Source organism: Ranitomeya imitator, chromosome 2, assembly GCF_032444005.1.
Source record: "Ranitomeya imitator isolate aRanImi1 chromosome 2, aRanImi1.pri, whole genome shotgun sequence".
NCBI lineage: Eukaryota > Metazoa > Chordata > Amphibia > Anura > Dendrobatidae > Ranitomeya > Ranitomeya imitator.
In genome coordinates, this window is record NC_091283.1 from 265,502,308 (window position 1) to 265,574,396 (window position 72,089).

The following is a 72,089-nucleotide window of genomic DNA, read 5'->3' on the forward strand; positions in this document are numbered from 1 at the left end:
TGTTTCTCCTCAGGGTTCTACTCCCTGGCAAGATTATGCTGTTTCTCAGTTGTGATTTCCTTATTTTCTATATATCTTTGTCAAATATAATTTATTCATCCACTGAAACAGTACTGTGTGTTGTGTTTCCATAATGACCATATGTTTTTTTATCAAAAATGTGTGTTATGTAATAATGATTGGTCCACAAACATCAATTGGCTTTTGAAATAAATTTTTAGTAACATCAAAAGCCTTTTTTCATTAACTTGATACCATATTTTTGTCATATGGTTTTTTTGGCTTATTTTTTTTTTTTTGCGCAATATGGTGACAAACGCAGCATGCTGCGATTTTCTACGGCCGTAGGAGACCGCATAATAGAGATCCGTAAAATACAGCTGATAGGAGCTTGGCCCTAGAGAAGCATTGTACCGTATGCAATCTGTATATTCAGCACCTCTCATACGTCCGTAAAACACGCTAGTGTGAGGCCGGCCTAAGTCTGTAAATCCATTTATCTCCAGGTAATTGGCTAAACAGGTCAGGTGTAAGGGGTAAAGGATCGGGAAGCTGAGCTGTGATTTTATTACTCTCTCTGATGTCCAAGCATGGACGCCGCCCTCCATCCTATTACCGAACCCCCACAGCGACTGAAGAGGTGCATGGCCGTATATGACCCTCAGCCAGACACTGGAAGGGGTTAAATAAGCGAGATTTTGGCATTTTAGCTTCTGGTGTGGAGGCGATAGCACAATCATATGCCGCCATATACTAGACGTCCGGTAACCGGTAATAATTCCCTCATGTGTGGGGTCTATTTGTCTCCAGAGAAATCACACGTTACATTCCACACAGAACATTGTGTAGAAAAGGCGGCGCGAGGTAATTGTGCCAGTAGTGAGGGCGAATAATGGCGGAAATGTCACTGACTGAGGAGAAGTTTCCATGTAGCGTCTTCACTGCGGATCACGTGACCCCTGACTCCTCCCTCCTGTGACCTCATCACAGGTCCTGTGCGCACAGAGCAGCCATATATGTGGAGTGCGGCTCTGCAGGTGGAGGTATGTGGAGATTCCCCGTTACTGAGCGCGGGGACATTAACCCCTTCTGCACTGAGACTCTTGCTGTTGTTGTTGCCACTTTATAAGAATCATAACGTTGTTGTTCTGTTTCCTGTAATAGATACATACGAGCCAACTATGGAGGACAGGAAGTGAGGGAGCGGATTGTTCTCCTAGTACAGGGCCCCTTTCTTGGCCCCACACAGTGTAATGCCCCCATTATGCCCTGTAAGCAGGTTCTGCCCCACACCCAGCTGCCTCGGGCACTTTACCATGAGCTGGTACCTCAGATTCTTCCCCGCACCCCTTTCCTTTGTTGGCGCCAAATCTGTTCTGCCTTTGGGGCTCCGGCCTTTATAATATCAGTAACTGCGTCATCAAGGTCTCCTGACCAGGTGCACCCTCTAGACTCTTCCCTCCGGAAACCCTCCCTCTTCCCATTGATGTCACATGGTCCCATCTGGACAGCAGATCGCAGTCTTTTTGTACAAATGCAGCACAGCCCTGAGGAGTCTTTTTTATGACTCTCCTTTTTACACCCCTTATGTAATATATATGATGCCGCTCACACAGTGTAATGTTCCCACAGTACTGGCATCTCTCGTAAAAAAGGTATATTCACACTACCGCCATACCCCCACACAGTATAATGTTCTCATAGTACCGCCATACCCCCACACACAGTATAATGTTCCTACAGTACCTCCATACCCCCACACACAGTATAATGTTCTCATACTACCGCCATACCCCCACACACAGTATAATGTTCTCATAGTACCGCCATACCCCCACACACAGTATAATATTCCTACACTACCATCATCCCACCAAACACAGTATTCTGTTCCCACAATAGTGGTTTCCCACAGACACAGGATAATGTCCCCACAGGACTGCCATCCCTCCACTTTATAATGTTCCCACAGTACTGCCCCCTACATGCACAATATGGTACCATCCACCTCACTACCTCCGACCACAGACAATTAATAAATACTCACTTAGCCTCATCCTTGGTGCAAATACTAATGAACCCTGGATCTATGAGATGTATATACCATGCGATAGTTGGATAGGCAGGAGTGTATCATCTATAAAGGTAGCCCACTCAGTTGCTATGATGCCTATGAATTGACAGGACTCGGTGGGGTGTGGTATTGGTCACCCTCTCCTTCCCATCATCACAATTTCAGCGATATCCACATTCCCATGAGGAACCAGAATAAATCTGATGATAAATGGGCTACTGGACCAAACCATACATACATGGAGAAGGCAAGAGAACCTGGATCTAATGAAATGCTATTATAACAGCAGACCAAATAGGAGAGGATATATGAAGCGTATGAGGAAACTCTGGATGGATACAAGACCTGCATGTCCACTGATTGAGAAACACCTAGTCACCCAACGTTTCAATATCATAAAGAGAAAGCTATTATCACAACTTGCGATGGATCAACTGCACTGCAGATCCACCCCACATGAAGACCTGGAGGAACAACATGTGCAACCCCCTGAAGATCCTGATCCAACCCTGCAACTAGAGAGCACTGCAGCTGGTCTGAATCAGAAGATCTTAGAAAAACTAAATACCATCAATACCAGAGATCGACTGCCAAGGCTCAGCAAAGAAACACCACCAGACAGTATGCTAGAGGATGCCAACAGAGCAGCACTTGTATCAATACCTACCACCACCATAACTCAAACAAATAACCTGATCTATGATACTGCCTCAGTAATTGAAATGGAAATGCTTGGCTATACAACCAGCAAGAACAACAGAAGTACGTGCTCCTCTTGGAAAAGAAGACTGTAGACAAAGATCAAGGTGCCACGAAGGGAAGTCAGCCAACTATCAGAAATACAGAAGTGTGTACAGATCAAGAATAAGACCAAGCTGGACAAGTACAAAGGCCTGACCCCAACAGAAGAGACTGCTAGACAAAGGCTCACAGCACTCGCTGCAAGACTAGGGAGATACATTAGAGAAGCTGAGGTCAAGAAGATAAATGCCCTGTTCTCCAAAGAACCATCCAATGTGTACTCCCAACTACAGAGGAACAGCACAAAGGCAGCAACTCCACCAATAGCAGAGACTGAACAATACTGGAGGAACATATGGGAGAAGGAAAAAACACAACACCAGTGCAATGTGGCTGCAATATCTGAGAATGACGCACAGCAACCACCTAGAGCAAGAACCAGTCACCATTCCATAAGCAGACATCCAACAGCGGGTCAAGAACATGAAGAGCTGGACAGCATCTGGCCCAGACATGATCCTCACCTACTGGTTAAAGAAATTAACAGCGGAACATGAACGCATGGCAAAGCAGATGAACCAACTGCTAAACGCAAATCACCGCCCAGCTTGGCTAACACAAGGCAGAACAGTGTTGAACATGAATGGTCCTCACAAAGGAACAGTTCCATCCAACTACCTGTTGGCATATGCAACAGATTGGGACTTATTATAAGTGAAAGGAGGACTTTATACTAACCAGACAGCAGATGGCGATAGTGCGATAGTGTGTAAAGTCATATACTTGCTGTAATGTGGGGAGGGAAGCTCTCAGTGGTTGGTTGCTTTTCTTACTTTCGGTTTTGCTTTTCTTCATGAATGTGTTGTCTTCAGTGCACGGACTGTGTGACACTGAATTGTATCTCATGTTTATCCAGTATGAAGTAAATACTGTTTACTCAAGATATCTTGCTGATTGAAGCTCTCCTAAGTACAGCGGTGACTGCAAGAAGACGCACTCTGCAACACTACCGCCCAATAACCTGCCTTACAACAACATGGAAACATCTGTCAGGCATCATAGCCTCCAAGCTACAGAACCATATGAACCAGTACATGAATCCAGCTCAGAAAGGCATTGGGACTGACACCAGAGGCTCTAAGCACCAGCTCCTAGTAGATAGAGCAGTCGCTCAAGATCCAGACAGACCAATCTCAGCACAGCCTGGATTGACTAAAGGAAAGCCTATGACTCAATGCCAATCACATAGATCTGTGAATGCTTGGCTCTGTACAATTTTAGTCTTAATGCAGGAGATTGAGGGCTTTGGTGGAATTAGGCGAGGTCGTAAGTATGGTTTAATTGAGATTATTAAAGAAGTCAGTGTCATTTTTTTAAATTCACTTTATTCTTGCTGTGTCTTTATTTACCATAAAACTATAGGATTAGTAATGGAACGGTGTCTTACTTTCTATTACTAAGCTGTTGGTTTGATGTTACCTGACAATACAAAGGTGACATCAACTACACAAATTTGAACCCCACTTGTCACTGCTATAGGGCAAGTGGGAAGAGCCTGGCAAAGCACCAGAATTGACGCATCTAATAGATGTGCCTTTTCTGGGCAGCTGTGGGCTTTTTTTTTTTAGGCTGAGGGGTCAATATCCATGGTCCCTTACCAGCCTGAGAATACAAGCCCTCAGCTGTCAGCTTTAGAAAGGCTGATTGTTACAAAATGGGTGGACCCCACACCATTTTTTAAAATTATTTATTTAAATAATTAAAAAAAGAGCGTGTTGACCTCTTTATTCTTGATAACCAACCTTGCTGAAGCTGACGGCTGAGGGTTGCAGCCTCCAGCTGTGAGTTTTGCCTGGCTGATTATCCAAAATAGGGGGGGAACCCATGCCTTTTATTATGATTTATTTACAGCACAAGAACGACTGATGAATACCCCCCATCATCTGCTCCTGCTCTCACGGGTATGTTCACACTGGGCATTTTTGCTGCCTTTTTATATGCTAATTTTCAGCTGCTTTTTCCATTACCAGCAAAGTCTATGAGATTTCAGAAATCTCATACACACACATTGGTTTTTTTGTCATCAGGATTTTGTGCTTTGCAGTGCTTCTTTGACATAGAGCATGTCACTTCTTTCAGCATTTTCCAGTGTTTTTCACCCATTGACTTGAATGGTTGTAAAAAACGCGGTAAATACACAGGTTGACCTTTTTTTTGCAGCGTATTTGCAGCAGAAAAGTGAAGGACAGCTGGATGTGACCTCACACTCGATTCTGCTACCTCTAGATGGCAGGCTCCATGATGCGTCCATGCAGGTTGTCATTGAGCAGAGTGGACCCGAACCTCATTCACTTGAATGGGGGCTCGACAATACAGTCTTTGAGATGCTGTCATATGCATGACAGCGCGGCAAACACTGCTTCTGAACGGCGGTGAAACCATCCCTGACTGTCAGAGTGCCGAAGTTCCCCCACTGTCAAAAGACACAGGAGCGCTCAGCTGTGATCAGAGGGATACAGGTTACCTCCAGTCACTGGTGTCAGCTGATGGCACAACTGCTCCCATCATCTGACACCTGCTATTAACAGTGAGAGCAAGAGCGTATGATAGGAGTATTCATCAGCTGCTTCTGTGCGGTAAATATATAATTAAAACGAAAACCTGCTTGGGTTCTCCCTATTTTTGATAATCAGCCAGGCAAAACTCACCGCTGGGGGCTGCAACCCTCAGCTGCCAGCTTCAGCAAGGTTGGTTATCAAGAATAGAGGGGTCCCCACACTGTAATTTTAAAGAATTCTCCCGGTGAACTCGCCTCCGTACCGTGTACTGTACAACTGCTTGTTGTCTGTGGCCTAAATATATAGGATTTATTAGTAGATCTAAAGAAGGAAACTAAATAATGTAAAGTAATAAATCTCCTCATATGTTTCCCTTATTATCTCCAGTAATTGTATTATTACACAGGATTCTTATGATGTTACATCGGCTCATCTTCTCATTCAGGTCTCCACAATATCGGATCCTCTCAGTGAAGATCTTCTACAAAAGAACATTTTCCTGATTTACCCATCAAAGATGGATATGGACAGAGACAAGATTGCGGAGAGGATATTACACCTCACCCTAGAGATCCTCTTCCGGCTTACTGGAGAGGTGAGAGATTCTGATGACGTCACATTACATCATTCTTATCTATGGGAATAACAGATGGACAGAACTGGAGAGGTGAGGACTCTGGAAATGTCTGTAGTGAGATTTATTAATGTGTCTCTCCATTACCAGGATTACACAGTGGTGAAGAATACCTCTAGTGATCGTTGTCAGGACCCTGTGTCTGAGAGATGCGGAAGACCCCTGAGCCCAATCACGGGGCCTCCACCGCACCCCCTGATCCATGAGGACATCAATGACCAGAAGATCCTAGAACTCACCTACAAGATGATTGAGCTGCTGACTGGAGAGGTGACACTGCTGGGAATGCTGGGACATTATACAGTAACACTATGAAGGGATCGGGGGATGACGGTATCATTGTATGTGTCAGGTTCCTATAAGGTGTCAGGATGTCGCTGTCTATTTATCCATGGAGGAGTGGGAGTATTTAGAAGGACACAGAGATCTGTACAAGAACGTCATAATGGAGGTTCCCCAGCCCCTCACATCTCCAGGTAACAGACATGACTAAATATACACGGCCTATAATTATCTGTATGTAAAGAATGAATTCAGTCCCTGTATGTGTTTCCTCCAGATCTATCCAGTAAGAGGACAACACCAGAGAGATGTCCCCATCCTCTTCTTCCACAAGACTGTAACCAAGAAGATCCCAATGCTCCTCAGGACCATCAGGTAGATGGAGAGAAGGTGTCAGGAGATCTCCCCTATGATGTGTAGATGCCGGTGAAGGTCTTGTGCTCAGTCTTGTTTTATCCACCAGTATTATATGTTTTATACTTGTGTAATGAGAACGGTGGAGATGGCAGGATTAGAGCTGATCATAGATGTGACTTCTCCATCTGTCGGTGACTTTTACAATATTTGTTTCAGGGTGAAGATCTGACCCATATTAATACTACAGAGACATATGTGAGGGGGGATGAGCGGTGTAAAGAGGAAATTCCTACATATGACTACCCAGGTGAGTAGTAATATACGGGCTCTTGGTATTTTTTTAATTGATTCTTAGTTTTACACTGTGTCCTACTATGGGACAATCATTTTGTGCAGTCTGATCGCTTCTATACACAGACCTGAGAGACTTCCTGATCATCCCTGCTCATGACAGGAAGCCTCTCGGGTCACCAATTCAAAGTCACAGGGGCTGTCAGCCCATGTAGTGAGGGATCAGTGACCTGTCATAAGCCAATACAGATGCATATGTAATCAGAGCACCACATAAAGCCCCGCCCACAGCCCCGCCCCAGAGCACGAGAATCTCATTAGCTGAAAACTACAAATACAGATAAAACAACAACCACAAGACGGATTTCATCACCAGGTATCGGTGTAATCAGTATAACGGCACCTACCTGACAGTGTCTGTAGGTTACTGAGCACAATCCTGCTGACAGGTTCCCTTTAAGACATCTCCGCTCTGGACTATTATACAGAGTTTCCTTTAAATGTGTAATATTTCTTCATGAAACTCATCTGACAGAAAATATTGCAGCTTACGATAGTTTATTTATTTAAATTCTTTATTTAAGGAAAATTTCTTGATAACATAACATAACAGTAGCATGTAGAGTAACCAACAGCGGCTGATCACATAATAACCAGTGAGGATTTGCATTACACGGTTGATCCAGAGGATATAGAATGAAACATTACGACTAAATGAAAAGCATTCGGATCAAACATCAAGTGAACAGCCAAGTGTAGCCCAAAAAACTGTATAACCAAGGGGGGAGAACAGTAATCCAGGAAATAAGAACAAGAGATATGAAGAAGTCTCCACAAGACCAAAACCATATCTCCCGGAGACCTGTAAGGGTGAGTCAGTAAGACACAAGAGGTAATCATAAGCCAACATACAACTTGCGAGCAGACCATGAAAATACAGTAGAATTACTATAAAGGTAATTAGTTGAGGTCGGGCTCTGCACCTTGGCTCTAGTGGAGTCTAGTGATAGAGGAAAGTTCAGAAAGTGAATGGGTTTATGACATCATGGGAGGGGGTGGACAACGCTAGTCCAAGGTTGCCAGGAAAGTACAGTTTTTTTTGTGTGTGTGTGATTCCCAACTTGACAATTCTTCCATTCTGTAAATGTCTTGAACTTTGTTAATCCACTCGTTCAAAGTGGGGTGGGCGGTTGTCTCCAATAAAGTGAAATCAGGTGCTTTGCCGCTGCCAACAGAAGAGGGAGTAAGTCATGTTTTTTGGGTTTAAACCTTCGTGTAGGGAGCGAGAGTAAAACTTCTTGAAGTGATAGGTCCTGTGTAATCAAGCTTAAACGACGGAGGTATTTGTTAATATCTAACCAGCATATGGAGATAATAGGGCACATCCAAAAGACATGTGCCAGGGAGCCCACCGAATTTGAACACCTCCAGCATAGAGGAGAGGAAGTTAAACCCATGTGGAATAATATTTCAGGGGTTCTATACCAGCGTGATAGAATTTTAAAGGAGTTTTCTTGTAGCAAGATACATCTTGAGAAGCCGTGGGAGTTACTCAGGATCTGGTTCGATTCTTGGGGGGACAAAGACAGCTTTAGTTCTAATTCCCATGACGATAAATAGAGGGGGTGTGAACTGTATGGGTGGACAAATGAGGTTAGCGTAAATTTTGGAAATGAGTTTGGAGGGAGGGGATCTAAGGCCTTCTAGAAATTCTAGCCAGAGCCAATCAGAGTTATTTTTTTGTAATGATTTAAGTTTGGAAAAGTATAAAAGTTACATGGTGCTTTTGTAGAAGGTCGTGGGGATGTCTCTTGGCGTCCCTTGGCCCAGTGTCTATGCAGGGGATTTGGTTGGAGAGGAGGTGTGAGATTGGTAAGTTAGGTAACGAGTCCCACAGACCAAAAGCATCAATGTAATTGGGATCAGTAAGCCAAGGGATGATCTTCGATGGAATATTATCTAAAAAGTAACAGTGAGGTACCTTATTAGGAACTAAAGAGCGTCAAATGGCTAAGGTGTTGTGAGTAATAGCATCAAGTGAGTGAGAGGGAGGGCACAGGAGGACCAGAGAAAGATATCTGCTTTATTACCCAACAGAGTGATTTCGAACTTAGGAGTTTTAGGATCTAGGTGAGACTTAACCATATGTAACCATCTAGCGAGGTGAATTGCGTGGTAGTAAGTCTTAAAGTTAGGGAGGCCAAGTCCACCTTTACTTTTAGGTAGAGAAAGAATTTTAGGGGGAAGTCTGGCTCTTTTAGATCTCCATACATAATTTGCAACCAATTTCTCCACGGAGGTAAAGAAAGAATTAGGGAGAGGAATGGGGGCCATATTCATTACATAAAATTTTTTTGGGAGAATGTAAGAATGTAAGATTTAATAACATTAACTCTCCCCATCCACGAAAGGTAAGGTAAGTCATAAGATTTGAGCAAAGATTGTATCCTATCTAGTAAGGCTACGGAGTTTAAATTGTGAAGTTACCGAGCCCCGTCCTCTAATTACCCCAGAGAGGTTTCACCACTAGCTAATCATTTATTACTGATGGAGACTGTTCAGTTTGAGCATTTCAGTAGATGTTATTGTCTGCAGTCAGTTTTTGATTTCAATAGTGTCCAGAATACTCTGATTTAACCTCTTCCCGCAGCCAGTTTTGTGTTTTTAATCAGGTCCTATTTTTACAATCTGATGTGTGTCACTTTATGTGGTGATAACTTTGGAATTATTCACAAAGGATAATAGAAAACAAATGGATCTTACAAATCATTTTTCAGCTTCTCACGATACCCTACATACGATTGTACACTACTCTCTGGGCACATGGCAGTGTTCAGAAGGGAAGGAGCGCCATTTAGCTGTTTGAATGCAGATCTAGCTGGAATAGTTTGCAGACACAATGTATTGGGAGCACTGTTCATGGTCAACCGGCAGCTCAAAAGATCTCCACCATGAACATGCTTGGCACTATCTTCTCTGCTTTCCATACCCCAAGGATTGCGTAGCTCATCGCTCTTTAACATCATTACATGGATGTGGACTTACCCTTGGACCCCTAGGCTTGGACCATGGTGTTAGGAAGCTGGGTCAGAACCGGAAGGACAGAATGCAGAATCAGAAGACACAAGAGTCGTCAGTAAACGGGCCACGGTCACAACAGTAAACAAATACACAAGCCGCAAGCTGAGCACAGAGGACTGAACCAGAGGAGAACAACGCTGTTTCTGGAAGATTCTGGCCATGTGCTTTGAGGTTTACTAGGGTGTGGTACTTTCCAATTGGCTGAAGTAGGGAGCAGATTACTCCAGCTGGACAGCAGGAACAGATCCCAGATGAGATTGGACACACCATATACAGAAGCCCTAATATGTCTAAGAGACAGAAAACCAGAATAGTCGAAATCCTCATAAAGTGATTCAATTTTCTAAATTAATTCACTGAGGGTTATAATCTTTACACATATGGTCAAAATTGTTAGTACCCATCGTTTAACGACAGAAAAAAAACACAATGGTCACAGAAATAACTTGAATCTGACAAAAGTAATAAGAAATAAAAAATCTATGAAAATGAACAAATGAAAGTCCGACATTGCTTTTCAGCCATGCTTCCACGGAACTTTAAAAAAAATAAACCTCATGAAATAGGCCTGGTCAGAAATGATGGTTCCCCTGAAAATAATGTGACAAAAGGGACATGTTAAATCGCAGTGTGTCCACTAACTAGCATCACGGGTGTCTACAATCTTGGAATCAGTGAGTGGCCTGTATATAGGGCTACAGATACTGTGCTGTGTGGTGACATGATGTGTATCACACTCAACATGGACCAGAGGAAGCGAAGGAAAGAGTTGTCTGAGATTAGACAGAAAATTATACACAAACATGTTAAAGGTAAAAGCTGTAAGACCATCTCCAAGCAGCTTTATGTTCCTGTGACTACAGTTGCACATATTATTCAGAAATGTAAGATCCATGGGACTGTAGCCAACCTCCCTGGATGTGGCCGCAGGAGGAAAACTGATGACAAATCAAAGAGATGGATAATACGAATGGTAACAAAAGAGCCCAGAAAAACTCCTAAACAGATTAAAGGTGAACTCAAGCTCAAGGAACATCAGTGTCAGATTGCACCATCCGTCGTTATATGAGCCAAAGTACTTCATGGGAGACAACCAAGAAGAACACCATTGTTAAAAGAAAAAAACATAAAAAAGCCAGGCTGGAATTTGCCAAACTACATGCTGACAAGCCACAAAGCTTCAGGGAGAATGTCCTATGGACAGATGAGACAAAAATGGAACTTTTTGGCAAGGCACATAAGCTCGATGTTCACAGATGGAAAAATGAAGCATATCCAGAAAAGAACACTGTCCCTACTGTGAAACATAGAGGAGGCTCTGTTATTTTCTGGGGCTGCTTTGCTGCATCTGGCACAGAGTGTCTAGAATCTGTGCAGGGTACAATGAAATCTCAAGACTATTGAGTGATTCTAGGGAGAAATGTGCTGCCCAGTGTCAGAAAGCTTGGTCTCAGCCGTAGGTCATGGGTCTTGCAACAGGATAATGACCCAAAACACACAGCTAAAAGCACCCAAGAATGGCGAAGAGGAAAACATTGGACTATTCTGAAGTGGCCTTCTGTGAGCCCTGACCTAAATCTTATTGACTATCTTTGGAAAGAGCTGAACCATGCCGTCTGGAAAAGGCAATTTTCAAACACAAGAAAACTGGAGCAGTTTGCTCTTGAGGAGCGGCCAAAATACCAGTCGAGAGGTGCAGAAGTCTCATTGACAGTTACAGGAATCGTTTGATTGCAGTGATTGGCTCAAAAGGTTGTGCAACAAAATATTAACCCTTTAGCGCCAAAGCCTGTTTTTCCTTCGTGACCAGGCCAATTTTTCAATTCTGACCAGTGTCACTTTATGAGGTCATAACTCTAATGCTTCAATGAATCCTGGTGATTCTGAGATTGTATTCTTGTGACATATTGTACTTTATGATAGTGATAAAAATTTCTTTGATATAACTTGCGTTTGTTTGTTAAAAATGGAAATTTGGAGAAAATGTTTAACCCCTTTCTGACATATGACGTACTATCCCGTCGAGGAGGGGTGGGCCCGTATGAGCACAGACGGGATAGTATGTCATATGCGATCGCCCGCACTCCCGGGGGGAGCGTGGCCGATCACGGCCGGGTGTCAGCTGACTATCGCAGCTGAAATCCGGCACTATGTGCCAGGAGCAGTCACGGACCGCCCGTGGCACATTAACCCCTGGAACACTGCGATCAAACATGAGGGAGTTCCCTGCGTGCTTCCCTGAGACCCTCAGTACAAGGCGATGTGCTCACCTTGTACCGAGCGTCTCCTCCCTGCAGGTCCTGGATCCAAAATGGCCACGGGGCTACATCCAGGTCCTGCAGGGAGGTGGCTTACCAGCGCCTGCTTAGAGCAAGCGCTGGTAAGCCTGAAGCCCTGCATGTCAGATCGCTGATCTGACACAGTGCTCTGCAAAGCGTCTGATCAGCGATCTGACCCTATATTATTATTATTATTTTATTATTATTATACATTTTTATAGCGCCATTTATTCCATGGCGCTTTACATGTGAATACGGGGCAAATATAGACAAATACATTAAACATGAGCAGATAACAAGGCACACGAGTACATAAGGAGGGAGGACCCTGCCCGCGAGGGCTCACAGTCTGCAGGGGGTGGGTGAGGATACACTAGGAGAGGGAAGAGCTGGCTGTGCGGCTGTTCAGTAGGTTGAGGATCACTGCAGGCTGTAGGCTTGTCGGAAGAGATGAGTCTTCAGGTTCTTTTTGAAGGTTTCTATGGTAGGCGCAAGTCTAATGTGTTGGGGTAGAGAGTTCCAGAGTATGGGGGAAGCACGGGAGAAGTCTTGGATGCGGTTATGGGAAGAAGAGATGAGAGTGGAGTAGAGAAGGAGGTCTTGGGAGGATCGGAGGTCGCGTGTAGGTAGGTACCGGGAGACCATGTCACAGATGTATGGAGGAGACAGGTTGTGGATGGCTTTGTATGTCAGTGTGAGGGTTTTGAACTGGAGTCTCTGGGCGATAGGAAGCCAGTGAAGGGCTTGACACAGGGGAGAGGCTGGGGAATAGCGGGGGGACAGGTGGATTAGTCGGGCAGCAGAGTGTAGGATGGATTGGAGTGGTGCCAGAGTGCTAGAGGGGAGTCCAGAGAGTAGGAGGTTGCAGTAGTCGAGGCGGGAGATGATAAGGGCATGCACTAGCGTTTTTGCAGTGTTGCGGTCAAGGAAAGCACGGATCCGGGAAATATTTTTGAGTTTGAGACGACAGGAGGAGGCAAGGGCTTGGATATGTGGCTTGAAAGAGAGGGCAGAGTCGAGGATCACCCCGAGGCACCGGGCGAGTGGGACTGGGGATAGTGAGCAGCCATTGACATTGATGGATAGGTCTGGTGGAGGGGTAGAGTGAGATGGGGGAAAGATGATGAATTCTGTTTTGTCCATGTTCAGTTGTAGAAAGCGAGCAGAAAAGAAGGCTGAAATGGCAGACAGACAGTGCGGGATTTTGGTAAGCAAGGAGGAGAGGTCAGGTCCGGAGAGGTAGATCTGCGTGTCGTCAGCGTAGAGATGGTACTGCATACCGTGGGATTCTATGAGCTGTCCCAGGCCGAAAGTGTAGATGGAGAAGAGTAGGGGTCCTAGAACAGAGCCTTGAGGAACACCGACTGACAAGGGGCGAAGTGAGGAGATGGTGTGGGGGAGGGAGACACTGAATGTTCGGTCTGTTAGATATGACGAGATCCAGGAAAGGGCCAAGTCTGTGATGTCAAGGGATGAGAGGATTTGTAGCAAAAGGGAGTGGTCAACAGTGTCAAAGGCAGAAGACAAGTCCAGGAGAAGGAGGACAGAGTAGTGTCGCTTGCTCCTGGCAGTTAGTAGGTCATTGGTGACTTTAGTTAGGGCAGTTTCAGTTGAGTGATGGGAACGGAAGCCTGATTGTAACCGATCAAAGAGGGAGCAGGAGGAGAAGTGGGAGGACAGTTCAAGATGGACGTGTTGCTCCAGCAATTTGGAGGCATAAGGGAGAAGAGATATTGATGGAGGGTGTTTTTGAAGAAGGGTGTGATCTTGGCATGCTTGAAGGATGAGGGAAAGACACCTGTTGTGAGTGAGAGGTTGAAGAGGTGCGTTAGGGTTGGGATGAAGACTGTGGAAAGGTTAGGGATGAGGTGGGATAGGAGCGGGTCAAGCGTGCAGGTGGTGAGGTGTGATCTTGACAGGAGGGTGGAGAGCTGATCTTCTGTCATGGTGGAGAAGCTGGTTTTGGAGGAGCAGGGTTGAGCAGCTAAGAGGGGCAGTGGGCGCTGTGGGCCAAAGCTTTCTCTGATCGTATCGATCTTCTGTTTAAAGAAAGGGGCGAAGTCATCAGCAGAAATGAGGGGGGAGGGAGGAGGTGCGGGGGGACGGAGTAGAGAATTGAAAGTGTTGAAAAGCTGTTTAGGGTTGTGGGACAGGGAGGATATGAGGGATGAGAAGTAAGTTTGTTTTGCGGCAGTGAGCGCAGACTTGAAGCTGGCGAGGGACTGTTTGTATGCAGTGAAGTGGTCGGCAGAGTGGGATCGCTTCCATCTCCGCTCAGCAATCCTGGAAGCCCGTCTCAATTCTTTGGTCAGGCTGGTCAGCCAGGGCTGCCTGTTAATTGTACGAGTTTTACTATGCATGAGTGGGGCGGCCGAATCGAGTGTTATTGTTATTGTGGTGTTATAAAAAGTGGCAGCAGCATCTGTGTCATGAAGGGAAGCTATGTCTGTGAGAGGGAGAAGGGACTCAGAGAGTGATTGTAAGTTCAGATGTTTGAGATTTCTGCGAGGGTGAGTGAGTTTGTGGAGTGGGGGTTGCACACTAGGAGAGGAGAGGGACGAGAATGCCAGTAGGTTGTGGTCAGACAGGGGGAGGGGTGTGTTAGTGAGATTAGTAAGGGAGCAGAGGCGGGTGAAGATGAGGTCCAGCGTGTGGCCATCTTTGTGAGTGGCCTCAGAGAACCATTGAGTGAGGCCAAAGGAGGCAGTCAGTGATAAAAGTTTAGAGGTAGCTGAGGTGAAAGTGTCAATGGGGACATTGAAATCACCCATGATGATAGTGGGGATGTCAACAGAGAGGAAATGAAGTAGCCAGGTGGTGAAGTGGTCGAGAAAGGTGGAGATGGCTAGTTCTGGGGGGCGGTAGATGACAGCCAGCTGGAGGTTGGAGGGGGAATAGATGCGGACAGAGTGCACCTCAAACGAGGGAAGAGTAGCGGACATAACATTGCATAACATAAGTAAAAAAAAAATTCACATGTGTAAAATAAAAAAAAACTAAATAAAGAAAAAAAAATATTGTTCCCATAAACACATTTCTTTATCTAAATAATAAAAAAACAATAAAAGTACACATATTTAGTATCGCTGCGTCCATAACGACCCCATTTATAACACTGTCCCGCTAATTAACCCCTTCAGTGAACGCGGTGCAAAAAACAACGCTTTATTATCATACCGCTGAACAAAACAAAAAGTGGAATAACACGCGATCAAAAAGATGGATATAAATAACCATGGTACCGCTGAAAACGTCATCTTGTCCCGCAAAAAACGAACCGCCATACAGTGACATCAGCGAAAAATAAAAAAGCTATAGTCCTCAGAATAAAGCGATGCAAAAATAATTATTTTTTCTATAAAATAGTTTTTATCGTATAAAACCGCCAAAACATAAAAAAATATAAATGAGGTATCGCTGTAATCGTACTGACCCGAAGAATAAAACTACTTTATCAATTTTACCAAACGTGGAACGGTATAAATGCCCCCAAAAAGAAATTCATGAATAGCTGGTTTTTGGTCATTCTGCCTCACAAAAATCAGAATAAAAAGCGATAAAAAAATGTCACGTGCCCGAAAATATTACTAATAAAAACATCAACTCGTCCTGCAAAAAACAAGACCTCACATGACTCTGTGGACCAAAATATGGGAAAATTATAGCTCTCAAAATGTGGAGACGCAAAAACTATTTTTTGCAATGAAAGGCGTCTTTTAGTCGGTGACGGCTGCCAATCATAAAAATCTGCTAAAAAAACAACGATATAAATAGTAAATCAAACCCTCCTTCATCACCCCTTTAGTAAGGGAAAAATAATAAAATTTAAAAAATGTATTTATTTCCATTTTTCTGCTAGGGTTAGGACTAGGGTTAGGGCTAGGGTTGGGATTAAGGCTAGAGTTAGGGCTAGGGTTAGGGCTAGGGGTAGGGTTAAGGCTAGGGATGGGGCTAGGGTTAGGGCTAGGGTTATGGCTAGGGTTAGGGCTAGGGTTAAGGCTAGGGTTGGGGTTAGGGTTAGGGCTAGGGTTAGGGCTAGGGTTGGATTAGGGTTGGGGCTAGAGTTAGGGTTGGGACTAGGGTTAGGGTTAGAATTGGGGCTTCCACTGTTTAGGCACATCAGGGGCTCTCCAAACGCGACATGGCGTCCGATCTCAATTCCAGCCAATTTTGCGTCGAAAAAGTAAAACAGTGCTCCTTCCTGTTGTGAATTCTGTTGTCGAACTCCCTCCTGTGGTCGTGAGTGGTACTTCGGCAAGTTCTGTCTATGGGCTCCCTCTGGTGGCTGTGAGTGAAGCTGCTGCTTCTGAGGTTCCTTACACAGGTGACGTGGTTTATCCTTTGGTTGACTGCTCTATTTAACTCCTCTCAGATCGTTACTCCATGCCAGCTGTCAATGTTTTTGCATTGGTTCAGTTCGCTCCTGGATCTCTCTGGTGACCTGCCTTCTCCTGCAGAAGCTAAGTTCCTGATAGTCATTATTTGTTCATTGTTTTCTTGTCCAGCTGGTTTTCATGATTTTGTCTTGCTAGCTGGAAGCTCTGGGATGCAGAGTGGCCCCTCAACACCGTGAGTCGGTGCGGAGGTCTTTTTTGCACACTCTGCGTGGTCTTTTGTAGGTTTTTGTGCTGATCGCAAAGTTACCTTTCCTATCCTCTGTCTATTTAGTAAGTCTGGCCTCCCTTTGCTGAAACCTGTTTAATTTCTGCGTTTGTGTCTTTCATCTTTACTCACAGTCAATATATGTGGGGGGCTTCCTTTACCTTTGGGGAATTTCTCTGAGGCAAGGTAGGCTTTATTTCTATCTCTAGGGCTAGATAGTTCTTAGGCTGTGACGAGGCGCCTAGGTCTGGTCAGGAGCGCTCCACAGCTATTTTTAGTGTGTGTGATAGGATTAGGCCTTGCGGTCAGCAGAGCTCCCACATCCCAGAGCTCGTCCTGTATGAGGTTTAACTATCAGGTCATTCCGGGTGCTCCTAACCACCAGGTCATAACACCTTCCATTCCAAGCTCTTCTGTGCGCCCAAACAGGGGTTTACCCCAACATATGGGGTATCAGCGTACTCAGGACAAATTGGACAAAAACTTTTGGGATCCAATTTCTTCTGTTACCGTTGGAAAAATTTAAAACTGGGGCTAAAAAATAATTTTTGTGGAAAAAAAAAAGGATTTTTTATTTTCATGGCTCTGCGTTATAAACTAGTGAAACACTTGGGGGTTCAAAGTTCTCACAACACATCTAGATAAGTTCCTTGGGGGGTCTAGTGTCCAATATGGGGTCACTTGTGGGGGGTTTCTACTGTTTGGGTACATTAGGGGCTCTGCAAACGCAATGTGACGCCTGCAGACCATTCCATCTAAGTCTGCATTCCAAATGGAGCTCCTTCCCTTCCGATCTCTGCCATGCGCCCAAACGGTGGTTTCCCCCCCACGTATGGGTTATCAGCGTACTCAGGACAAATTGAACAACAATTTTTGGGGTCCAATATCTACTGTTACCCTTGGGAAAATACAAAACTGGGGGCTAAAATATAATTAATATAATTTTTGTGGAAAAAAAAATAATTTTTATTTTCACGTCTCTGCTTTATAAACTATAGTGAAACACTTGGGGGTTCAAAGCTCTCACCACACATCTAGATATGTTCCTTAGGGGGTCTACTTTCCAAAATGGTGTCACTTGTGGGGGGTTTCAATGTTTAGGCACATCAGGGGCTCTCCAAACGCGGCATGGCATCCCATCTCAATTCCAGTCAATTTTGCATTGAAAAGTCAAATAGGGCTCCTTCCCTTCCGAGCTCTACCATGCGCCCAAACAGTGGTTTACCCCCACATCTGGGGTATCGGCATACTCAGGACAAATTGTACAACAACTTTTGGGGTCCATTTTCCCCTGTTACCCTTGGTAAAGTAAAACAAATTGGATCTGAATAAATTCTGTGTGAAAAAAAATGTGATGTAGTCCCTAAAAAAATGGTGTTGTAAAAATGAGAAATTCCTTGTCAACTTTTAACCCTTATATCTCCCTAACAAAAAGAATGTTGGTTCCAAAATTGTGCTGATGTACAGTAGACATGTAGGAAATGTTACTTGTTAAGTACTTTGTGTGACATATCTCTGTGATTTAAGGGCATAAAAATTCAAAGTTGGAAAATTGCGAAATTTTCTAAATTTTCGCCAAATATATGTTTTTTTTCACAAATAAATGCCGATAGTATCAAAGAAATTTAACCAATATCATGAAGTACAATATGTCATGAGAAAACAGTGTCAGAATAATCAGGATCCGTTGAAGCGTTCCAGAGTTATAACCTCATAAAGGGACAGTGGTCAGAATTGTAAAAATTGGCCCGGTCATTAACGTGCAAACCACCCTTGGGGGTAAAGGGGTTAAAATTTTGCAATTTTCAAAATTTTTATTTTTATGCTCTTAAATCAAATTAGAGTCATATCACATAAAGTAGTTAATAAATAACATTTCCCACATGTCTACTTTACATCACCACAATTTTGGAAACAAATTTTTTTGTTAGGAAGTTTTAAGTGTTAAAAATTTACCAGCGATTTCTCATTTTTAGAACAAAATTTACAAGGCAGAGGATAGTACTGCAGTGCGCAGGCGCCGGAAAGGTCAGAGAGGCCCGGCGCCTGCGCACTGCAGTACTTTGTCTGCCCTCAACAGGGCAGAGCAAAGTACGCCTGCGCCGGAGCCGTGGCTGAAGATCAGAAGAGGACGTCTTGTAATGAAGATGGGAGGTGCCGCAGCGGACCAGAGACGCCCGTTTGACCGGACCAGCAGCGGGACCGCCCCTGGGTGAGTATAATGTAACGTCTTTTTCTCCTCTTTCAGGTAACATCGGGGGCTTATCTACAGCATTACAGAATGCTGCAGATAATCCCCTGATGCCGGTGGGCTTACCTCACCCGCGATTTTCGGGGTGACAGGTTGCCTTTAAGGACCACAACACATTTGAAGTTTGGAGGGTCAATATAACAGAAAATACTGAAAAGTGACACCATTCTAAAAACTGCCCCCTTCAAGGTGCTCAACACCACATTCAAGAAGTTTATTAACCCTTCAGGTGCTTCACGGGAATGAATGGAATGTGGAAGGAAAAAATAAACATTAACTTTTATTTCACAAATATTTTCCATTAGACGTATTTTTTTTACTTTCGCAAGGGTAACAGGAGAAAATGGCCTATACATTTTGTTTTGCAATTTCTCCTGAGCATTCCGATAACCCATATGTGGGGGAAATCTACTGTTTGGGTGCACGGCAGGGCTCGGAAGGGAAGGTGCGCCATTTGATTTTTTGAATGTAAAATATGCTGGAATAATTAGTGGTTGCCATGTCACGTTTGGAGAGCACCTGATGTGCCTAAACAATGGAAACCACCACAAATGACCGCATTTTGGAAACTAGACCCCCCAAGGAACTTATCTAGATGTGTAGTGGGCACTTTGAACCCCCAAGTGCTTCACAGAACCTAATTATGTAGAGCCGTAAAAATAGAAAATCATATTTTTTTCCACAAAAAAAAGATCTTTTTGCTCTCAATTTTTTTTCCACAGGGTAACAGGAGAAATTTGACCCCAAAAGTTGTTGTGCAATTTCTCCTGAGCACGTCGATACCCCATATGTATGGGAATACTACTGTTTGGGCACATGGCAGAGCTCAGAATGGAAGGAGCGCCATATTGGAGAGCAGATTTTGCTGGAATTGTTTGTGGGTGACATGTCACATTGTCAGAGCCCCTGAAGCGCCAGAACAGCATAAGCCCCAAAAAAGTGACTGCATTTTACACAATACTTCCCTGAATGAATTCTTCTAGTGGTGCAGTGAGCATACTGACACCACAGCTGTTCCATAGAAAATTACACCATTGGGCAGTGAAGAAAAATAATTACATTTTTACCACTAAAATGTTGTTTTTACCCCACAATTTACATTGGAAAATAGGTAGATAGGTAAATGGTCACTACATCCATAGATGAATTCGCAGAGGGGTGTCATTTCCAATTCCCAGAGGAGTGTCATTTCCAAAATGGGGTCACTTCAGGGGGGATTCTGCTGTTATCCCCCTGAAGTGAACCCATTTTGGAAATTACACCCCTCTGGTTATTCATCTATTGATATAGTGACCATTTTCACTACATGGGAGATTTCCAGAAGCATGTAGTGGAAGTTTTGGAGCAAAAATGTCATTGTAGAGTCCAATATTTTGTGCCCAGCTTGTGTCTCTGGAGACATCCCCCCACCTACCCCCGGAAATTGTTATCAGCTCTACTCAGATGTGTCTGTCACTAAATAAACCAAATGCTTGAATGTCAAAACAGTTTAAAAATGTGGTTTTGTGTGGAAGATTGTAAATCAGTCATTTAGGCATAAGGCTGGCAATGATGGGCATTGTGGGCAATAATAGCGGGTATCATGCCTCATTCCTCTCTTGGAACATACACAACATCTTCTCTGGGGGATCTTTTTTTGTTTCAGTTGCTGGAATGAGTGCAATAAAATGTCCCTCAGTGAGTCTTCTGATATCTTCAGATTCTAAAGGATTGGCGGGAACAAAATACAAACTTAAACCCAACAATATGCTGGTGACATTATACACAGTCAAGAGTTCAGTGAACAATATTAATAACACAATATTCTATCTGTACCCTTATTTACACCGGTGGGATGGGCGGTCTCCATCATCAGGATCCAATGTGTTTCTCAGCTAAGAAGTTTTTGTCGCCAAGCTCCGCCCCTTCAGGGCTTGCTGACCCTTTCCATTCTGAAAAACTGGAAACCGCTCAGATCACCGCCGTGCACCTGATAAAATGTCTGGATACATTGGAGGGATTAGGTCTCAGGTCACTGAATCCCTGAGGGGCTCACTGAGGCTGCCGGAGGTCTCGTGTTGTGCCCCCAATATAGGAGAGATCACAGATAATGCAGATAACCATGTATAATACTGGAGAGTATTCTTCAGGAGGGGGTTTATTCTCCACAAGGAGGGCTCCTACCTTCCTAATCTGCTGACCCCTTAGTACCTGCATTTCTGGCTTTTTCATGATACAAAAGAATTATATGTGGCCACCTGAAACAAATAAATTACTATCTTTTTATACCAGGTATATGGTTTTCTTGATACCTGGTATGGCTGTAGAACCTAATCTGCAAGGTCCGCACCCCCCATATATGTGTTGAAGTCAATGACAGACACAGGTTTTGGAGTAGAAAATTTTTTTTTTTAATCTTTATACTTAAGGGCAAGCATCTCTCCATTGCGTAAAGCCCTCTGACTGCCCCTTGTGGAACTTTTTGTTGACCAATGATTGTGGAAACCCCTGACGGTTTTTGCGAGTGGTCCCACAAGCCCCCATGTTATGTTCAACCAGACTTTTTTTTAAACCCCTTTACCCCCAAGGGTGGTTTGCATGTTAATGACCGGGCCAATTTTTACAATTCTGACCACTGTCCCTTTATGAGGTTATAACTCTGGAACGCTTCAATGGATCCCGGTGATTCTGACATTGTTTTCTCATGACACATTACACTTCGTGTTAGTGGTAAAATTTCCTTGACATTACTTGAGTTTATTTGTGAAAAAAAACAGATGATTGGCGAAAATTTTAAAAACTTTGCAATTTTCCAACTTCATTCGAATCATTAGAAATATTGGTCTTTTAGTAGGTCTTGCTTCCTCCACCCAGCGTAATATTACTAATATATCCCATCTGGTGCTTGGGGATGGGGACCACATGGGCCTGTGTGATTTCAAATGCCAGGGTTGAATTTCAGCCCCAGTCCGTACCTGGCCTCAACGCATTAACCTAACGATCTCTGTGTGGCCCATTCAAAAAAAAAAAAAACATAATCAGGTTCCTCGTATCATGTTCTCATTCACTTTATGCAGTTAATAGCACTCTGTGTCTGTACTGCTACATACTTAGGCAGTTAACTGGTTCATGCAGCTTTACATGAACACCCGAGCCTTACACTATGGCCGGTCCGAACAACGAAAGCAATTGTTACCATCCACCTCTCGTGTCTCCCCTTTTCCTCATAGATTGTAGGCTTGCGAGCAGCAGGGCCCTCACTCCTCTTGGTATCGGTTTTGATCTGTGTTTATTGTTATGCTGTAATGTCTATTATCTGTACAAGTCCCCTCTATAATTTGTAAAGCGCGGCGGAACATGTCGGCGCTATAAAAATAAAATTATTATTATTATTATTCCCAGGAGGCCCCCCAGAGAACAAAATAGATGGAATGAAGGAAGGACAGGGGTTTCCTCTTTGGCGACACCTCCCGTGACAAAAAACCCTCTAAATGACATTTTCCCCGGGGGGAAGGGAAGACTCACTTCGTTCCTTCACGCCTGGAAGAAAATATCCAACAACTCTTGGATTTTAAATCTAATACAGTCCAGACAGATAGACAGACAGATAGACAGACAGACAGATAGGCAGACAGACAGATAGATAGATAGATAGATAGATAGATAGTCAGACAGAGAGACAGATAGATAGATAGATAGATAGATAGATAGATGGATAGATAGATAGATGGATAGATAGATAGATAGATAGATAGATGGATAGACAGACAGATAGATAGACAGACAGACGGATAGATAGATAAATAAACAGACAGACAGATAGACAGACAGATGGATAGACAGACAGACACACAGATAGACACACAGATAGATAGACAGACAGAGACAGATAGATAGACAGAGACAGACAGATAGATAGGCAGAGAGAAAGACAGATAGACAGACAGACAGTTAGACAGAGAGATAGGTAGATAGACACACAGACAGATAGATAGACAGATAGACAGACAGACAGATAAATAGATAGACAGACAGAAGGAATGAGATGGATATATCTATGGATAGATTTATGGATAGTGTAGGGTATGTTTCCATGGGCCGGATTACATCCGGATTAGCTGCGGATTGAACGCTTCGTACAACCGCAGCGTTCAACCCGTAGCGTCCAGATGTTACAGCATAGTGGAGGGGGTTTTATGAAATCCCGTCTCCACTATGCGTGTGAACACGCATCCGGCGGCCCTGCGTTTACGGACATGCGGCGCCTTTTTTTAGAACGCAGCATGTCTGTTTACCTTGCAGCAACGCTCCATCGCTGCAAGGTAAATAACAGGTTCTTATGTATGGGGTGCGACGATTCCGTATGTGTGCAATGAACACATCCGGAATCACCGCGCGTACAGAAGGGGGCGGTGCTTTGGGCGGAGCGGGTTTTCCGCTCCGTCCAAAGTGCCGGCAATCCGGCCCGTGGACATGCACCCTAAGATAGATATATGGATAGTTATATCTATGTATCTATAGATATATCTTTCTATAAATTTATTTATAGATAATCCATAGATGTATATTAGCAAGGCTGATGTTTATAATTAATGTTTAATTAGAAAAAAAAACGAGAAAAAAATGGTGTGGGCTCCCGCGCAATTTTCTGTGCCAGAGGGGCAAAGCCGACGGCCGGGGGCCAATATTTGTAGCCTGGGAGGGGGCAATACCCATGGCCCCCTCCCAGGCTATGAATATCAGCCCGCAGATGTCTGCGCAGCCTTTACTGGCTATTAAAAAAGGGACCACAAAAAATGACATGGTGTCCCCCCTATATTTTATAGCCAGGCAGGCTACGCAGGCAGGGCGGGCTGATATTCATAGCCTAGAGAGGGACCATGGACATTCCCCAAGCCCCCCACCCCCCGGCAACAAATACCAGTCGGCAGCCGCCCCAGAAATGGCACATCTGTAAGATGCACCAATTCCGGCACTTAGCCCCTCTCTTCCCACTCCCCTATAGCGGTGGGATATGGGGTAATAAGGGGTTAATGTCCGGTTAATAATGGAGAGGCGTCAATAAAACGCCTATCCATTATTAATCCTAGAGTAGTGAAAGGGTTAAAAAAATAAAGACAGCTAGAAAAAAGTATTTTAATATTCTTAAATTAACCATACTTACCATACTCGAGCGCCTGCAAAAAAGTAAAAATAATAAACCGTATACTCACTTTCCGCCATAGTCCAATTAATAACGAGTGTCCCACGACGATCTCCCCTATAGAACAGTGACATCAGGTGATGTCAATGCTCTATAGGACCTCCAGTGACACAATGACAGGAGACAATGGCTCCTGCAGTGCATCACTGAGAGTTTATCTTAGTTCAGGGTCTCCCTTTATGGCAAAGCTGCATGAGAATTTTCCCACACAGCAGTGCCACAAGTGAGACTAGGGAATTTCTCACAGGGGCGGAGGAATACAGTGCGAAGGATACCTTCCGTCATTGTATTCCTGGAGCCCCTGGAGAGCGGTCACATCAGCTGATGCCGCTGCTCTCCACGGGAGATCGTCGTGGGACACTCGTTTTAATTGGATGTCTGCGGACACAGGGAATATATTGTTTGTTTGTTATTTTAACATTTTTTACAGATGACAATGGCTTCGAGGATCAAAGTGAAAAGTGATGGTATGTACTCTGTTGTATGTACTATATGTCTATATGTATGTCTGTATGTATGTCTATATGTATGTGTTGTATGTAATGTATGAATGTACTATATGTTGCATGTTACATGGTGTATGTTGTATGTATATAGTATGTTGCATGTATGTAGTATGTTGTCTGTAAGTTGTATGTATGTAGTATGATGTATGTAATATGCTGTATGTATGTATTATGTTGTATGTATGTAGCATGTTGTATGTATGTAATATGTTGTATGTATGTGGTATGTATGTAGTATGTTGTATGTATGTACTATGTTGTATGTATGTAGTATGTTGTATGTATGTTGTATGTAATATGCTGTATTTATGTTGTATGCATGTAGTATGTTGTATGTATGCTGCTGCTGCTGTCTGTCTATGAAGTGCACACAGTACATCACCTAGCTTTGCACATAGACTTGCCTCTGCACCTAGCCTTCACATGGTATGTTCATCCACCCAGCTCTCCTGCTCTCAGTCTATGAAGTGCACATAGTACATCACCCAGCTTTGCACATAGACTTTCCTCTGCACCTAGCATTCACATGGTATGTTCATCCACCCAGCTCTCCTGCTGTCTGCCTATGAAGTGCACATAGTACATCACCCAGCTTTGCACATAGACTTGCCTCTGCACCTAGCATTCACATGGTATGTCTTTTAATTAACCCCAGCTCTACCCAAGTGCTATTTATGACCTTGTTTACTTTGGCTTGATTGTATGCATCTGGTCCACTCTTAATTCTCTGACCAAGATGAGCAGAGACCACTCCTGTCTGCTTCACACCTGAATGCACTTAGTTGTACATATATTGCATAGCTCAAGTCTGCATAGACTTCAGTCTGCAGTGTGATTCCTATAAGTGTGTCCTAGAAGTGTGAAGATTAATTTAGAATTAAAACCAGAAGGGAACTGAAGGCAACTGGACAGTCACTGTAAACAATGTTTCTGTTTGGTTTCACTTTCACCCCTATAATTCTTCACTTTCTGCTAACTCCCCTGATCCCTACACCAAGTAAGGAACTGTTCATCTCTTCTTCAATCCTCCCCATCCACCTCACCTCTTCCTCAAAACTGTTCCTTAACATACAATCCTCAGTCTCCAAACACAGACAGCCCCCTCATGCCATCTCCTGATCCCACCTGCTATCACTTTCTCTGCTCCTTCTCAGTGCTGGTGATATCTCTCCAAATCCTGGTCCTCCTCTCACCACATTCCCACAGTCATTTCTACCTCCCATCCACGCTCTATCACAACCTTCCGAAACCTCTCTACCCTTATACCCATTCACCAAGCCCCCGCTTCCCCAGTCCCACTAGCAGGAGCTCTGTGGAACGCTCGCTGTCTGCAACAAGCTTTCCTACATCCATGATCTTTTTGTTACTACCAAACTTTCCTTCCCCGCCATCACCGAAACCTGGCTCAACCCTTCTGACACAGCCTCTCCTGCTGCACTTTCGTATGGTGGCTTCCACCTTTCTCACACCTCCCGCCCCAGCAGCAAACATGGTGGAGGAGTTGGTTTTCTCCTGTCAGATACCTGCTCCTTCACCCCAATCCCACTGCCACCCTCTGTTACCCTCCCTTCCTTTGAGGTGCACTCTGTGCGCATCTACTCACCCTCCAGCCTCCAACTGGCTGTCATCTACCGCCCCCCAGGGCCAGCCACCACCTTCTTTGACCACTTCACCACCTGGCTACTTCATTTTCTTTCCGCGGACATCCCTACTATCATCATGGGCGACTTCAACATCCCCATTGACACTTCCCTCTCAGCTGCCACTAAACTTCTATCTCTCACGTCCTCCTTTGGCCTCACTCAATGGTCTTCTACAGCCATCCACAAAGATGGCCACACACTGGACCTCATCTTCACCCGCCTCTGCTCACTTTCTAACCTCTCTAACTCACCTCTTCTTCTCTCTGACCACAACCTTCTCACATTCTCTTCCCTCTCCACTCCATGTCTACAATCCCCACCCCACAAACTTTCACACCCTCGCAGAAATCTTAAACATCTTGACCTACATTCATTCTCTGAATCCCTCCTCCCTCTCACAGATATAAGGTCCTTACACAATGCGGCTGATGCTGCCGCTCTATATAACACCACAATAGCTGTAGCTTTGGAATCTGCTGCCCTACTTACACATACCAAAGTTCGCAAAATCAACAGACAGCCCTGGCACACCAGCCTGACCAAAGAACTGAGGCGAGCTTCCAGGGCTGCTGAGCGCAGATGGAAAAGATCCCACCCCAACGAGCACTTCATCGCATTCAAACAGTCCCTCACTACTTTCAAGACCACACTCGCCACAGCTAAACAAACCTACTTCTCATCTCTCATATCCTCCCTGTCTCACAACCCTAAACAGTTATTCAACACCTTCAATTCTCTCCTCTGTCCCCCAGCACCTCCTCCCTCCCCACTCATCTCAGCTGAAGACTTTGCCTCATTTTTCAAGCAGAATATTGATAACTTCAGAGACAGTTTTGGTCAACAACCCCCAGAGCCCTTCCTCCCGACTTCCCAGCCCTCCACCTCCAAAACCAATGTCTCCACCATTACAGAAGATCAACTCTCCACTCTACTCTCAAGATCGCATCTCACCACCTGTGCACTTGACCCGATCCCATCCCACCTCATCCCAAACCTCACCACAGTCTTCATCCCAAACATAACCCATCTCTTCAACCTATCACTAACAACTGGTGTTTTCCCCTCAAGCTTTAAACATGACTCAATCACACCTATCCTCAAAAAGCCCTCTCTTGACCCATCCTCTGTATCTAGCTATCGCCCTATATCACTTCTCCCCTATGCCTCCAAGCTACTGGAACAACACGTCTACCTTGAACTGTCCTATCTCTCTTCTTGCTCCCTCTTCGACCGCTTACAATCTGGCTTCTGGTCACACCACTCCACTGAAACTGCCCTAACTAAAGTCACCAATGACCTCTTAACCGCCAAGAGCAAGCGACGCTACAGCTGTTGCCAGCAGCACTTGTAACACTGTTTCTCCTCTAATCTCTCACTGACAGGAGATCTGAGGAGAAACAGCGTTTTTATGAGGCAGATCGAGCGGGAAAGTTCATTGCTGCAACACACTTTCCTAGTGATTTGTCTCATTGGCTGGTGTGACTCTGACGTCATCGGGGCCTGAACCAATCAGGTCTCGATGAGGTTGGGGGTCACAGTAAGCGTTGTGCGCCAGAATCCCCTCGTTATAGCTAGCCCCGATGTTTATCTACCGTTGGCAGTCACGAAGCGGTTAAGTTAAGGGTACCACCATTTCTGTCCAGGCCTATTTCATGAGTTTTTTTTTTAAAACTCTGTGGAATCATGGTTGAAAAGCAATGTCTGACTTTCATTTGTTCATTCTCATAGATTTTTGATTTATTATTATTTTTGTCAGATTCAAGTTACTTTTGTGACCATTGTGCGTTTTTCTGTCATTAAACGAGGGGTACCAACAATTTAGGCTACTTTCACATTTGCGTTTTCTGGTAACCGTCACAATGCGTTGTTTTGTGAAAAAAACGCATCCTGCAAAGTTGCCCGCAGGATGCGTTTTTTTCACATAGACTTGTATTACTGACGCATCGCGACGTATGGACACACGTTCCATACGTCGTGCACTGGATGCGTCGGTATTTGGCGGACCGTTGTTTCGAAAAAACGTTCAAGGGAAAGTTTTTTCGTATGTCCTATCCTGCATTTTTTAATGCGCATGCCCGGCCAGAAATCCCCCACTCCTCCCTGGGACTTTACAATGGGCAGCGGACGCGTTGAAACACTGCATCCGCTGCTCACGTCACTCAAAATTTCACAAACTTCCGTTGGTACGTCGCGCCGACACCTGGTGACGGACGAGTACCAACGGAAGTGTGAAAGAAGCTTTAGACCCCGTGTGTAGGAGGAATGAATATTTTGACTCCACAGCCACTTTCTGGAAATTAGCACGAAGTGGATGTAGGAGAGTGAAAATTACACATTTGCTATTTTATTACCCAGCACATAGTGCCCAGATTGTGCTCCAGGAGACACACACCACAGATTAAATGGATTCTTCTCACTATAATATTGCTAAATACAGGGATCATAAATGTTATTTAAGCACACTGCAAGACTCAGAAGTGAGAGCGGATTTTTCTGGAATGATTTATAGAAACTCTGTTGCTTTTCAACAGCCTTTGAGCCACTAATAGTGTGGGAACCTCTGTTTTTCCATTGACAGATGATGGACCTAAGTGGGGACTTGTTTTTGTCTACATAACATTGATTGGTTTCTTTTTATTCGATACTTGGGAGGCAGAATGAACAAACAGTTGAACACCACACACTACTGGTTCATCCAACAACGTTTTCTATTAGACTGCGAACTGTCATTGTCTTGGTGAACAATTGAAGTTTTTTTACATAGCTTGTCATTTTTATGGACAGTTTAAGTAGAAATGTTCAAAAATATAAAACTCAAGGATATTTTATTTAAAAAAAATGTTTTTTTTCTTAGCAGATGACTGTACCAGCAGATCAGAGGGACAGCTGACATCTTCAATTTTTAAATCTGATGATCTTGAGATCCTACAAGATACAACTGAAGTGAATGTCATTACTCCAGATATATCATCATCCATTCACAGCAAAGATCTGCCATCTGATCCTTTGAAACAGGTCCCATCTTCTGATTCATTACTGACTACTAAGGAAAATCAAAGTCACAAAAGAGGCATTAAAAAACAAACTGCTCCTAAAGCAAAGAAGTCATATTCATGTTCAGAATGTGGGAAATGTTTTAACCATAAATGGCATCTTGTTAATCACCAAAGAACTCACACAGGGGAGAAGCCTTTTTCCTGTTCAGAATGTGGGAAATGTTTTATCCAGAAATGGCATCTTCTTAGACACCAAATAAGTCACACAGGAGAGAAGCCTTTTTCATGTTCAGAATGCGGGAAATGTTTTGCACATAAATCACTGCTTGTTACTCACCATAGTACTCACACAGGGGAGAAGCCTTTTTCCTGTTCTGAATGTGGGAAATGTTTTAACAAGAAATCATATTTTTTTAGACACAAAAGAATCCACACAGGGGAAAAGCTTTTTTCCTGCTCAGAATGTGGGAAATGTTTTAATCAGAAAGTGGGTCTAGTTACTCACCAGAGAACTCATACAGGGGAGAAGCCTTTTTCCTGTTCAGAATGTGGGAAATGTTTTAACCAGAAAGTGAGTCTAGTTAATCACCAGAGAACTCATACAGGGGAGAAGCCTTTTTCCTGTTCAGAATGTGGGAAATGTTTTATCAAGAAAGTGCTTCTTGTTAGTCACCAGAGCAGTCACACAGGGGAGAAGCCTTTTTCATGTCCAGAATGTGGGAAATGCTATGCCCACAAAGGGAGTCTTGTTAAACACCAAATAACTCACACAGGGGAGAAGCCTTTTTCCTGCTTAGAATGTGGGAAATGTTTTATCAAGAACTGGCTTCTTGTTAGTCACCAGAGCAGTCACACAGGGGAGAATCCTTTTTCATGTCCAGAATGTGGGAAATGCTTTGCCCACAAAGGGAGTCTTGTTAAACACCAAATAACTCACACAGGGGAAAAGACTTTTTCCTGCTTAGAATGTGGGAAATGTTTTAAAGAGAAACGGCTTCTTGTTAGTCACCATAGAACTCACACTGGAGAGAAGCCTTTTTCATGTTCAGAATGTGGGAAATGTTTTGCACATAAATCAGATTTGGTTACCCACCAGAGAACTCACACAGGAGAGAAGCCTTTTTCCTGTTCAGAATGTGGGAAATGTTTTGCACAGAAATCAAGTCTAGTTAGTCACCAGAGAACTCATACAGGGGAGAAGCCTTTTTCATGTTCAGAATGTGGGAAATGTTTTACATGGAAAGTGCTTCTAGTTAGACATCAGAGATTTCACACAGGGGAGACGCCTTTTTAATTTTCTCAATGTGGGAAATATTTTACCTGGAAATCAACTGTTAATAAACATCAGAGATGTTACATAGGGGAGAAACCTTTTTTATGTTCATAATGTTGGAATAGTTTTAACCAAAATTTAATCTTCTTAAAGGGGTTGTCTCTTGTCATTTCTCATGTTTGCTGACAAAAGGATAAAACTAAACTTTATTAATTCAAAATGTAAAACTATATCCACAATTCACCCCCTGAAGGTTAGTCATAGGTGACTAATAGAAAAATCATGTACCCCACAGTTCAGTATATAGGGTGAGGTGACATATACACAATCACTCTCCAAGCCTCTCATTTCTATGGGTTTCATCATCCTCACCAAAGGCGACTCATCAGGAGACTATTTAAAGGGACTCTGTCACCTGAATTTGGCGGGACTGGTTTTGGGTCATATGGGCGGAGTTTTCGGGTGTTTGATTCACCCTTTCCTTACCCGCTGGCTGCATGCTGGCTGCAATATTGGATTGAAGTTCATTCTCTGTCCTCCATAGTACACGCCTGCACAAGGCAAGATTGCTTTGCGCAGGCATGTACTATGGAGGACAGAGAATGAACTTCAATCCAATATTGCAGCCAGCATGCAGCCAGCGGGTAATTAAAGGGTGAATCAAACACCCGAAAACTCTGCCCATATGACACAAAACCAGTCCCGCCAAATTCAGGTGACAGAGTCCCTTTAATATTGACCTATAGTCAAGCGAGACTACACAAAAAAAATTCTAAAATCATGTATCATATTATCCGAAACAGTCAGAAAACCAGCCACATATTGGCAGATCCCAGACCTCAAACTATATACTTCGTAAGTTTAAAAGCCACTCCAGTGTCAGGAATAGATAGTATGTGAAAAATACAGTATAATTCTTGTGTTTTTCTCCTATAGGGACTACCCTAGTTTGGTAATGTAACAGATGTTAATTAGTAGTACAGACAAATTGTCCTAGACTAAACTCTGTTTTTAGACGGCCCAATATGTACCACTCAGGGAAACTTACCTGATCCAAAGATCAATAGCAGCTTCTAACTAATGGCCATGCTGCGGTCTGTCAAGGGATGAGTGCAATATCGTTATAAAGACTAGGGATGTGTGCAATCATAGTGTCTGGAAGATCTGTGCCATTATTTAGTATGAATATGGAAATTATCTCTGATAGTTGTGTTCCCTGAGCGGTATATACTGTATTTTTTTTATATTTATACACTTAACGCTTGTTCAGCACTTATGGTAGACGTAACACTTATAATGATTTTTATTATTATTATTATTCATTACTTTTGCTTTGTTCGCTGCTCTTCCTGGTAATCTTTCTAAAAAAAATATTATATTTTTCAATGACTTCAATGGTGGTATCTCCGGTTCAGGATTCCATCATAGTTCTTAATGTCATCATAAACTATATATATTTACTTGATTTGCTGAAATTGCGGTGCGCTCAGTCTGTTGCTCTCGCCTGTGCGCCTCTCGCTGGGTTGCTAGGCATCGCTGTTGGCGTCTTCCTCGGACAGCATGGATATGGATTCACTCACGTGTGTGGGTGATCCAATCACGGCAGTGCCCTCTGATGACGTCGATGGTGATGTGGGCGCCCTGGCGATCAGCGACGCATGCGCCGTACAAAGCGACGGCACTATGACGCAGTGATTGTATTGTATTCTCATTGGTCAACTCCAGTATTTAACACGTACCTGGACCTGATGTTGCCACTCCCCCCGGAAGAAGGCACACGCAGCCGAAACGTGCGTACGGGCCGTGGCACCATCAGACCAGACGTAACTATTAGGGTATGTGCACACATTAAGGTTTTTTCGCTTTTTTTCGCGATAAAAACGCTTTACAAACTGCAGACATATGCATCCTATAATTTAGAATGCAATTTTTGTGCCCACGGGAAAAAACGCATTGCGGTAAAAAAAGCAGCATGTTCATTAATTTTGCGGATTTTTAGCACTTTTCACGCTATTCTATGCATTGAGAAAAAACGCAAAAAAAGCGCAAAAAACGCATGCGGATTTCTGGCAGAAATGTCTGGTTTTTGTCAGGAAATTTCTGCTAGAAAATCCTGATGTGTGCACATACCCTTACCAATTCATAGTCACCATAATTATGCCATCCTCTTATTAACCCATCGGTTTCTTTCATATAGTTTCTCTGTCCTTTATGGCATTGCGTATTAATTGGTCACAGGGTGTATCTATTCTTTGGCAGCACGGATCACATTTTTTGGATATAACCTTTCTCTAGTCTGTGGTGCCTTTCTCATTTGGTACTGCTCACCATCTGTTAATACTGTTTATGATTTTAATTATTATTCAATAAAATTACTTCTTAATATTCTAGTTCTGTTGTGCAAAAGTTTATTTTATAGGGTAATATACAGGAGGAAATGACATACAGGTATATACTATATACAGGGGAGAGGACATACAAGTATATACTATACCCATCACAAAAAGTGTGATCCAAGAAGTAATATGATCACCACTGCAGTACTATTGTAAAATATTAATTTTATTAGACATATTTTTTTTAAAAAGACAATATAAAAAAGTATGCATTACTACATAGATGAAAGGTGCAAATCCTCACTAATGAGGGACTATATTGCCATAAGTAACCACCAAAATCCTAGGCCAAGCATATACATACAGTTAAACCACTGGATCATGGTGGAGACACAATCTAAAATGTATCTAACATGTCATGATAACATATATGCTAATTGAACTCTCAAAGTCTCCAAGTTTAAACGCCCATAAACGCCCATAAGACGCCAATATCCCTAATAGGGAGAGACACGAGATCATATAGTGGTCTTCACCCACAGACTTTCAACATGCCCAGTGTTTGTATATAGCGGTTTAATGAAAGGTATATTACCTGATGAGTAGGCCTAGGGTGCGTACCTTGGCGTCCCTCTACCCCGACGCGCGTTTCGCAGTAGCTTCTTCTGGAGGCACATAGGACCCCTTGTTCAAAAGAAGCTTCTGAACTCTCTCGTCCATTGAATTTGTCAGTTTTTGGATGGTTTCTGCTTCAATTGTTTTGCATGTGGACAGAATACCCTCCCAGAGCTGTTGCTTAGATGTGAACTGCCTCCCGCCATCATAGACTCTCCTTTTGATGATGCTCCAGAGGTTCTCAATGGGGTTGAGGTCAGGGTAGATGGTAGCCACACCATAAGTTTGTCCTCTTTTATGCCCATAGCAGCCAGAGATGCAGATATGTTTTTTGCAGCATGAGACGGTGCATTATCATGCATGAAAATGATCTTGCTGCGGAAAGCACTGTTCTGCCTCTTGAACCATGGCAGGAAGTGTTGTTTTAGAAATTCCACATAGATTATGGAGTTCATCTTTACCCCCTCAGGGATCATAAAGGGGCCGACAATCTCTCTCCCCATGATTCCAGCCCAAAACATTACTCCACCTCCTCCTTGTTGGCGCCTTAGCCGTGTTTTCATGGGGTGTCCATCAACCAGCCATCCTCCACTCCATCCATCTGGACCATCGAGCGTTGCACGGCACTCATCGGTGAACAAAACAGTTTTGAAGTCAGTCTTCATGTATTGTTTGGCCCACTGGAGCTGTTTCTGCTTGTGTGCAGTGGATAGAGGTGGGCGACAGGATGGCTTACGCACAGCTGCAAACCTCTGAAGGACCCTGCATATTGTTGTTCTGGGGACGCTGGAGGCACCAGCAGCTTCAAAAACTTGTCTGCTGCTAGGACAAGGCATTTTTGCAGCTGCTCTTTTAACCTTACGCATTTGCCTGTTGGATGAGTCCTCAATTTTTCCTTATCAGCACGCACACGTGTGTGCTGGGAATCAGCTACATACTTCTTGATTGTGCGATGATCACGATGAAGTGTCTTGGCAATGTTGATTGTAGTCATGCCTTGACCTAAATACTCCACAATTTGTTGCTTCTCAGCAGCCGACACATCCTTTTTCTTTTCCATTTTGGCCAAAAATGTAGGCTGCTTAATAATGTGGAACAGCCTTCTTAAGTAGTCTTGCCTTTATTTGGACACACCTGACAAACTAATTTGCACAGGTATCTGCAATTGCTTTCAGTGATATAAAGAGCCCTGACACACATCACCATCAATGAGTTTAAATGACAAACAAAAAAATTCTAACCTTATCACTCCAAAACTCTTTGTGCATAATAATTTGGAACACAGTGTATATTCAGGGGAGATGACACACGTATATACTATATACAGGGGAGATGACACACGGGTATATACTATATACAGGAGGAAATGACATACAGGTATATACTATATACAGAGGAGAGGACATACGGGTGAATACTATATACAGGGGAGATGACATACAGGTATATACTATATACAGAGGAGATGACACAGGTATATACTGTATACAGGGGAGATGACGTACAGGTATATACTATATACCGTTAGGGCCAGAAATATTTGGACAGTGACACAAGTTTTGTTATTTTAGCTGTTTACAAAAACATGTTCAGAAATACAATTATATATATAATATGGGCTGAAAGTGCACACTCCCAGCTGCAATATGATAGTTTCCACATCCAAATCGGAGAAAGGGTTTAGGAATCATAGCTCTGTAATGCATAGCGTCCTCTTTTTCAAGGGACCAAAAGTAATTGGACAATGGACTCTAAGGGCTGCAATTAACTCTGAAGGCGTCTCCCTCGTTAACCTGTAATCAATGAAGTAGTTAAAAGGTCAGGGGTGGATTCCAGGTGTGTGGTTTTGCATTTGGAAGCTGTTGCTGTGAGCAGACAACATGCGGTCAAAGGAACTCTCAATTGAGGTGAAGCAGAACATCCTGAGGCTGAAAAAAAAGAAAAAATCCATCAGAGAGATAGCAGACATGCTTGGAGTAGCAAAATCAACAGTTGGGTACATTCTGAGAAAAAAGGAATTGACTGGTGAGCTTGGGAACTCAAAAAGGCCTGGGCGTCCACGGATGACAACAGTGGTGGATGATCGCCGCATACTTAATTTGGTGAAGAAGAACCCGTTCACAACATCAACTGAAGTCCAGAACACTCTCAGTGAAGTAGGTGTATCTGTCTCTAAGTCAACAGTAAAGAGAAGACTCCATGACAGTAAATACAAAGGGTTCACATCTAGATGCAAACCATTCATCCATACCAAAAATAGACAGGCCAGAGTTAAATTTGCAGAAAAACACCTCAAGAAGCCTGCTCAGTTCTGGAAAAGTATTCTATGGACAGATGAGACAAAGATCAACCTGTACCAGAATGATGGGAAGAAAAAAGTTTGGAGAAGAAAGGGAACGGCACATGATCCAAGGCACACCACATCCTCTGTAAAACATGGTGGAGGCAACGTGATGGCATGGGCATGCATGGCTTTCAATGGCACTGGGTCACTTATGTTTATTGATGACATAAGAGCAGACAAGAGTAGCCGGATGAATTCTGAAGTGTACCGGGATATACTTTCAGCCCAGATTCAGCCAAATGCTGCAAAATTGATTGGACGGCGCTTCATAGTACAGATGGACAATGACCCCAAGCATACAGCCAAAGCTACCCAGGAGTTCATGAGTGCCAAAAAGTGGAACATTCTGCAATGGCCAAGTCAATCTCCAGATCTAAACCCAATTGAGCATGCATTTCACTTGCTCAAATCCAGACTTAAGACGCAAAGACCCACAAACAAGCAAGACCTGAAGGCTGCGGCTGTAAAGGCCTGGCAAAGCATTAAGAAGGAGGAAACCCAGCGTTTGGTGATGTCCATGGGTTCCAGACTTAAGGCAGTGATTGCCTCCAAAGGATTTGCAACAAAATATTGAAAATAAAAATATTTTGTTTGGGTTATGTTTATTTGTCCAATTACTTTTGACCTCCTAAAATGTGGAGTGTTTGTAAAGAAATGTGTACAATTCCTACATTTTCTATCAGATATTTTTGTTCAACCCTTCAAATTAAACGTTACAATCTGCACTTGAATTCTGTTGTAGAGGTTTCATTTCAAATCCAATGTGGTGGCATGCAGAGCCCAAATCGCGAAAATTGTGTCACTGTCCAAATATTTCTGGCCCTAACTGTACAAGAGGAGATGACACACAGGTTATATACAGGGGAGATGACACACAGGTATATATTATATACAAGGGAGATGACATACAGGTATATACTACATACAGGAGAAGATGACACATAGGTATATACTATATACAGGGGAGATGATATACAGGTATATACTATATACAGGGGAGATGATATACAGGTATATACTATATACAGGGGAGATGACACTCGGGTATGTACTATATACAGGGGAGATGACATACAAGTATATGCTATATACAGGAAGAAATGACATATAGGTTGCACGGTGGCGCAGTGGATAGCATGGCAGCCTTGCAGCGCAGGAGTCATGGGTTCTAATCCCACCCAGGACAACATCTGCAAAGAGTTTGTATGTTTTCTCCGTGTTTGTGTGGGTTTCCTCTAGGTACTCTGGTTTCCTCCCACATTCCAAAGACATACTGATAGAGAATTTAGATTGTGAGCCCCATAGGGGACAGCGATGATACAAACTGTAAAGCGCTGCGGAATATGTTAGCGCTATATATATATAAAAAAAAAAATAATAAAATAAATAATATACACAGAGGAGAGGACACACAGATATCTATAATATAACCCTGGGAGCGTCACTCTGTCCGAAGCCTTTATAGACTGCGCAGGCGCAAGCGCCGGCGCAGTCTGGCTCCCAGGAGATCGCGGTATGCGTAAGCACTGAACGCATACCGCGATCTCCACCAGGGAGTCAGGGACCGCCAGGAGGGTAAGTATATTCACCTTTCCCCGTTCCAGCGCTGCGTGCGGCTCCGTCTCCCGACTCCTCTGCTGTGACAGTTCAGAGGGCGCGATGACCCGCTTAATGCGCGCCGGCGCCGCCCTCTGACCAGTCATAGGCAGAGGAGACGGAGTGTGTCTTCAAGAAAATGGCGCAGGAAAGCGCGGACTGCGCAGGCGCCGATTCTGGCAGCAGGAGGACGAAGAAAATGGGCGGAAAGGAATGGCGTAAGTAACAAATTGCTGTGGCATGAAGCTGTGACACTTCATGCCACAGCAATTTGTTATTTACGCCACCTGATTCCTTTCCGCCGCCATTTTCTTGGTCCTGCTGCCGTAATCGGCGCCTGCGCAGTCCGCGCTTTCCGGCGCCATTTTCTTGAAGACACACTGCCGGCGCCATTTTCTTGAAGACACACTGCAGGTGTGTCTTCAAGAAAATGGCGCCGGAAAGCGCGGACTGCGCAGGCGCCAATTCTGCCAGCAGGAGGACCAAGAAAATGGCGGCAGAAAGGAATCAGGTGGCGCAAGTAACAAATTGCTGTGGCATGAGGCTGTGGCACTTCATGCCACAGCTATTTGTTACTTACGCCACCTGATACGTGGCATATACTATGGAGCATCTTATGGAGCAGCGTATGGGGCATATGGATGGGAGCAGCAAATTAAAGAACGGTGCCGCAGGATGGGAGCAGCACATGACAGAATGGGGGCGCAGGATGGGAGCAGCACATGACAGAACGGGGGTGCAGGATGGCAGCAGCACATGACAGAACGGGGGCGCAGGATGGGAGCAGCACATGACAGGATGGGAGCAGCAAATGACAGAACGGGGGCGCAGGATGGGAGCAGCACATGACAGAACGGGGGCGCAGGATGGGAGCAGCACATGACAGAACGGGGGTGCAGGATGGGAGCAGCACATGACAGAACGGGGGCGCAGGATGGGAGCAGCACATGACAGAACGGGGGCGCAGGATGGGAGCAGCACATGACAGAACGGGGGCGCAGGATGGGAGCAGCACATGACAGAACGGGGGTGCAGGATGGCAGCAGCACATGACAGAACGGGGGCGCAGGATGGGAGCAGCACATGACAGGATGGGAGCAGCAAATGACAGAACGGGGGCGCAGGATGGGAGCAGCACATGACAGAACGGGGGCGCAGGATGGGAGCAGCACATGACAGAACGGGGGTGCAGGATGGGAGCAGCACATGACAGAACGGGGGCGCAGGATGGGAGCAGCACATGACAGAACGGGGGCGCAGGATGGGAGCAGCACATGACAGAACGGGGGCGCAGGATGGGAGCAGCACATGACAGGATGGGGATGCAGGATGGAGCAGCACATGACAGGATGGGGACGCAGGATGGAGCAGCACATACCAGGATGGAGACCATATACCAATATAAATGCTCGCCACCCGGGCGTAGAACGGGTTCAATAGCTAGTATACTATATACAGGGGAGATGACATACAGGTATATACTATACACAGGGGAGATGACATATGTATATATGTATATATACATATATGTACGTATATATAGTGTGTGTATATATATATATATATATATATATATATATATATAGTATATACTATACACAGGGGAGATGACATACAGGTATATACTATATTCAGGGGAGATGACACAGAGGTATATACTATATACAGGGGAGATGACACACAGGTATATACTATACAGGGGAGAGGACAGTTATATACTATATAAAGGAGGAGATGACACATAGGTATATACTATATACAGGGGAGAGGTCACAGGTGTATACTATATACAGGGGAGATGACAGATATATACTACTAGATTGTGGCCCGATTCTAACGCATTGGGTATTCTAGAATATGCATGTCCCCGTAGTATATGGACAATGATGATTCCAGAATGCGTGGCAGACTGTGCCCGTCGCTGATTGGTCGAGGCAACCTTTATGACATCATCGTCGCCATGGCAACCATTATGACATCATCGTCGCTGTGCCCGTCGCTGATTGGTCGAGGCCTAGTGGCCTCGACCAATCAGAGGCGCGGGATTTCTACGTCGATGCTGTGCCCGTCACTGATTGGTCGAGGCCTGGGGGCCTCGACCAATCAGAGACGCGGGATTTCCAGGACAGACAGACAGACGGAAAAACCCTTAGACAATTATATATATAGATATACAGGGGAGAGGACACAGGTATATATTATATACAGGGGAGATGACACACAGGTATATACTATACATAGGAAGAGATGACACACAGGTATATACAATATACAGGAGAGAGGACACACAGGTATATTCTATATACAGGGGAGATGACACACAGGTATGTATATACTATACACAGGAGGAGATGACACACAGTTATACACTGTATACAGGAGATGACACACAGGTATATACTATATACAGGGGAGAGGACACACAGCTATATACTATTTACAGGAGGAAATGACACACAGGTACATACTATATACAGGGGGAGATGACACACAGGTATATACTATATACAGGAGAGATGACACACAGATATGTACTATATACAGGAGGAAATGACACTGAGTTATATACTATATACAGGGGAGATGACACAGGTATATACTATAAACAGGAGGAGATGACACACAGGTATATACTATATACAGAGGAGAGGACACACAGGTTTATACTATATACAGGGGAGAGGACACAGGTATGTACTATATACAGGGGAGATGACACAGGTATATACTATACACAGGAGGAGATGACACACAGGTATACACTATATACAGGAGAGAGGACACACAGGTATAAACTATATACAGGGGAGATGACACACAGGTATATACTATATACAGGGGGAGATGACATACAGGTATATGCTATATGCAGGGGGAGATGACATACAGGTATATACTATATACAGGAGAAGATGACACAGGTATATACTATATACAGGGGAGATGATATACAGGTATATATTATATACAGGGGAGAGGACACAGGTATATACTATATACAGGGGAGAGGACTGTTGTGAATTCTGTTGTCGAACTCCCTCCTGTGGTCGTGAATGGTACTTCGGTGAGTTCTGTCCATGGACTCCCTCTGTTGGCTGTGAGTGAAGCTGCTGCTTCTGAGGTTCCTTACACAGGTGATGTGGTTTATCCTTTGGTTGGCTGCTCTATTTAACTCCACTCAGATCGTTACTCCATGCCAGCTGTCAATGTTCCTGTGCTGGGTCAGTTCGCTCTTGGATCTTCTGGAGACCTGTCTCTTCCTGCAAGAAGCTAAGTCCCCGTTTGTTATTTTCTGTTCATGGTTTTCTAGTCCAGCTTGCTTTCATGATTTTGTCTTGCTAGCTGGAAGCTCTGGGATGCAGGGTGGCGCCTCCGCACCGTGAGTCGGTGCGGGGGTCTTTTTGCACACTCTGCGTGGTCGTTTGTAGTTTCTGTGCTGACCGCAAAGATACCTTTCCTATCCTCTGTCTATTTAGTTAGTCTGGCCTCCCTTTGCTAAACCTGTTTCATTTCTGTGTTTGTGACTTTCATCTTAACTCACAGTTAATATTTGTGGGGGGCTGCCTTTTCCTTTGGGGAAATTTCTCTGAGGCAAGGTAGGCTTTATTTTCTATCTCTAGGGCTAGCTAGTTCTTAGGCTGTGCCGAGGCGTCTAGGCCTGTTAGGTACGCTCCACGGCTATTTCTAGTATGTGTGATAGGATTAGGGATTGCGGTCAGCAAAGTTCCCACTTCCCAGAGCTTGTCCTGTGAGTTTAACCATCAGGTCATTCCGGGTGCTCCTAACCACCAGGTCATAACAGTACAGCTGGCCCAAAGTATTAATGCATCTCAATAGAGGGATAAGAGAAGCTCTGAGACCATTTTTTTTCTTTGCACTGTGTTTTGTCTTTCTTTTCCCCTAGACCTTTAGGTGGTTCAGGACACAGGTGTAGAGATGGACATTCAAGGTCTGTCCTCTGGTGTGGATCATCTCACTGCAAGGGTACGAAACATTCAAGATTTTCTGGTTCAGAATCCTATGTTAGAGCCTAGAATTCCTATTCCTGATTTATTTTCAGGGGATAGATCTAAGTTTCTGAATTTCAAAAATAATTGTAAACTGTTTCTAGCTTTGAAACCCCGCTCCTCTGGTGACCCCGTTCAACAAGTAAAAATCATTATTTCTTTGTTGCGTGGTGACTAGGGTTGAGCGAAACGGATCGTTCATTTTCAAAAGTCGCCGACTTTTGGCAAAGTCGGGTTTCATGAAACCCGACCCGACCCCTGTGTGGGGTCGGCCATGCGGTACGCGACTTTCGCGCCAAAGTCGCATTTCAATGACACGAAAAGCGCCATTTCTCAGCCAATGAAGGTGGATGCAGAGTGTGGGCAGCGTGATGACATAGGTCCTGGTCCCCACCATCTTAGAGAAGGGCATTGCAGTGATTGGCTTGCTGTCTGCAGCGTCACAGGGGCTATAAAGAGGCGTTCCCGCCGACTGCCATCTTACTGCTGCTGATCTGAGCCTAGGGAGAGGTTGCTGCCGCTTCGTCAGAAGCAGGGATAGCGTTAGGCAGGGTCCATTAACCACCAAACCGCTTGTGCTGTAGCGATTTCCACTGTCCAATACCACCTTTTGTTTGCAGGGACAGTGGAAGCTACATTTTTTTTCCTCAGCGCTGTAGCTCATTGGGCTGCCCTAGAAGGCTCCCTAATAGCTGCATTGCTGTGTGTACGCCGCTGTGCAAACCAACTGCTTTTTTCAAAGCACAAATCCTGTTGTTCCTTCCTTTCTGCACAGCTATCTTGTTTGTTTGTCCACACTTTTTATTTAATTTGTGCATCAGTCCACTCCTTATTGCTGCCTGCCATACCTGGCTGAGATTACTGCAGGGAGATAGTAATTGTAGGACAGTTTTTTTTGTTTGTTTGTTTTTTAAATTCTCCATAAAAAAATAAGTTGTGGGAGATTAAGATTGGCATTTCTGCTAGAGTGCCATCCCTGTGTGTGCCATCTCTCTCACATAGTGGGCCATAGAAAGCCTTTTTATTTTTCTGTTTTTTTTTTGTGGGGTTTATAAATTCTCCCTAAAAAAAAACAAAAAACAGTGGGAGATTAATATTGGCCTTTGGGCTTGTGTGCCATCTCTCTCTCAAATAGTGGGCCATAGAAAGCCTATTTATTTTTTTTTTGGTTTCTAAATTCTCCCTGAAAAAATAAAAAAAAATCAGTGGGAGATTAATATTGGCCTTTCTGCTTGTGTGCCACTCCTGACTCCTGGGTGTGCCATCTTTCTCTCTCAAATAGTAGGCCATAGAAAGCCTATTTTTTTTTTTTATTTGGTTTCTAAATTCTCCCTGAAAAAATAAAAAAAAAATCTGTGGGAGATTAATATTGGCCTTTCTGCTTGTGTGCCAGTCTTGACTCCTGGGTGTGCCATCTCTCTCTCTCAAATAGTGGGCCATAGAAAGCCTATTTTTTTTTATTTGGTTTCTAAATTCTCACTGAAAAAATAAAAAAAAATCAGTGGGAGATTAATATTGGCCTTTCTGCTTGTGTGCCACTCCTGACTCCTGGGTGTGCCATCTCTCTCTCTCAAATAGTGGGCCATAGAAAGCCTATTTTTTTTTTTTTATTTGGTTTATAAATTCTCCCTGAAAAAATCATTTTTTTTTATTTGGTTTCTAAATTCTCCCTGAAAAAATAAAAAAAAATCAGTGGGAGATTAATATTGGCCTTTCTGCTTGTGTGCCACTCCTGACTACTGGGTGTGCCATCGCTCTCTCTCAAATAGTGGGCCATAGAAAGCCTTTTTTTTAATTTGGTTTCTAAAGTCTCCCTGAAAAAATAAAAAAAATCAGTGGGAGATTAATATTGGCCTTTCTGCTTGTGTGCCACTCCTGACTCCTGGGTGTGCCATCTCTCTCTCTCTCAAATAGTGGGCCATAGAAAGCCTATTTTTTTTTTAATTTGGTTTCTAAATTCTCCCTGAAAAAATTTTTAATTTGGTTTCTAAATTCTCCCTGAAAAAATAAAAAAAAAATCAGTGGGAGATTAATATTGGCCTTTCTGCTTGTGTGCCACTCCTGACTCCTGGGTGTGCCATCGCTCTCTCTCAAATAGTGGGCCATAGAAAGCCTTTTTTTTAATTTGGTTTCTAAAGTCTCCCTGAAAAAATAAAAAAAATCAGTGGGAGATTAATATTGGCCTTTCTGCTTGTGTGCCACTCCTGACTCCTGGGTGTGCCATCTCTCTCTCTCAAATAGTGGGCCATAGAAAGCCTATTTTTTTTTTTATTTGGTTTCTAAATTCTCCCTGAAAAAATCATTTTTTTTAATTTGGTTTCTAAATTCTCCCTGAAAAAATAAAAAAAAATCAGTGGGAGATTAATATTGGCCTTTCTCCTTGTGTGCCACTCCTAACTCCTAGGTGTGCCATCTCTCTCTCTCAAATAGTGGGCCATAGAAAGCCTATTTTTTTTTTTATTTGGTTTCTAAATTCTCCCTGAAAAAATCATTTTTTTTAATTTGGTTTCTAAATTCTCCCTGAAAAAATAAAAAAAAATCAGTGGGAGATTAATATTGGCCTTTCTGCTTGTGTGCCATTCCTGACTCCTGGGTGTGCCATCTCTGTCTCTCAAATAGTGGGCCATAGAAAGCCTATTTTTTTTTTTATTTGGTTTCTAAATTCTCCCTGAAAAAATCATTTTTTTTTATTTGGTTTCTAAATTCTCCCTGAAAAAAAAAAAAAAGTGGGAGATCAATATTGACATTTGTGCTTGAGTGACAGTCCTGCGTGTGTGGCATCTCTCTCATTTGGTGCCACCGAAAACAGAGTGTGTAACATTGTGCCTGATTTTCCTTGCGATCTCACCCACCTGTAAAGGGATATCTAAATCATACTGAAGTTATAGCTCACCGTGTAAGTTGTTTGACAGCAACAAATACCGTTACTTTGGTTAAGTTTTTAAAACAATGAGGAAGTCTGGTGGAAGAGGTCGTGGCTGTGAGCGTTCACTGTCAGCTGGTAATGATGGTAGTGGTAGTGGAGCATCAGGTGGTCGTGGGAAAAAAAATATTGCACCTAAGTCTGGAGCTGTGGAGCCAGGTTCGTCGTCTGGCTACAGAAGGCCTCGAACGCTCCCTTTTCTGGGAGTAGGAAAACCACTTTTAAAGCCGGAGCAGCAAGAGCAAGTTTTGGCTTACCTTGCTGACTCAGCCTCTAGCTCTTTTGCCTCCTCTTTTGAAACTGGTAAATGTAAAAGCAGCGTGTCGTTAGTGGATGTTCACGGTCAGGGACAAGTCGCTTCCTTGTCCTCTTCAGCAAAAACAACAACAGAGAAGGATGCAGCAGGCGACACAACGGGTTACTCCATGGAGCTCTTTACACATACCGTCCCTGGCTTAGAAAGTGAAACAGTTAACAGGCCATGCCCATTACAAATTGAATCTGACATGGAGTGCACTGATGCACAGCCACAGCCAGACTACTATGCTGGTCCTTTGACTCAGACCACAAGATTGCCCTCGCAGGGTACTGATCCAGAATCAGACACTGATGAGACAATGTTGCCCCGTCACGAACGCTCTACCACCGACTTACACGGTGACACAGACGAAGTTGCGCACGAGCTAGAAGAGGAGGTTATAGATGACCCAGTTGTTGACCCCGATTGGCAGCCATTGGGAGAACAGGGTGCAGGCGGCAGTAGTTCTGAAGCGGAGGAGGAGGGGCCGCAGTAGGCATCAACATCGCAACAGGTTCCATCTGCCGGGCCCGTAGATGGGACAAAACGCGTGGCAAAGCCAAAACCTGTTGGAGGACAGCATGGACATCCGGTTAAAGCTCAGTCTGCAATGCCTGAAAAGGGATCCGAGGCTCGAAAGAGTGCAGTCTGGCATTTTTTTAAACAACATCCAATTGATCAGCGCAAAGTCATCTGTCAAAAATGTTCAACTACCTTAAGCAGAGGTCAGAATCTGAAAAGTCTCAATACAAGTTGCATGCATAGACATTTAACCACCATGCATTTGCAAGCCTGGACTAACTACCAAACGTCCCTTAAGGTTGTAGCACCCTCGGCCAATGAAGCTAGTCAGCAACGCTACATCCCTGCCGTCACTGTAAGGCCACCATTTTCTGCACCACCTGCAGTATCTGTGCAGGTTTCTTTGCCAGGCCAAAGCAGTCAGGGTCAGAGAATCACCAGTTTCGTAGTAGGAAACACTGCATCTAGGGCACCGGCGGAAACAATACCGTCTCCAACCGTCTCTCAGTTTGCCATGTCCACCGGCACACCCGCTAGTTCCACGATCTCCAGCTCTCCAGTCCAGCTCACCCTACATGAGACTCTGGTTAGAAAAAGGACATACTTATCCTCGCATCCGCGTACACAGGGTTTAAACACCTTAAACCTGGTGGTGCAGTGCTTCCTGAAAAGTTATCCGGGGTTATCCGACCTGCTCCTCAAAGTGCGCGGACTTTGCTCACATATCCGCCGTTCGCCCGTACACTCCAGCCGTATGCAGACCTATCAGCGGTCTTTGAACCTTCCCCAGCATCGCCTAATCATAGACGTTGCAACAAGGTGGAACTCAACACTGCACATGCTTCAGAGACTGTGCGAACAGAGGCGGGCTGTTATGTTTTTGTGGGAGGATACACATACACGGGCAGGCAGTAGGATGGCAGACATGGAGTTGTCAAGTGTGCAGTGGTCGAAGATACAAGACATGTGTCAAGTCCTTCAGTGTTTTGAGGAATGCACACGGCTGGTTAGTGCAGACAACGCCATAATAAGCATGAGCATCCCCCTAATGCGTCTGCTGATGCAAAGTTTGACGCACATAGAGGAGCAGGCATCTGCAGCCGAGGAAGAGGAAAGCCTTGATAACAGTCAGCCATTGTCTGGTCAGGGCAGTGTACAGGACGAGGTAGTGGGCGAACAGGAGGAGGACGAGGAGGATGATGGGGATGAGTTTTTTTTTAATCAGGAAGCTTCTCCGGGGCCACTGGAAATTGGTGGCGTGGCAAGGCCGGGTTCTGGTTTTTTGAGGGACACAAGTGACGTAGATTTGCCTGAAACTGCCCCTCAACCAAGCACAACCGCAGATTTGACAACTGGAACTTTGGCACACATGGCGGATTATGCCTTACGTATCCTCAAAAGGGACACACGCATTACGAAAATGATGAACGATGACGATTACTGGTTGGCCTGCCTCCTTGATCCTCGCTATAAAGGCAAATTGAAAAATATTATGCCACATGAGAACTTGGAACTAATATTAGCAACCAAACAATCAACTCTTGTTGACCGTTTGCTTCAGGCATTCCCAGCACACAGCGCCCGTGATCGTTCTCACGCGAGCTGCAGGGGGCAGCAGACCAGAAGTGTTAGAGGTGCAGAAATCAGAAGTGGCGTTGGACAGAGGGGTTTTCTGACCAGGTTGTGGAGTGATTTTGCTATGACCGCAGACAGGACACGTACTGCTGCTTCAATTCAAAGTGACAGGAGACAACATTTGTCCAGTATGGTTACTAACTATTTTTCATCCCTTATCGATGTTCTACCTCAACCGTCATTCCCATTTGATTACTGGGCATCCAAATTAGACACCTGGCCAGAATTGGCAGAATATGCATTGCAGGAGCTTGCTTGCCCGGCAGCTAGTGTCCTATTCTTTTGCCCCACCTTGCCCGGCCGACACCTAGCTTTCCTATGAAAAGGTATTGCCTGTGGACTACTCTGAATGACTTTACCAATCTCGTAATTTGCAGCAGCTGATTGTCCAGCATACGACATGTTTACACCTCCCTAAATGGCCAAACTCCCCACACGGGGACGTGGTATCGCCACTTGGCGCAAGCACCCGTGAGAGTGCTGTTTGTCTGAAGAGGTGGGTGTGCCCGCTTTTGGTCGACGGCACTGCCACTGGGTCCCTCATAGTACAATAAAGTGCCTCTGGCGGTGGTGGTGCGCACACAACGTCAGACACACTGTTGTAACATGAGGGGCCCTGGGCCTGTACCGCCGGCCACAAGAGAGTTCCCCCACCCCAGCTCAAACATTGCTCTACCACTTGCACAATTATCTCTCACAGTTCCACCAATGTTTAGTCTATGCGCTGACATCCGTAAATTCCTGCCACTGACAATACCATTGTGTTGACATGTATGATGGTATTTAACATAGTGAGGGGCAGTGTCCTATATTTACCCAAGTAAATACTTTGTGCCAAATTACTAGGTCTGAAACTACGCAGAGGAGCCAACCCCTGTACCTAATGATTGCACCCTTTTGTGTTTTTGTTTTGTTGTAATGCGAGACATTAACATGTATTTATTGTTTGGGACTACTAACTGGCAGACACTCATTACAATCGGCCTCCGCTGACAACACCAATGCTGCCTGTGTACCCCTGCAAGAGAATTCAAAGTGTCTACAGCCCAATTTTATTATGTTAGGCCTTCGAAGCCTGTCTGCGGTCCCTCCTTCCACTAGGCCTCCACTGACCTGTCTACTGCTGCCCGTGTACCCCTGGAACCAATTATAAAGTGCCTACAGCCCAATTTTATTATGTTAGGCCTTCGAAGCCTGTCTGCAGTCCCTCTTTCCACTAGGCCTCCACTGACCTGTCTACTGCTGCCCGTGTACCCTTGGAACCAATTTTAAAGTGCCTACAGCCCAATTTTATTATGTTAGGCCTTCGAAGCCTGTCTGCGGTCCCTCCTTCCACTAGGCCTCCACTGACCAGACCACTGCTGCCCGTGTACCCCTGGAACCAATTATAAAGTGCCTACAGCCCAATTTTATTATGTTAGGCCTTCGAAGCCTGTCTGCGGTCCCTCCTTCCACTAGGCCTCCACTGACCTGTCTACTGCTGCCCGTGCACCCCTGGAACCAATTTTAAAGTGCCTACAGGCCAATTTTATTATGTTAGGCCTTCGAAGCCTGTCTGCGGTCCCTCCTTCCACTAGGCCTCCACTGACCAGACCACTGCTGCCTGTGCACCCCTGGAACCAATTTTAAAGTGTCTACAGCCCAATTTTATTATGTTAGGCCTTCGAAGCCTGTCTGCGGTCCCTCCTTCCACTAGGCCTCCACTGACCTGTCTACTGCTGCCCGTGTACCCCTGGAACCAATTATAAAGTGCCTACAGCCCAATTTTATTATGTTAGGCCTTCGAAGCCTGTCTGCGGTCCCTCCTTCCACTAGGCCTCCACTGACCTGTCTACTGCTGCCCGTGTACCCCTGGAACCAATTTTAAAGTGCCCACAGCCCAATTTTATTATGTTAGGCCTTCGAAGCCTGTCTGCGGTCCCTCCTTCCACTAGGCCTCCACTGACCTGTCTACTGCTGCCCGTGTACCCCTGGAACCAATTTTAAAGTGCCTACAGCCCAATTTTATTATGTTAGGCCTTCGAAGCCTGTCTGCGGTCCCTCCTTCCACTAGGCCTCCACTGACCTGTCTACTGCTGCCCGTGCACCCCTGGAACCAATTTTAAAGTGCCTACAGCCCAATTTTATCATGTTAGGCCTTCGAAGCCTGTCTGCGGTCCCTCCTTCCACTAGGCCTCCACTGACCTGTCTACTGCTGCCCGTGTACCCCTGGAACCAATTTTGAAGTGCCTACAGCCCAATTTTATTATGTTAGGCCTTCGAAGCCTGTCTGCGGTCCCTCCTTCCACTAGGCCTCCACTGACCTGTCTACTGCTGCCCGTGTACCCCTGGAACCAATTTTAAAGTGCCTACAGCCCAATTTTATTATGTTAGGCCTTCGAAGCCTGTCTGCGGTCCCTCCTTCCACTAGGCCTCCACTGACCTGTCTACTGCTGCCCGTGTACCCCTGGAACCAATTTTAAAGTGCCCACAGCCCAATTTTATTATGTTAGGCCTTCGAAGCCTGTCTGCGGTCCCTCCTTCCACTAGGCCTCCACTGACCTGTCTACTGCTGCCCGTGTACCCCTGGAACCAATTTTAAAGTGCCTACAGCCCAATTTTATTATGTTAGGCCTTCTAAGCCTGTCTGCGGTCCCTCCTTCCAATAGTTCTCCACTGACCAGACCAATGCTGGCCGTGTACCCCTGGAACCCAGGTGAAAGTGCATGGAGCCTACTTTTTTTCTTTGTTTTATATTTAGAAAGCCCAGATGAACTACGCTGTACCACGGTTCAAGCTACCCAGTCGACATTTCTTTTGCGAGAAAAGCCATCCCAGCCCTCCACCGGCATGAAAAAGTCTGCATTGTCATAGCACTCAGGCAATCAAACAGTAGAAAGGTGCACCTGACAAGAGACGCATGGACCAGTAGGCATGTCCACAAAAAGTTACGTGTCCATTACGACGCACTGGGTTAATGTGTTGGATGCATGGTCCACAGGGGACAGCCTACAAAGTCTGTCTGCAGTCCCTAATTCAAATTGTCCTCCGCTGACCACACCACTGCTGCCCGTGTACCCCTGGAACCAATTTTAAAGTGCCTACAGCCTAATTTTGTTATGTTAGGCCTACTACGCCTGTCTGCGGTCCCTCCTTCCAATACTCCTCCACTGACCACACCACTGCTGCCCGTGGACCCATGTAACCTATTTTTAATTGCATAGAGCATCCTTTTTTTAATAGTAGGCGTACAAAGTCTGTCTGCGGTCCACTATTGAAATTGTCCTCCACTGACCAGAGCAATGCTGCCTGTGTACCCCTGTAACCTTTTTTAAACTGCATTGAGCCACATTTTTGGTTTAAGGCCTACTACCTGTGTCTGTCTGCGCCACTCAATACAGCTGTACTCCTTTGAAAATAGCACAGCGTCAATAGTCTTGTTTTCAGCCTCTAGGAATTTGAAAACTGCATTGGGGCTACTACTTCGGTAGGGCCTACTAACGGTGTCTGCCGTCCAAGGTGTTCCCCAGGTTTCCTCGCCATTGCTTCGATCTTCCGACTCTCGTTTAGTAGTTGTTGAAAACTACACTGCATTAGGTCTACAAATTGGGTATGGGGTGTAGAGACGGTGTGTTCCACTCCAAGGTGTTCCCCAGGTTTCCTCTCCATTGCTTCGGTCTTCCGACTCTCGTTTAGTAGTTGTTGAAAACTACACTGCATTAGATCTACAAATTGGGTATGGGGTGTAGAGACGGTGTGTTCCACTCCAAGGTGTTCCCCAGGGTTCCTCTCAATTGCTTCGGTCTTCCGACTCTCGTTTAGTAGTTTGTTATGACCTGGTGGTTAGGACAATAATGGACCTGGTGGTTAAGAGCACACGGAATGAACTGATAGTTACTAATGATACAGGACAAGCTCTGGGACATGGGAACTCTGCTGACCGCAATCCCTAATCCTATCACACACACTAGAAATAGCCGTGGATTGCTCCTAACGCTCCCTATGCAACTCGTCACAGCCTAAGGAACTAGCTAGCCCTGAAGATAGAAAAATAAAGCATACCTTGCCTCAGAGAAATTCCCCAAAGGAAAAGGCAGCCCCCCACATATAATGACTGTGAGTAAGATGAAAATTAAAAACTCAGAGATGAAATAGATTTAGCAAAGAGAAGCCCGACTTACTGAACAGACAGAGGATAGGAGAGGTAACTTTGCGGTCAGCACAAAAACCTACAAAAAGACCACGCAGAGGGAGAGGACACAGGCATATACTATATACAGGAGGAGATGACAGGTAAATACTATATACAGGGGAGATGACACACAGGTATCTATATATATAATTGCCTAAGGGTTTTTCCGTCTGTCTGTCTGTCTGTCTGTCCTGGAAATCCCGGCTCTCTGATTGGTCGAGGCCGCCAGGCCTCGACCAATCAGAGACCGGCACAGCATCGACGTAGAAATCCCGCATCTCTGATTGGTCGAGGCCGCCAGGCCTCGACCAATCAGCGATGGGCACAGCGACGATGATGTCATAAAGGACGTAGACATCCCGCGTCTCTGATTGGTCGAGGCCGCCAGCGACGGGCACAGTATCGACGTAGATGTCATAATGGTTGCCATGGCAACGATGATGTCATAAAGGTTGCCTCGACCAATCAGCGACGGGCACAATCTGCCGCGAATTCTGGAATCATCATTGTCCATATACTACGGGGACATGCTATTCTAGAATACCCGATGCGTTAGAATCGGGCCACCATCTAGTATACTATATACAGGGAGAGATGACATACAGGTATATACTATATACAGGGGAGATGACACAGGTATATACTATATACAGGGGAGAGGACACAGGTATATACTGTATACAGGAGGAGATGACACAGGTATATACTATATACAGGGGAGATGACACACAGGTATATACTATATACAGGGGAGATGACACACAGGTATATACTATATACAGGGGGAGATGACATACAGGTATATACTATATACAGGGGAGAGGACACACAGATATATACTATATACAGGGGAGAGGACACAGGTATATACTATATACAGGGGAGATGACACACAGGAATATACTATACACAGGAAGAGATGACACACAGGTTTATACTATATACAGGGGAGATGACACACAGGTTTATACTATATACAGAGGAGATGACACACAGGTATATACTATATACAGGGGAGATGACACACAGGTATATACTATATATAGGGGGAGATGACATACAGGTATATACTATAAACGGGAGATTACATACAGGTATATACTATATACAGGGGAGATGACACACAGGTATATACTATATACAGGGGAGATGATATACAGGTATATACTATATACAGGAGGAGAGGACACAGGTATATACTATATACAGGGGAGATGACACAGGTATATACTATATACAGGGGGAGATGACATACAGGTATATACTATATACAGGGGAGATGACATACAGGTATATACTATATACAGGGGAGATAACATACAGGCTTATATTATCTACAGGGGGAGATTACACACAGGTATACACTATATACAGGAGAAGATGACACACGTATATACTATATACAGGGGAGATGACGTACAGGTATATACTATATACAGGAGGAGATGACACAGGTATATACTATATACAGGAGATGACACACTGGTATACACTATATACAGGGGAGATGATATACAGTTATATACTATATACAGGTGAGTTGACACACAGGTATATGCTATATACAGGGGAGAGTACATACAGGTATATACTATATACAGGGGAGATCACATACAGGTATATACTATATACAGGAGGAGATGTCACACAAGTATATACTGTATACAGGAGAAGATGACACACTGGTATACACTATATACAGGGGAGATGATATACAGGTATATACTATATACAGGGGAGATGACACACAGAGGTATATACTATATACAGGGGAGATGACACTTGGGTATATACTATATACAGGGGAGAGGACACACAGATATATACTATATACAGGGAAGAGGACACACAGGTATATACTGTATACAGGGGGAGATGACATACAGGTATATACTATATACAGGGGAGATGACACACAGGTATATACAGGAGAAGATGACACACAGGTATATAGTATATAGAGGGGAGATGATATACAGGTATATACTATATACAGGGGAGATGACACACAGAGGTATATACTATATACAGGGGAGATGACACTCGGGTCTATACTATATACAGGGGACACGACACAGTTGTATACTATATACAGGGGAGATGACACACAGTTATATACTATATACAGGGGAGAGTACACAGGTACATACTATATACAGGGGAGAGGACACACAGGTATATACTATATACAGGGGAGAGGACACACAGGTATATACTATATAAAGGGGAGACGACACACAGGTATCTACTATATAATTGTCTAAGGGTCACTTCCATTTGTCTGTCTGTCTTTCTGTCAGGGATCTTCATTGGTTGCGGCCTCTGGCTGCTGTATACTACGTGGGCAGTGTTATATACTGTATGGGCTGCGTTATATACTGCATGGCTGCTATATACTACGTGGCCAGTGTTATATACTATGGGCAATGTTATATACTGTGGCGGCTGTGTTATAAACTACATGGCTACTAGGGTTGAGCGACCTTGACCTTTTTAGAGTCGAGTCGGGTTTCGCGAAACCCGACTATCTCAAAAGTTGAGTCGAGTGGAATCGGCCGATTATCGCGAAAAGTCGGGGGTCGACCGAAACACGAAACCCAATGCAAGTCAATGGGGGAGCATAGTCGGCAGTGAGTGGAGGCCAGGAAAACATGTACAGAGCCCATTTTAATGGCAAAAACATTCATTCTTGTTACTGAAGCTTGTCAATCTTCATTTAGGTTATAATCATTGTAAGGCATTTGAAATTGGGGGTCATTTGGCTAAAGTTGTGGGGGGTAGAGCTGGTTCAAGTAATTAGTGGGCCCAGTAAATCTGGACCACGTCACGGCAGTGGAGCGGGGAGAGGTAAGTATTTCAACTTTGCAAGTGCTGTGATCCTGAGCAAGCAGGGGGGGCCCACTCATTGGCATTGGCACTGGCACAGGGCCCCTCAAAGTACAGCGGTGTGTTTGCACGGCGGGGGCGCCTCCCACCGGCAGCAACACTTTTGCGTACTATGAGAGGCCCTGTGCCAGTGATGTCGCCAACGAGTATTCCTCCCCCCACCTGATGAAGGAACCTGCACCTTCATCTGCACCTTCCTCTTTGTCCCCGTGTAAGGTGGTATGGTATGCGGGAAGGGGGACCTGACTTTCAGCAGGGTCACAATCTTGCAGTGTAGCGTGCACGGGGAATGTTGTGTTATGGGTCAATGTACCAGCAGACTCATCTATCACTGGCTGGGCAATGGGCAGGATGAGGGGGAAACAGATATGGGCCCAAAGAATAAAGTGGGCTAAATGCAGTTCAAAATTGGTAACAGGACTAACCAGGGGGCATTGCTTTGTTCAGTGGAGGACAACTGGAATGAGAGGCTGACACAGAGAGTAGGCCCAAATCAGTAAGTAGTCTAAATGCAGTTCAAAATTGGCAACAGTAGTAAACCGGCGGCACAGCTTTGTTCACTGTAGGAGAACAGCAAGTAGCGGCAGACACAGATAGAAGGCCCCAACCCAACTAGTAGGCCCACTGCAGTTTTAAAATTCCGATAGGCTGAAAACCAGATAATTGTAGGTAATGTTTTGTAAAGAGGACAGCTGTATTGAGTGGCGCAGCCAGACACTACAAGTAGGCCTTAAACCACAAAGTTGGCTCGACGCTGGTTTAAAAAAGGTTACATGGGTACACGGTCTGCATTGTTGTGCTCAGTGGAGGACAATTGGAAGGAGGGACCGCAGAAAGACTTTGTAGGCGTAAAATTACAAAATAGGCTCTATGCAGCATCGATTATGTGGCAACCTGGAGAACACCTTGGTGCGGCAGACACCGTCTCTACGACCCAGACCCAACTTGTAGGCCTAATGCAGTGTTGTTTTCAACAACTACTAAACGAGAGCCAGAAGATCGAAGCAATGGAGACGAAACCTGGGGAACACCTTGGAGGGGAAGACACCGTCTCTACACCCCAGACCCAACTTGTAGGCCTAATGCAGTGTTGTTTTCAACAACTACTAAACGAGAGCCAGAAGATCGAAGCAATGGAGAGGAAACCTGGGGAACACCTTGGAGTGGAAGACACCGTCTCTACACCCTATACCCAACTTGTAGGCCTAATGCAGTGTTGTTTTCAACAACTACTAAACGAGAGCCAGAAGATCGAAGCAATGGAGAAGAAACCTGGGGAACACCTTGGAGAGGATGACACCGTCTCTACACCCTATACCCAACTTGTAGGCCTAATGCAGTGTTGTTTTCAACAACTACTAAACGAGAGCCAGAAGATCGAAGCAATGGAGACGAAACCTGGGGAACACCTTGGAGGGGAAGACACCATCTCTACACCCCAGACCCAACTTGTAGGCCTAATGCAGTGTTGTTTTCAACAACAACTAAACGAGAGCCAGAAGATCGAAGATATATAGAGGCAACCTGGGGAACACCTTGAAGTGGAAGACACCGTTAGTAGGCCCTAGCGAAGTAGTAGCCCCAATGCAGTTGTCCAATTCCTATAGGCTGAAAACCAGACTATTGACGCTTAGCTTTTTTAAAAGGAGGACAGCTGTATTGAGTGGCGCAGACAGACACAGGTAGTAGGCCTTAAACAAAAAATTTGGCTCAATGCAGTTTAAAAAAAGGTTCCAGGGGTACATGGGCAGCAGTGGTCTGGTCAGTGGAGGACTAGTGGAAGGAGGGACCGCAGACAGGCGTAGTAGGCCTAACATAACAAAATTTGGCTGGAGGCACTTTAAAATTGTATCCTGGGGTACATGGGCAGCAGTGGTCTGGTCAGTGGAGGACTAGTGGAAGGAGGGACCACAGACAGGTGTAGTAGGCCTAACATAACAAAATTCGGGCTGTAGACACTTGGAATTCTCTTGCAGGGGTACACAGGCAGCATTGGTGTTGTCAGCAGAGGCCGATTGTAATGAGTGTCTGCCAGTTAGTACTCCCAAAAAATAAAAAGATGTTAATGTCTCGCATTACAACAAAACCAAAACACAATAGGGTGGAATACTTAGGTAGAGGGGTGGGCTCCTCTGCTGAGTTTCAGACCTAGTAATTTGGCGCAAAGTATTTACTGGTGTAAATATAGGACACTGCCCCTGACTATGTTAAGTACCATCATACATGTCAACACAATGGTATTGTCAGTGCCAGGCATTGAAGGATGTCAGCGCATAGACGAAACATTGGTGGAACTCTCTTGTGGCCGGCGGTACAGGCCCAGGGCCCCTCATGTTACAACAGTGTGTCTGACGTTGGGTGCGCACCACCACCGCCAGAGACACTTTATTGTACTATGAGGGACCCAGTGGCAGTGCCGTCGACCAAAAGCGGGCACACCCAACTCTTCAGACAAACGGCACTCTCACGGGTGCTTGCGCCAAGTGGCGAGACCACGGGCCCGTGGGGGGAGTTTGGCCATTTAGGGAGGTGTAAACATGTCGTATGCTGGACAAACAGCTGCTGCAAATTACGAGATTGGAAAAGTCAGTCAGAGTAGTTCACAAGCAAGACCTTGTCATAGGAAAGCTAGGTGTCAGCCGGGAAAGGTGGGGCAAAAGAATTCGAAATCCAGTTGTGGTTCATTTTAATGAAGGTTAGATCATCCACATTTTGGGTAGCCAGACGAGTCCTTTTTTTGGTTAATATTGAACCTGCAGCACTGAATACTCTGTCTGATAGGACGCTAGCTACCGGGCAAGCAAGCTCCTGCAGTGCATATTGTGCCAATTCTGGCCAGGTGTCTAATTTGGATGCCCAGTAATCAAATGGGAATGACGGTTGAGGGAGAACATCGATAAGGGATGAAAAATAGTTAGTAACCATACTGGACAAATGTTGTCTCCTGTCACTTTGAATTGATGCAAAATGCAAAATCACTCCACAACCTGGTCAGAAAACCCCTCTGTCCAACGCCACTTCTGATTTGTGCACCTCTAACACCTCTGGCCTGCTGCCCCCTGCAGCTCATGTGATAACGATCACCGGTGCTGTGTGCTGGGAATGCCTGAATCAAACAGTCAACAAGAGTTGATTGTTTGGTTGCTAATATTTGTTCCAGGTTCTCATGTGGCATAATATTTTGCAATTTGCCTTTATAGCGAGGATCAAGGAGGCAGGCCAACCAGTAATCGTCATCGGCCATCATTTTACAAATGCGTGTGTCCCTTTTGAGGATACGTAAGGCATAATCCGCCATGTGGGCCAAAGTTCCAGTTGTCAAATCTGCGGTTGTGCTGGGTTGAGGTGCAGTTTCAGGCACTTCTACGTCACTTGTCTCCCTAAAAAAACCTGACCCCGTCCTTACAACGGCACCAGTTGCTATTGGCCCCGGAGAAGCTTCCTCATTACAAAAATAATCATCCCCATCATCCTCCTCGTCCTCCTCCTGTTCGCCCGCTACCTCTTCCTGTACACTGCCCTGACCAGACAATGGCTGACTGTTATCAAGGCTTTCCTCTTCCTCTGCTGCAGACGCCTGCTCCTTTATGCGCGTCAAACTTTGCATCAGCAGACGCATTAGGGGGATGCTCATGCTTATTATGGCGTTGTCTGCACTAACCAGCCATGTGCATTCCTCAAAACACTGAAGGACTTGACACATGTCTTGTATCTTCGACCACTGCACACCTGACAACTCCATGTCTGCCATCCTACTGCCTGCCCGTGTATGTGTATCCTCCCACAAATACATAACAGCACGCCTCTGTTCGCACAAGCATGTGCAGTGTTGAGTTCCACCTTGTTGCAACGTCTATGATTAGCCGATGCTGGGGAAGGTTCAAAGAACGCTGATAGGTCTGCATATGGCTGGAGTGTACGGACGAACGGCGGATATGCGAGCAAAGTCCGCGCACTTTGAGGAGCAGGTCGGATAACCCCGGATAACTTTTCAGGAAGCACTGCACCACCAGGTTTAAGGTGTGAGCCAGGCAAGGAATGTGTTTCAGTTGGGAAAGGGAGATGGCAGCCATGAAATTCCTTCTGTTATCACTCACTACCTTGCCTGGGTCAAGAACTACAGTGCCCAGCCACGACTGCGCGTCTTTCTGCAAGAACTCTGACAGAACTTCCGCGGTGTGTCTGTGGTCGCCCAAACACTTCATAGCCAATACAGCCTGCTGACGCTTGCCAGTAGTTGCCCCATAATGGGACAACTGGTGTGCAACAGTGGCAGCTGCGGATGGAGTGGTTGGCCGACTGCGGTCTGTGGACGAGCTCTCGCTTCTCTCGGAGGAGGAGGATGAGGATGAGGGGGTGCGAACAGCTACAGCCAACTGTTTCCTAGACCGTGGGCTAGGCAGAACTGTCCCAAAATTGCTGTCCCCTGTGGACCCTGCATCCACCACATTCACCCAGTGTGCCGTGATGAACACGTACCGTCCCTGGCCATGCCTATTGGTCCATGTATCTGTTGTCAGGTGCACCTTTGTACTCACAGATTGCCTGAGTGCATGGACGATGCGCTCTTTAACATGCTGGTGGAGGGCTGGGATGGCTTTTCTCGAAAAGAAGTGTCGACTGGGTAGCTCGTAGTGTGGTACAGCGTAGTCCATCAGGGCTTTGAAAGCTTCGCTTTCAACTAACCGGTAGGGCATCATCTCTAACGAGATTAGTCTAGCTATGTGGGCGTTCAAACCCTGTGTACGCGGATGCGAGGCTAAGTACTTCCTTTTTCTAACGAGAGTCTCATGTAGGGTGAGCTGGACTGGAGAGCTGGAGATCGTGGAACTAGCGGGGGTGCCGGCGGACATGACAGACTGAGAGACGGTTGGAGACGGTATTGTTGCCGCCGGTGCCCTAGATGCAGTGTTTCCTACTACGAAACTGGTGATTCCATAACCCTGACTGCTTTGGCCTGGCAAAGAAACCTGCACAGATACTGCAGGTGGTGCGGAAAATGGTGGCCTTACAGTGACGGAAGGGATGTAGCGTTGCTGACTAGCTTCATTGGCCGAGGGTGCTACAACCTTAAGGGACGTTTGGTAGTTAGTCCAGGCTTGCAAATGCATGGTGGTTAAATGTCTATGCATGCACTTTTATTTAGACTTTTCAGATTCTGACCTCTGCTTAAGGTAGTTGAACATTTTTGACAGATGACTTTGCGCTGATCAATTGGATGTTGTTTAAAAAATTCCAGACTGCACTCTCTCTAGCATCGGATCCCTTTTCAGGCATAGCAGACTGAGCTTTTACCGGATGGCCACGCTGTCCTCCAACAGGTTTTGGCTTTGCCACGCGTTTTGGCCCAGATACGGGCCTGGCAGATGGAACCTGTTGCGATGTTGATGCCTGCTGCGGCCCCTCCTCCTCCGCTTCATAACTACTGCCGCCTGCACCCTGTTCCCCCAATGGCTGCCAATCGGGGTCAACAACTAGGTTATCTATAACCTCCTCTTCTATCTCATGTGCAACTTCGTCTGTGTCACCGTGTAAGTCGGTGGTATAGCGTTCGTGACGGGGCACCATAGTCTCATCAGGGTCTGATTCTGGATCAGTACCCTGCGAGGGAAATTTTGTGGTCTGAGTCAAAGGAACAGCATAGTAATCTGGCTGTGCATCAGTGCACTCCATGTCAGATTCAACTTGTAATGGGCATGGCCTGTTAACTGTTTCACTTTCTAAGCCAGGGACGGTATGTGTAAAAAGCTCTATGGAGTGTCGACTGGGTAGCTCGTAGTGTGGTACAGCGTAGTCCATCAGGGCTTTGAAAGCTTCGCTTTCAACTAACCGGTAGGGCATCATCTCTAACGAGATTAGTCTAGCTATGTGGGCGTTCAAACCCTGTGTACGCGGATGCGAGGCTAAGTACTTCCTTTTTCTAACGAGAGTCTCATGTAGGGTGAGCTGGACTGGAGAGCTGGAGATCGTGGAACTAGCGGGGGTGCCGGCGGACATGACAGACTGAGAGACGGTTGGAGACGGTATTGTTGCCGCCGGTGCCCTAGATGCAGTGTTTCCTACTACGAAACTGGTGATTCCATAACCCTGACTGCTTTGGCCTGGCAAAGAAACCTGCACAGATACTGCAGGTGGTGCGGAAAATGGTGGCCTTACAGTGACGGAAGGGATGTAGCGTTGCTGACTAGCTTCATTGGCCGAGGGTGCTACAACCTTAAGGGACGTTTGGTAGTTAGTCCAGGCTTGCAAATGCATGGTGGTTAAATGTCTATGCATGCACTTTTATTTAGACTTTTCAGATTCTGACCTCTGCTTAAGGTAGTTGAACATTTTTGACAGATGACTTTGCGCTGATCAATTGGATGTTGTTTAAAAAATTCCAGACTGCACTCTCTCTAGCATCGGATCCCTTTTCAGGCATAGCAGACTGAGCTTTTACCGGATGGCCACGCTGTCCTCCAACAGGTTTTGGCTTTGCCACGCGTTTTGGCCCAGATACGGGCCTGGCAGATGGAACCTGTTGCGATGTTGATGCCTGCTGCGGCCCCTCCTCCTCCGCTTCATAACTACTGCCGCCTGCACCCTGTTCCCCCAATGGCTGCCAATCGGGGTCAACAACTAGGTTATCTATAACCTCCTCTTCTATCTCATGTGCAACTTCGTCTGTGTCACCGTGTAAGTCGGTGGTATAGCGTTCGTGACGGGGCACCATAGTCTCATCAGGGTCTGATTCTGGATCAGTACCCTGCGAGGGAAATTTTGTGGTCTGAGTCAAAGGAACAGCATAGTAATCTGGCTGTGCATCAGTGCACTCCATGTCAGATTCAACTTGTAATGGGCATGGCCTGTTAACTGTTTCACTTTCTAAGCCAGGGACGGTATGTGTAAAAAGCTCTATGGAGTGTCGACTGGGTAGCTCGTAGTGTGGTACAGCGTAGTCCATCAGGGCTTTGAAAGCTTCGCTTTCAACTAACCGGTAGGGCATCATCTCTAACGAGATTAGTCTAGCTATGTGGGCGTTCAAACCCTGTGTACGCGGATGCGAGGCTAAGTACTTCCTTTTTCTAACGAGAGTCTCATGTAGGGTGAGCTGGACTGGAGAGCTGGAGATCGTGGAACTAGCGGGGGTGCCGGCGGACATGACAGACTGAGAGACGGTTGGAGACGGTATTGTTGCCGCCGGTGCCCTAGATGCAGTGTTTCCTACTACGAAACTGGTGATTCCATAACCCTGACTGCTTTGGCCTGGCAAAGAAACCTGCACAGATACTGCAGGTGGTGCGGAAAATGGTGGCCTTACAGTGACGGAAGGGATGTAGCGTTGCTGACTAGCTTCATTGGCCGAGGGTGCTACAACCTTAAGGGACGTTTGGTAGTTAGTCCAGGCTTGCAAATGCATGGTGGTTAAATGTCTATGCATGCACTTTTATTTAGACTTTTCAGATTCTGACCTCTGCTTAAGGTAGTTGAACATTTTTGACAGATGACTTTGCGCTGATCAATTGGATGTTGTTTAAAAAATTCCAGACTGCACTCTCTCTAGCATCGGATCCCTTTTCAGGCATAGCAGACTGAGCTTTTACCGGATGGCCACGCTGTCCTCCAACAGGTTTTGGCTTTGCCACGCGTTTTGGCCCAGATACGGGCCTGGCAGATGGAACCTGTTGCGATGTTGATGCCTGCTGCGGCCCCTCCTCCTCCGCTTCATAACTACTGCCGCCTGCACCCTGTTCCCCCAATGGCTGCCAATCGGGGTCAACAACTAGGTTATCTATAACCTCCTCTTCTATCTCATGTGCAACTTCGTCTGTGTCACCGTGTAAGTCGGTGGTATAGCGTTCGTGACGGGGCACCATAGTCTCATCAGGGTCTGATTCTGGATCAGTACCCTGCGAGGGAAATTTTGTGGTCTGAGTCAAAGGAACAGCATAGTAATCTGGCTGTGCATCAGTGCACTCCATGTCAGATTCAACTTGTAATGGGCATGGCCTGTTAACTGTTTCACTTTCTAAGCCAGGGACGGTATGTGTAAAAAGCTCTATGGAGTAACCCGTTGTGTCGCCTGCTGCATCCTTCTCTGTTGTTGTTTTTGCTGAAGAGGACAAGGAAGCGACTTGTCCCTGACCGTGAACATCCACTAACGACGCGCTGCTTTTACATTTACCAGTTTCAGAAGAGGAGGCAAAAGAGCTAGAGGCTGAGTCAGCAAGGTAAGCCAAAACTTGCTCTTGCTGCTCCGGCTTTAAAAGCGGTTTTCCTACTCCCAGAACTAACTTCTGTAGGATTTAGATATCCCTTTATAGGTGGGTGAGACCGCAAGGAAAATCAGGCACAATGTTACACACTCTGTTTTCGGTGGCACCAAATGAGAGAGATGCCACTCACGCAGGACTACCAGAAGTAGAAATAGACAGCGCTCCATCCAGGTGTATAGACCAAAAACCAGTGAATTTATTCAGCCATGATAGCAACGTTTCGACCCTAGTGGGTCTTTGTCAAGCAGGACTGTCACTCAAGCACAAATGGCAATATTAATCTAAACAAAATGAAGAAAATATTAACCCGCACAGCTGTTATAGTCAGACCCTATATAAATGACAATCCTTGTTCAGGAGGAAACCACCAAAATCCTTTATATGATCCACGGGGTGCAATACAAACAGTGCAATACGAAAGTCCAGGAAAAAGAAGCAAAAAAGAAATGCACTTACCCGTGATCTGTAGTCACAATTTTATTTGGACATTTTTCGAACTATGCAGGGAGGGATGTGAAACAGAACGGACAACGGCCGTTTCGTGCCTCAGCACTTCAACGGGTCCTACACACTGGCCGAGAGCGGAGCGGAAATAAATCATTACTTTCAGAGCTCAAAGCTCCTCCTCCCACTCTCTGTCAGCGAGGTAAGGCAAAACACCTGTTATCAGAATGTGAAACAACGGGCAACACACTAATGTGAATTAAAATCAAAATTAAAAACACGATAAATACAAAAGACATTAATACATTGTATACATTTCTTTCTTATCACCTTCTCTTTAGGCACATTTTAACAATTTTTAAAGAAAGACTGCCATATCCATTCGTTCGTTGAGACCTAGAGGTCCCAATGCATCTGCGCGCATAATCCATCTCCCTTCCCTTTGTAAGAGCAGGCGCTGCAGATTACCCCCTTGCCGCGATGCATATACTTTCTCTAAACCCGCAAATCTTAATAATTGTGTGTTTCCTTCATGGTATTCTTTTACATGGTTTATGAAACGCGACACTCCTTTTCCTGTTCTAACGGAATTGAAATGTTCACGAATTCTGACAAAAAGAGGTCGGATTGTCTTCCCTATATAATAGAACCCACAGGGGCAGAGGATCGTATACACAACGTATGTAGTTCTACAGGAAATATAATCTCGGACTGTGTGTTGTATGGGGCCAATTTTAATCCCAGTACCTGTAAGATGGTAAACACATAGGTTACAATGCCCACATTTAAAATTTCCCTTTGGGATACTATCTGTAAGCCAATTATCTTTATTTGAGGAAAATCTGTTCTGTACTATACAATCTCTTATATTTTTGCTGCGACGGCAGGCAAAGAGGGGTCCCCTTTCTACCATCCCTTTTAAATCAGGGTCCTGACCTAGGATCTGCCAATTCTTACGGATTGTTGACCTTATACAAGTATCCATAGGACCATATTCATAACAGAAGACAAATCGTTTTTCTTTTTTCCTAGATACATTTATCGGGGTCTTATTTAAATCGGTATTTTTTGCCTTATCTAAAGCCCTATCTAGGACTAATTGCGGATACCCTCTTTTTAGAAATCTTTGATAAAGCTCTCCTGATTGTTTTTGAAACCCCTCCGGATTACTATTAATTCTTTTAACACGTAAAAATTGACTAAAGGGTAAAGCTTGTTTTGTATACTGAGGGTGGGCACTATTATAATGCAGTAAGGCGTTTGTGGATGACGGTTTACGATGGACCTCTGTGTGGATTTTACCTTCCAAAACTATTAATCTAACATCCAAAAATACTAACTCTTCAATTCCAAATTGGTAAGTGAAACTCATATTCATAGTATTTGATGTTTCTAAATATTCAATAAATTGTATAAAGATTTCTTGTTGTCCCTCCCATACTAAGAAGATGTCGTCCACAAATCTTACAAGGAATTTTATGTGCTTAAGGAACGGATTTTTTATAGAGTAGATGTAATCTTCTTCCAATTTGGCTAAAAATAAATTAGCTAGGGTGCATGCTACTGGAGTACCCATTGCTACACCCTCAATCTGTTTATACCAATTGTTGTCAAATTGGAATGCATTATGTCCAAGCACAAGGGATAAACCCTCACAAATAAATTCAATGGTACCTGTGTCTGTCGGAGTATTCTTTAAAATGGACCCAATGGTATCTATTCCCATTTTTTGAGGAATTCTAGTATAGAGGCTTTCTATGTCAATTGACGCTAAACAAAAGCCTTCTTGCCATGTGAAATTTTTAAGAGCCCTCAAAAAATCACCAGTGTCTTTGACATAAGATGGTCAGGAGTAGGGTCTCTCACTGAACCATTGTCTGCTTATTTAGACTGGTTACTACGCCCCTTACTAGGTGACATACCATCTTATGTCAAAGACACTGGTGATTTTTTGAGGGCTCTTAAAAATTTCAGGAGAGCTTTATCAAAGATTTCTAAAAAGAGGGTATCCGCAATTAGTCCTAGATAGGGCTTTAGATAAGGCAAAAAATACCGATTTAAATAAGACCCCGATAAATGTATCTAGGAAAAAAGAAAAACGATTTGTCTTCTGTTATGAATATGGTCCTATGGATACTTGTATAAGGTCAACAATCCGTAAGAATTGGCAGATCCTAGGTCAGGACCCTGATTTAAAAGGGATGGTAGAAAGGGGACCCCTCTTTGCCTGCCGTCGCAGCAAAAATATAAGAGATTGTATAGTACAGAACAGATTTTCCTCAAATAAAGATAATTGGCTTACAGATAGTATCCCAAAGGGAAATTTTAAATGTGGGCATTGTAACCTATGTGTTTACCATCTTACAGGTACTGGGATTAAAATTGGCCCCATACAACACACAGTCCGAGATTATATTTCCTGTAGAACTACATACGTTGTGTATACGATCCTCTGCCCCTGTGGGTTCTATTATATAGGGAAGACAATCCGACCTCTTTTTGTCAGAATTCGTGAACATTTCAATTCCGTTAGAACAGGAAAAGGAGTGTCGCGTTTCATAAACCATGTAAAAGAATACCATGAAGGAAACACACAATTATTAAGATTTGCGGGTTTAGAGAAAGTATATGCATCGCGGCAAGGGGGTAATCTGCAGCGCCTGCTCTTACAAAGGGAAGGGAGATGGATTATGCGTGCAGATGCATTGGGACCTCTAGGTCTCAACGAACGAATGGATATGGCAGTCTTTCTTTAAAAATTGTTAAAATGTGCCTAAAGAGAAGGTGATAAGAAAGAAATGTATACAATGTATTAATGTCTTTTGTATTTATCGTGTTTTTAATTTTGATTTTAATTCACATTAGTGTGTTGCCCGTTGTTTCACATTCTGATAACAGGTGTTTTGCCTTACCTCGCTGACAGAGAGTGGGAGGAGGAGCTTTGAGCTCTGAAAGTAATGATTTATTTCCGCTCCGCTCTCGGCCAGTGTGTAGGACCCGTTGAAGTGCTGAGGCACGAAACGGCCGTTGTCCGTTCTGTTTCACATCCCTCCCTGCATAGTTCGAAAAATGTCCAAATAAAATTGTGACTACAGATCACGGGTAAGTGCATTTCTTTTTTGCTTCTTTTTCCTGGCAATATTAATCTCCCACTGTTTTTTTTTTCAGTGAGAATTTAACCCCCCCCCAAAAAAAAAACCAGACACTAGGATTTCTGTGGCCCACAATTTGAGAGAGATGGCACACACAGGACTGGCACACAAGCACAAAGGCCAATATCAATCTCCCACGGTTTTTTTTTGGTCAGGGAGAATTTATAAACCAAATAAAAAAATTAAAAAAAACTAGGCTTTCTATGGCCCACTATTTCAGACAGATGGCACACACGACTGGCACAGAAGCACAAAGGCCAATATTAATCTCCCACAGTTTTTTTTTGGTCAGGGAGAATTTATAAACCAAATGTTAAAAAAAAAAACACTAGGCTTTCTATGGCCCACTATTTGAGAGAGATGGCACACACAGGACTGGAACACAAGCACAAAGGCCAATATTAATCTCCCACTGTTTTTTTTTTGGTCAGGGAGAATTTATAAACCAAATTTGAAAAAAAAAAAAAAAAACACTAGGCTTTCTATGGCCCACTATTTGAGAGAGATGGCACACACAGGACTGGAACACAAGCACAAAGGCCAATATTAATCTCCCACTGTTTTTTTTTTGGTCAGGGAGAATTTATAAACCAAATAAAAAAAAAAAAAAAAAAAACACTAGGCTTTCTATGGCCCACTATTTGAGAGAGATGGCACACACAGGACTGGAACACAAGCACAAAGGCCAATATTAATCTCCCACTGTTTTTTTTTTTGGTCAGGGAGAATTTATAAACCAAATTTGAAAAAAAAAAAAACACTAGGCTTTCTATGGCCCACTATTTGAGAGAGATGGCACACACAGGACTGGCACACAAGCACAAAGGCCAATATTAATCTCCCACTGTTTTTTTGGTCAGGGAGAATTTATAAACCAAATAAAAAAACAAAAAAAAAACTAGGCTTTCTATGGCCCACTATTTCAGAGAGAAGGCACACACGACTGGCACAGAAGCACAAAGGCCAATATTAATCTCCCACTGTTTTTTTTTTGTCAGGGAGAAGTTATAAACCAAATGTAAAAAAAAAAAAAACTAGGCTTTCTACGGCCCACTATTTGAGAGAGATGGCACACACAGGACTGGCACACAAGCACAAAGGCCAATATTAATCTCCTACTGTTTTTTTTTGGTCAGGGAGAATTTATAAACCAAATTAAAAAAAAAAAAACACTAGGCTTTCTATGGCCCACTATTTGAGAGAGATGGCACACACAGGACTGGCACACAAGCACAAAGGCCAATATTAATCTCCTACTGTTTTTTTTTGGTCAGGGAGAATTTATAAACCAAATTAAAAAAAAAACACTAGGCTTTCTATGGCCCACTATTTGAGAGAGATGGCACACACAGGACTGGCACACAAGCAGAAAGGCCAATATTAATCTCCCACTGCTTTTTTTGGTTAGGGAGAATTGCCAAGAAATCAGGGCCAGTATTACACACTAGGCTTTCTGTCCCCCAAAATTGGAGAGAGATGGCACACACAGGAATGGCACTCTAGCAGAAATGCCAATCTTAATCTCCCACTGCTTTTTTTGGTTAGGGAGAATTGCCAAGAAATCAGGGCCAGTATTACACACTAGGCTTTCTGTCCCCCAAAATTGGAGAGAGATGGCACACACAGGAATGGCACTCTAGCAGAAATGCCAATCTTAATCTCCCACAACTTTTTTTTTTAGGGAGAATTAAAAAAAAAAAAAAAAAGGGACTGTCCTACAATTACTATCTCCCTGCAGTAACCTCAGCCAGGTATGGCAGGCAGCAATAAGAAGGAGTGGACTGCTGCACAAATTAAATCAAAAGTGTGGACAAACAAAAAAGATAGCTGTGCAGAAAGGAAGGAACAACAGGATTTGTGCTTTGAAAAAAGCAGTGGGTTTGCATAGCGGTGTACACATAGCAATGCAGCTATCAGGGAGCCTTCTAGGGCAGCCCAATGAGCTACAGCACTGAGGAAAAAAAAATGTAGCTTCCACTGTCCCTGCAAACAAAAGGTGGTGTTGGACAGTGGAAATCGCTACAGCACAGGCGGTTTGGGGGTTAATGGACCCTGCCTAACGCTATCCCTGCTTCTGACGAAGCGGCAGCAACCTCTCCCTATGCTCAGATCAGCAGCAGTAAGATGGCGGTCGGCGGGAACGCCTCTTTATAGCCCCTGTGACGCCGCAGACAGCAAGCCAATCACTTCAATGCCCTTCTCTAAGATGGTGGGGACCAGGACCTATGTCATCACGCTGCCCACACTCTGCATCCACCTTCATTGGCTGAGAAATGGCGCTTTTCGCGTCATTGAAACGCGACTTTGGCGCGAAAGTCGCGTACCGCATGGCCGACCCCACACAGGGATCGGGTCGGGTTTCATGAAACCTGACTTTGACAAAAGTCGGCGATTTTTGAAAATGAACGATCCGTTTCGCTCAACTCTAATGGCTACTATATACTTTGTGGGCAGTATAATATAATACTAGCTATTGAACCCGTTCTTCGCCCGGGTGGTGAGCATTTATATTGGTATATGGTCTCCATCCTGTCATGTGCTGCTCCATCCTGCGTCCCCATCCTGTCATGTGCTGCTCCATCCTGCGTCCCCATCCTGTCATGTGCTGCTCCATCCTGCGCCCCCATTCTGTCATGTGCTGCTCCATCCTGCATCCCCATCCTGTCATGTGCTGCTCCCATCCTGCGCCCCGTTCTGTCATGTGCTGCTCCCATCCTGCGCCCCCGTTCTGTCCTGTCATGTGCTGCTCCCATCCTGCGCCTCCATTCTGTCATTTGCTGCTCCCATCCTGTCATGTGCTGCTCCCATCCTGCGCCCCCGTTCTGTCATGTGCTGCTCCCATCCTGCACCCCCGTTCTGTCATGTGCTGCTCCCATCCTGCACCCCCGTTCTGTCATGTGCTGCTCCCATCCTGCGCCCCCGTTCTGTCATGTGCTGCTCCCATCCTGCGCCTCCATTCTGTCATTTCCTGCTCCCATCCTGTCATGTGCTGCTCCCATCCTGCACCCCCAATCTGTCATGTGCTGCTCCCATCCTGCGCCCCCGTTCTGTCATGTGCTGCTCCCATCCTGCGCCCCTGTTCTGTCATATGCTGCTCCCATCCTGCGCCCCCGTTCTGTCATGTGCTGCTCCCATCCTGCGCCTCCATTCTGTCATTTGCTGCTCCCATCCTGTCATGTGCTGCTCCCATCCTGCACCCCCGTTCTGTCATGTGCTGCTCCCATCCTGCGCCCCGTTCTGTCATGTGCTGCTCCCATCCTGCGCCCCCATTCTGTCATGTGCTGCTCCCATCCTGCGCCTCCATTCTGTCATTTGCTGCTCCCATCCTGTCATGTGCTGCTCCCATCCTGCACCCCCGTTCTATCATGTGCTGCTCCCATCCTGCGCCCCCTTTCTGTCATTTGCTGCTCCCATCCTGTCATGTGCTGCTCCCATCCTGCGCCCCCGTTCTGTCATGTGCTGCTCCCATCCTGCGGCACCGTTCATTAATTTGCTGCTCCCATCCATATGCCCCATACGCTGCTCCATAAGATGCTCCATAGTATATGCCCCGTATCAGGTGGCGTAAGTAACAAATAGCTGTGGCATGAAGTGCCACAGCCTCATGCCACAGCAATTTGTTACTTGCGCCTCCTGATTCCTTTCTGCCGCCATTTTCTTGGTCCTCCTGCTGGCGGAATCGGCGCCTGCGCAGTCCGCTCTTTCCGGCGCCATTTTCTTGAAGACACACCTGCAGTGTGTCTTCAAGAAAATGGCGCCGGCAGTGTGTCTTCAAGAAAATGGCGCCGGAAAGCGCGGACTGCGCAGGCGCCGATTCCGGCAGCAGGACCAAGAAAATGGCGGTGGAAAGGAATCAGGTGGCGTAAATAACAAATTGCTGTGGCATGAAGTGTCACAGCTTCATGCCACAGCAATTTGTTACTTACGCCATTCCTTTCCGCCCATTTTCTTCGTCCTCCTGCTGCCGGAATCGGCGCCTGCGCAGTCCGCGCTTTCCGGCGCCATTTTCTTGAAGACACACTGCAGGTGTCTCTTCAAGAAAATGGCGCCGGAAAGCGCAGACTGCGCAGGCGCCGATTCCGGCAGCAGGAATCGGCGCCTGCGCAGTCCGCGCTTTCCGGCGCCATTTTCTTGAAGACACACTCCGGCTCCTCTGCCTGTGACTGGTAAGTCAGAGGGCGGCGCCGGCACGCATTAAGCGCATCATCGCGCCCTCTGAACTGTCACAGCAGAGTACCCGGGAGACGGAGCCGCACGCAGCGCTGGAACGGGGAAAGGTGAATATACTTACCCTCCTGGCGGTCCCTGACTCTCCGGTGGAGATCGCGGTGTGCGTTCAGTGCTTACGCATACCGCGATCTCCTGGGAGCGTCACTTGCGCTTGTGCAGTCTATAAAGGCTTCAGACAGAGTGACGCTCCCAGCGTTATATTATAGATGTGGGCTATGTTATATACTGCGTGGGCTGCATTATATACTACATGGCTGCTATATACTACGTGGGCAGTGTTATATACTGTGTGGGCTGCATTATATACTGCATGGCTGCTATATACTACGTGGCCAGTGTTATATACTATGTGGGCAATGTTATATACTGCCTAGGCTGTGTTATATACTGTTTGGGCTGTGTTATATACTGCATGGCCACTGTTATATACTGCGTGGCCTGTATTAACGCATCGGGTATTCAAAAATATGTCGTGGCCTGGGCTATATACTATGTGGCTGCTATATACATACATATTCGAGAATATCCGATGCGTTAGAATCGGGCCACCATCTAGTATACTATATACAGGAGGAAATGACACACAGGTATATACTATATACAGGAGGAGATGACATGCAGGTATATACTGCACCATGTTCCAAATTATTATGCAAATTGGATTTAAGCGTCATAATAATAATAATATATAATAATCTTTATTTTTATATAGCGCTAACATATTCCGCAGCACTTTACAGTTTGCACACATTATCATTACCGTCCCCTATGGGGCTCACAATCTAAATTCCCTATCAGTATGTCTTTGGAATGTGGGACGAAACCAGAGTACCCGGAGGAAACCCACGCAAATACGTAGAGAACATACAAACTCTTTGCAGATGTTGTCCTTGGTGGGGTTTGAGCTGCTGTGCTAACCACTGCGCCACCATGCTGCCCAATATATATAAAGATTAATTGTTTTATTTTTCAAATTAAACACATGTGATAATTAGTTTTCCAGGTGATTCTAATTAAAAGAAAGCTACTTAAAGATGATGTTCCACATTATTAAAGGGACACTGTCACCTGAATTTGGAGGGAACAATCTTCAGCCATGGAGGCGGGGTTTTTGGGTGTTTGATTCACCCTTTCCTTACCCGCTGGCTGCATGCTTGCTGCAATATTGGATTGAAGTTCATTCTCTGTCCTCCGTAGTACATGCCTGCGCAAGGCAAGATTGCCTTTTGCAAGCATGTACTACGGAGGACAGAGAATGAACTTCAATCCAATATTGCAGCCAGCATGCAGCCAGCGGGTAAGGAAAGGGTGAATCAAAAACCCCAGAACCCCGCCTCCATGGCTGAAGATTGTTCCCTCCAAATTCAGGTGACAGTGTCCCTTTAAGCAGGCCACAGGTTTCAAGCAATATGGGAAATAAAAAGGATCTCTCTGCTGCTGAAAAGCATTAAATAGTGCAATGCCTTGGTCAAGGGATAAAAACATTAGATATTTCACGAAAACATACTGTGAAGAAATTTGTGACTGAAACAAAGTACAGACAGAGTTCATGCAGATAAAGGCGCAATGAGGATGGTTTCTGCCAGAAAAATGAATTGGATTAAGAGAGCAGCTGCCAAAATGCCATTACAAAGCAGCAAACAGATATTTGAAGCTGCTGGTGCCTCTGGAGTACCTCGAACCTCAAGGTGTAGGATCTTTCAAAGGTTCCTGAAGGTGTAACATACATAGTAACATAGTAACATAGTTAGTAAGGCCGAAAAAAGACATTTGTCCATCCAGTTCAGCCTATATTCCATCATAATAAATCCCCAGATCTACGTCTTTCTACAGAACCTAATAATTGTATGATACAATATTGTTCTGCTCCAGGAAGACATCCAGGCCTCTCTTGAACCCCTCGACTGAGTTCGCCATCACCACCT

General features: G+C 45.0%; 1 protein-coding gene across 2 annotated transcripts; it reads left to right on the forward strand.

Moving 5' to 3' along the window:
• Positions 1-5,803: 5,803 nt before the first annotated feature.
• LOC138663038 (oocyte zinc finger protein XlCOF6-like) lies at positions 5,804-31,206 on the forward strand. Of its 2 annotated transcripts, none has more exons than XM_069749095.1 (6): positions 5,804-5,968; positions 6,098-6,277; positions 6,360-6,483; positions 6,567-6,664; positions 6,863-6,953; positions 29,336-31,206. In XM_069749095.1, the coding sequence occupies exons 1-6, from the start codon at positions 5,891-5,893 to the stop codon at positions 30,769-30,771; spliced, it is 2,007 nt and encodes a 668-aa protein (XP_069605196.1). In that variant the 5' UTR covers positions 5,804-5,890; the 3' UTR covers positions 30,772-31,206. The 2 variants fall into 2 exon arrangements, with proteins under 2 accessions (XP_069605196.1, XP_069605197.1); XM_069749096.1 differs by having other exon boundaries at positions 29,339-31,206.
• The last annotated feature ends 40,883 nt before the right edge of the window (positions 31,207-72,089 follow it).

What these genes read in the sequence shown, in the direction of transcription:
- LOC138663038 (XM_069749095.1), top strand. Translation starts at nt 5,891, where the DNA reads ATGGATATGGACAGAGACAAGATTGCGGAGAGGATATTACACCTCACC. An exon ending in CCAGCCCCTCACATCTCCAG is followed by an intron (nt 6,484 to 6,566) that starts GTAACAGACATG and finishes TGTTTCCTCCAG; the next exon opens with ATCTATCCAGTAAGAGGACA. An exon ending in ATGCTCCTCAGGACCATCAG is followed by an intron (nt 6,665 to 6,862) that starts GTAGATGGAGAG and finishes TATTTGTTTCAG; the next exon opens with GGTGAAGATCTGACCCATAT.